We start from the raw sequence: 72,089 nt of genomic DNA on the forward strand, positions 1-72,089 counted from the left end.
CTTAGTTGTGATGTATTATTATACTATGCTGTTGGATTCTCATTGCTGTTTTTGTCAGAGTTCAACCAGAGAGGGATATGTATGTGTGTGTATACATATAAAAATATATATGCCCTGGCTGGTTTGGCTCAGCAGTTGAAGCGTCAGCCCATAGACCAGAGAGTCACAGGTTTGGTTCCCACTAAGGGCATGTACCTCGGTTGCAGTTTGTCCCTGGCTCTGGGTTGGGGTTGTGTGGGTAGCAACAACTCGATGTGTCTCCCTCACATTGATGTTTCTCTCTCTCTCTTCCTCCCTCTCTCCCTCCCACTCTATCTGAAGATAAATGCAAAAATGTCCTCCGGTGAGGATAAAAAAAATGAATATATAAATACACACACACACACACGCACACACACTCATATATGTGTATAGGGTGTCCCAAAAAATGTATACACAACTTTGAATAATTATAAAGCCAGTGTTTATTAAAACACATTTCATTTTCAAAATATAATAAAATCTACAGACACCCTGTATACATTTTTTGGGAGACTATATATATATATATATATACACACACATATATATATACACACACACTCACACATATACACATGAGAGAGAGATGGAATGAATAGATAGACAGATGATAGATAGATAGATAGATAGATAGATAGATAGATAGATAGATAGATTTAATACAAGGAATTGACTTAAGCAATTGTGTGGGTTGGCTAAGCAGGTCTAAAGTATATATAGTAGATAGTCAGGAAGGAAAAATCTTAAGCAGGTTGCTAGTCAGGAACCTCATGGGCATGAGCTGTGTGGAGCCTATGAAATCAGGAAGGCCTAATTCACCCCCTACACATACATACATACTTTTTTTTAATGTCCTCTCCTGATTAGATCAGACCCATCCAGCTGAAAGACTTAAATTCAACTGAGTAGGGACTTAACTCACAAATACAAACTTTCATGTTTATATCTTTTTTTTTATTCTCTTCCTTAGGCTTTTACTATCCTTTGAATTCCAACTGTTCTCCGTAGAGCAATCAGTGAGTGTATTCAACACTTCCCTTTCTCTCCTGTTTCTCCTTTCAGTTTTTTAATTGTTTTCTTTCTGCTTTGTAATAGTCCATAACCTATGTACACTATTTTTGACACATGTCCCTACCTACTTTAAAATCTTAGATCTAACTTCCAGTCAAGATGGCAGTGTAGGTAAACATGGTATTGCATCCTCCCAAAATCACATCAAAGTTACAACTAAACTACAGAACAACCATCATTCAAAACCTCCTGAAATCGAGCCTAATGGAAGTCCTACAACTACGGAATTAAAGAAGCAGCCACATCGAGACTGGTAGGAGGGGTGGAGGCGGACGGGCTGGTCCCACACCCACGTGTGGCGGATAATAATCAGGAGGACACCTCGGCTGGGAAGGTCCTCCCTGAGGATGGAGGGGTCCCAGTCCCACACCAGGCACCCTGCTCAGGGTTCCAGTGCCAGGAAGAGAATCCCCATAACTTCTGGCTGGAAAAACCACCAAGAACTGAGGCTAAGGGGGGCTGAGGCGGCTGGAGTCCCAGGCAGCTCCTTAAAGGGCCCGCGCACGAACTCATCAGACTCACTTCCTCTAAGCTTGGAGGGGAGGCAGTTCGAAGGGCGCCAGAGACATACAGGAAAGAACTGAGCTGTTTCGCATTGGAGTGAGGGCTGGAGAGGGGGCTTTTGCCGGGACAGACTTGCTGTCAGAGGCCTTTGTTCCTTTGGTGAGTCCTTCCCTGGGACAGCAGACAGCCACTATATCTGGGACTCCAGCAAACTGGCTCATATTTGTTGCCCCACACTGGTGATGTCCTGAGGCCCTGCCCCACTCAACTTTCAGGCACACCCAAGCTGTTGCCAGTTGCTTTACCATAGGATTGACCTGTCTTAGATCCTGTTTCAGGTTTTCCTAAATTCTTTCAAACAAGCAGCATCTGATCTCAGCTAGCCCAATACCTCTTATTAAGAAATACATAGAAACAAACACAGAGAGACAGCCAAAATGAGGAGACAAAGAAACAGGTCCCAAAAGAAAGAACAGAAGAAATCTCTAGGAAAAGAACTAAGCAAAATGGAGATATGCAACCTAACAGATGCTGAGTTCAAAATACTGCTTATAAGGACACTCAATGAACTTAGTGAGAACCTCGGCGAACTTAGTGAGGGCCTCGAGAGAATAAAAAAGGAGCAGTCAGAAATGAAGGATGCACAGTCAGAAGTGAAGGATGCACAGTCAGAAATGGAGACACTAACTGAAATACAGAGTAATTTACACAGACTCAATAGTAGAGTAGGTAAAGGCAAGAAGCAAACCATCGACTTGAAATATAAGAAAGCAAAAAACACCCAATGAGAACAGCAAAAAGAAAAAAAGAATCCAAAAATATGAGGGTAATATAAGGAGCCTCTGGGACCACTTCAAGCGTGCCAACATTCACATCTTGGGGATGCCAGAAGGAGAAGACAGATAACAAGAAATCGAACACCTATTTGAAACAACAATGGCAGAAAACTTCCCTAACTTGGTGAAGGAAACAGACATACAAGTCCAAGAAGCACAGAGAGTCCCAAACAAGATGAACCCTAAGAGGCCCACACCAAGACACCTCATCATCAAAATGCAAAAGGTTCAAGACAAAGAGAGAATCTTAAAAGTAGCAAGAGAAAAGCAGTTAGTTACCTACAAGGGAGTTCCCATAAGGCTGTCAGCTGATTTCTCAAAAGAAACTTTGCAGGCCAGAAGGGAGTGGCAAGAAATATTCAGAGTGATGAAAAGCAGGAACCTACAACCAAGATTACTCTATTCTGCAAAGCTAGGATTTAGAATCGATGGCCATATAAAGAGTTTCCCAGACAAGAAAAAGTTAAAGGAGTTCATCACCACCAAACCTTTATTATATGAAATGATGAAGGGTCTTTTTGAAGAAAAAAATAAAATGTATGAACGAACAAAATGGCAATGAATACATATCTATCGACAATGAAATCTACAAACAAAATGAACAGGCAGAACAGAAACACTCTCATAGATACAGAGAACATTTTGTTGGTTGCCAGATGAGAGGGGGATTGGGGGAATGGGTGAAAAAGGTGAAAGGATTAGGAAGTACAATTTGGTTCCTATACTGACAAACCTCAATGAGCAGGGGGTTCGATTCTGGTCAAGGGCACATACCTCAGATGCAGTTCATCCCCGGCCCTTGTTGGGGTCGTGTGGGAGGCAACCAATTGATGTGTCTCTCTTATATTAATGTTTCTCTCCCTCCCACCCTCCCTCCCACTGTATCTGAAGATAAATAAAAAAATATCCTTAGCTGATGATTAAAAAAAAAAAAGAGAGAGCTTAGCCAGATTTAAATTCTTTGGCTCATACTTACTTTCTTTGGATATCTAGAAAATTCCGCTCCATTATTGTCTTACTTTGTATGTTGCTAACAAAAAGTTTAAGCCAACATGATTGTTCTTTCCTCTGGAAGAAATCTGATATTTTTTCTTGGATGCCCAGAGAATATTTTCTTTACGCTTAAAACACAAAAGGTTACTTTCCAGATGACCTTCCCAGTCAGTTTTCACAGGTACACAGTGGTCCTTTATAATATAGAGATTTAGGTCTTATTTTATTTCTAGAAACTGTTCCTGGACTATAAGATTAAACATTACTTTTCTTTGATTCTTGAGGAACTCAAATTTTAGATTATTTTTCTTTCTTTTTTAAAAATCTCTATTGTTGAATGTACCACAGATGTTCCTCATTTTCCCCCTATTGCCCCCCTCCTGCCTTTTCCCACACTGTTGCCTGTGTCTATTGGTTACACATATAAGTTCTTTGGTTTATTTCTTCCCACCTCCAATCCCCTGCTCATTGAGGTTGGTCAGTCTAGCAACCAAATTGTACTTCCTAATCCCTTCACCTTTTTCACCCATTCCCCCAATCCCCCTCTCATCTGGCAACCAACAAAATGTTCTCTGTATCTATGAGAGTGTTTCTGTTCTGCCTGTTCATTTTGTTTGTAGATTTCATTGTCGATAGATATGTATTCATTGCCATTTTGTTGGTTCATACATTTTATTTTTTTCTTCAAAAAGACCCTTCATCATTTCATATAATAACGGTTTGGTGGTGATGAACTCCTTTAACTTTTTCTTGTCTGGGAAACTCTTTATATATCCATCAATTCTAAATGACAGCTTTGCAGAATAGAGTAATCTTGGTTGTAGGTTCCTGCTTTTCATCACTCTGAATATTTCTTGCCACTCCCTTCTGGCCTGCAAAGTTTCTTTTGAGAAATCAACTGACAGCCTTATGGGAACTCCCTTGTAGGTAACTAGCTGCATTTCTCTTGCTGCTTTTAAGATTCTCTCTTTGTCTTGAACCTTTTGCATTTTGATGATGATGTGTCTTGGTGTGGGCCTCTTGGGGTTCATCTTGTTTGGGACTCTCTGTGCTTCTTGGACTTGTATGTCTGTTTCCTTCACCAAGTTAGGGAAGTTTTCTGCCATTGTTGTTTCAAATAGGTGTTCGAATTCTTGTTATCTGTTTTCTCCTTCTGGCATCCCCAAGATGTGAATGTTGGCACGCTTGAAGTGGTCCCAGAGGCTCCTTATACTACCCTCATATTTTTGGATTCTTTTTTCTTTTTGCTGTTCTGGTTGGGTGTTTTTTGCTTTCCTATATTTCAAGTCGATGGTTTGCTTCTTGCCTTTACCTACTCTACTATTGAGTCTGTGCAAAATTATTCTGTATTTCAGTTAGTGTCTCCATTTCTGACTATGCATCCTTCATTTCTGACTTGTTCTTTTTTTTTTTTTTTTTTTTTATCCTCACCCGAGGTCATTTTTCCATTTTTTGTTCAGATAGAGTGGAAGGAAGAGAGAGAGAAACATCAATGTGAAAGGGACACATCGAGTGGCTGCCACCCACACAACCCAACCAGGGCCGGGGACAAACTGCAACCTAGGTACGTGCCTTTAGTGGGAACACAACCCGGGTATCTGGACCGCAGGCCGACACTCCAACCACTGAGCCAAACCAGCCAGGGCCTGACTGGTCCTTTTTTATGCTCTTGAGGCTCTCACTAAGTTCGCTGAAATTCTCCCTAAGTTCATTGAGCGTCCTTATAAGCAGTATTTTGAACTCAGCATTTGTTAGGTTGCTTATCTCCATTTAGCTTAGTTCTTTTCCTGGGGTTTTGTTCTGTTCTTTTATTTGGGACCTTAGTCTCCTCATTTTGGCTGCCTCCCTGTGTTTGTTTCTGTGTATTACTGAACAAGAGGTATGAGGCTAGCTGAGATCAGATGCTGCTTGTTTGAAAGAATTTTGGAAAACCTGAAACAGGATCTAAGACAGGCCAGTCCTATGGAAAAGCAACTGGCAATAGCTTGGGTGGGCCTGAAGGTTGGGTAGGGAAGGGCCTCAGGGAATCACCAGGGCAGGGCAACCAGTGTAAGTCCCAGATATGGTGGCTGTGTACCACCCCAGGGAAGGGCTCAGCAAAGGAACAAAGGTCTCAGACAGCACATCTGTCCAGGAGAAAGCCCCCTCTCCAGCCCTCACTCCAATGCCAAACAGCTTGGTTCTGCCCTGTATGTCTCTGGTGCCCCTCGAGCTGCCTCCAAGCTTAGAGGGAGTGAGTCCAATAAGTCTGTGAGCAGTCCCTTTAAGAGAAGCTGCCTGGGGATCCAATCTCCTCAGCCTCCCTGAGCCTCATTTCCCTGCTGGTTTTTCCAGCCAGAAGTTATGGCGATTCTCTTCCTGGCACTGGAACCTTGAGTGGGGCACCTGGGGACGGGCACCTCACAGTCCTCAGGGAGGACCTTCCCAGCCGAGGTGTCCTCCTGATTTTTATCCACGACACGTGGGTGTGGGATCAGCCCCTCCACCTTTGTGCCTCCTACCAGTCCTGATGTGGCTGCTTCTTTAATTCCGTAGCTGTAGGACTTCCATTCAGTTGGATTTCAGGCAGTTTTGAATGACGGTTGTTCTGTTTAGTTGAAACTTTGATGTGGTTGTGGGAGGATGTGATACCGTGTTTACCTACCTGCCATCTTGACCGGAAGTAGATTTTTTAAATTTTCTTTGATAATCTCCACTTATTTTTTTTTTTTTATCACTAATGACTTTTACCTTTATTTTGTTATTGTTCCTAGCCATTCTCTCTTCATCTGCCCTTACTGTACTTACAGTCAAGTCAATTCCACCTCTGTCACCTTGTACTTTGGTCTTCACTTCTGAAATTATTTTATCTTTTCATTTTTCAGTTGTGCTCACTCTTACATTACACCCTTTTTATTTATATTGTATTTCAGTTGCATGTTTTAAGAATATGTAACTCACGTTGGAATAGTGAATTAACAGTTTCATCTGTATTCTGGTTAGTTTGGTGTGTACTATTTTTATTAGCTAAGAATACTGCTTTCACTGTAAAGCAATTTTAAGTGAATAGATATTCATACTATACTTTGATGATGCCCTAAATTTATATAAAAGATGTTTTATCTCTAACATACTAAGGCTATTCTGGCTGAAAATGAGAACTAATTATAATTTACCCACAAAGGAAGGTAAATGTATTTATTTTTATCCTTAAATATAGTTTAAAGTAAAATACATTATATCATATCTGGGGATTATTTGTAAATGTCACATAAGATAAATTCTGTTTTATTTCTTAGTAAGAAATCTTCCATGCATTTCTCGAGATTCTTATAATTTTATTAATTATGCATATGGTAAAACTAATGGAGAGCTCTAACATATTTTTATTTACATTGTTGTTTGTGGGTTTTCGTTTTTTTCTTTTCTTTTCTCTCTTAATACCAATCTGATGGCTTTGTTTAACTTGATAACAAACTACTCCTTTGGGCCTCTATCCCCTTTAAATAAAATCAAAATGAAAACTGAAAAGCTTTTACCTTTGAATTGAGTTTTTAATCTCATCCTAAAGAATTGCCTGGAAGCCATTATGTTTGAAATATAATTACTCTTAAATGAATGAGATTCCAATAAATCATTATGATTGTGAGGCTGGAAGTAACCATGCTAATGAAATTTGTAGCCTTTATCAAAAACATACAAGGTTATAAGAGTTTAAATTTTTTCCCTTTTAATTCTTCCCATTTATGACTAAAAGACTGACTGAAGGACTGGCAGGATGTAGAAAAAAAAATATTTTAAAAGTAAATTTAAAAAGCACTCTCTTATTGAACTAAGCTTTCAAGCAAAATAAGCTAGTCTTTGGTAAGTATGAAAAGAAGAACAAAAAAATCTTAAAATCAGGAAGATTTTTGCCCTGACTGGTTTGGCACTGAGGTTAGAGCATCAGCCCACAGATCAAAGAGTCTTAGGTTCAGTTCCTGTCAAGGTCATGTACCTCAGTTGCAGTTCGGTCCCCAGCACTGGTCAGGGTCATGAGTGAGGCAACCAGTTGATATGTCTCTCTCACACTGATGTTTCTCTCTCTCTCTCCCACTATATCTGAAGATGAATGGAAAAATATCCTTGGGTGAGGATTTAAAATAAATAAATAATAAAATCAGGAAGGTTTTTGAAGCATTTGATTAATGCATATTTTTTTAAACAGAATAAAAATGCGTGCAGTTTAGATGAACATTGTTTAGATGAACATTGAAATATATATATATATTTGAATTGGGACCAGTGGGGAAAATATCTTACCTTCAGGAACATAGTGCGATAAGCTCAGTAATGTAAATGCTACCCTAATATACTTTTCTTTCCCCAATTTTGAATCCTTATTTTAGAAGGTTTGGTAGATAAGATAAGGATGAATAATTGCTCATTAATTTCACATGACTGTACTGCTATAGACATTGCTCTGCAATGTACATAATTAAAATACCTGAATAATCACCAATCTCATACATTTATCATTGATAACAATTTTAAAATACTATATTTTCTAAGTTATAATATAAAATGTGAATACATGGAAAATATGAAATCAGATAAGAAAAACTTTCCATGGAAAAATATTTTAACTCTAAAGTTAGTTTTAGCATTTTTTTATTTTTTAAGAACAGGTGTCTGTCTATATCTTAAATTTTGTTGGTTTAACTGATATCCACTTAAACAAATGTATTTAAAAAGGGAAGTTTTAAATTACTATAGATGTTTTATATAAAAAATCTGAAGCCCATTACAAAAAAATTACACATATAATTGATTTCAGTACTCTTTACCCAAAGGAATTTATATAATCTAGATACAATAAAATTATTGAAAATCCCATTTATATGATGACAGAAGATGATTTGACTTTGGGTGGTGGGCACAAAATGCAATATACAGATCATGTATCATAGAAATCTACACTTGAAACTTATATAACCTTATTGACCAATGTCACCTCAATAAATTTAATTTTTAAAAAAAGCTTATTGAAAAAATACTATTAATAATAATTGCTTTCACATTGTATATTTTAGTGTTTTTGAGCAATCAAACAGGAAAAATGGTCATTTGGAGAACATCAACTAACCCCAACCCTAACCTCATTGTCTCTCCACCTCCCAAATGAGCATCAGTTAATGATATTGTTTCTATAAGTATCCTTTTTAGTAATAAACCCACCATTTCAATTTTTTATTTTATCATTATTGTCATTATCTATATTTTTACATCAATTATTTTAACGTTTTATATCTTTAAAAGAAGGCAGGGGTGAGCACCAGCCAGTTTGGCTCAGCAGTTAGAGCGTCAGCCCGCGGACCAGAGAGACCCATGTTTGGTTTCCGCTAAGGGCATGTACCTGGGTTGCAGTTTGTCCCTGGCCCTGCTTGGGGTCATGTGGGTGGCAGCCACTAAATGTCTCTCTCTCACATTGATGTTTCTCTTTCTCTTCTTCCCTCTCTCCCTCCCACTCTACCTGAAGATAAATGAAAAAAAAAAAAGAAAAGAAAAAAAATGTCCTGGGGTGAGGATAAAAGAAGGCAGGGGTGGGGGGCAGGAATAGAAAGAGGTGTCAATGGGGGAAAAAGGGTGAGACACCTGTAATACTTTCACCAATAAAAATAAATCCCCCCAAAAAGGATTTTGTTTTAATTGATTTATGGTAGTAGTTACATTATTATTAACTTCGTTTTTTGTTAATTCGAATAGTGTTATTTTTAGGTAACACTCCCAGAGTTAAGCCAAGTCTCTACTATTTAACAGGGAAGAAAGGAAGGAAGGAAGGAAGGAAGGAAGGAAGGGAGGGAGGGAAGGAAGGGAGGGAGGGAGGGAGGGAGGGAGGGAGGGAGGGAGGGAGGGAGGGAGGGAGGGAAGAAGGAAGGAGAAAAGCAGGAGAAAGGAGGAGGAAAGTAAAGCCCTTCTTCTCTGAAGTGTATGTTCTTCAGCCATATGGATAGATATCTTCCCCTCTACATTTATTCAAGTCATCAAGCCATCATTATTAATTACTGTACTTATGCTAATAATCTATCCAATACCTGTCTCTTAGTTTCTGACTTTTTAAAAATCTCTTCCTCCAATTATTTCCTCCATTCCAAAGCAACTACCCTCTCTGTGATTATAGACTATATTATCACCAACAAGTTTATCATCAAAAGCTCAACATCTCTTTGAATATTCTACTCTCAAACCATGTCCTCTTATCTTTTCGTCTCACGACCCTACTCTCCCTCTGCTTTAAATCTTTAATCTCATGAGACTCCTAATACATTAACTCGAACAGTTAATCTCCACCCTCTAATACCCTGCTGTGTCCACCTCCAGACAGCTTAGATTTCTTAGTCCGATATTGTCATTACAAATCCTTGAAAATATCCTCCTCTCTAGAACCTTTTCTTCTAGTGTTTTGTCTCTTGGAAAAATTTCATGTCTGCATGCACTAAATTACCTATTCCTATTAGCACTCAAGAAGATAAACATTAATGGGAAAAATTACACCAACAAACTCATTGACTTAAATCTATGATCACAAATTACAAATGTCACTTATGTTACCCTGTTATCCTGCCTCATTTCTGGCTCATGGTTCGTTTTTATTCTTGCTGTTTTGTCACCTTGTTTTTAGTTCAGGAATATAAGTTTGGTCCAGCCCTCTCACGCCTCCCCAGTTTTGTGTAAATTCCTCCCCTTCTAGGTTTGACTTTAATAAGTGTGTAACCTTTATTCTATTTTTAAACAGTAAAAAATCGCTGCTGCAAATTGATATAGTTAAATAACGCAGCTCACTTTGAGGTCTGGTGTCTAATTAAAGTTGTTTCAGAGACCGTATGTTAGCTTCCCTGAGGTCTGAAACAGACAATGCCTTGAAGGCCATTACTGTATTGATTAAGCAGCTGGATTCTTTCATGATCTGCTCTCCCTTTCTTTTTTTAAATTAGTGCCTAGAGAATCTGACTGGAAGACACAGGCACAGTAAGTAGAAGTTATTGGTCTCATTACTGAGACCCACAGAAGATGTAAAAATTCTAAGCGCCTTTCAGTGCCAAGGTTTGCATTGCACGAGAAAGCCCAACCTAACCAGCCTTAGACATTTTTACTTTATAATTATTGATATAGTTTTACACGGCTTAAAGGATGAAATCCAAACCCATTAAAGCCTCGTACAGAAGGCACTCTATTTTCCAGCCCTAACTTTCACTATTTTCTTAACGACACTTGCTGTTCAATGATGTTCAATGAAAAGTAAAATGTGCTGTTAATGATTTATTGCTCCAGGTCATCCTTTCTATTGTGGCTTCTAGAAACAAATTAGATGTGCTCTCTTCTCTTAGATGATAAACCAAACCTCAGACTAATCATCCACTAATTGGATAATACATAAGAAAACAGGAGCATTGCTTCTTCTTCAATTTCTCATTAGCCACAAACATAGACCATGCTCTCCAGAGTCTATGAATTAATATCTCCCACATATCATTCCAAAAGAGATTTTCATTTTCCTTTCGTAGTGCCAGTACTTCTGTAGGCAAGTATCTCTGCCCCCAGCAAAAGCAAAATGCTTATATGCGTAAGAGTTCCATTAATGTTTTTGGGACAAATAATTGAAGGAATGAAGGTTGGTATTCACTGTCACCAGTAACTAATGGAAAAACTAGGATATACTGGAATGGGACCAGTATACTGTGCAGAGTCTAAGGGAAGGGATGAAGCAAGACCTTAGGACAGAACAGGAACTGGGACTGCTCAGGAAGCCCTTTTTATACTTATTTCTACTTCTTTCTTCCAATACGTTTCACTCCCCCCCCCCCCCGCCCAATTCTTTGTCTCCCTCTCCTGTTTTCTGTCTCTCCCTCTCCCTGTGGTCCAGCTGCTTCTGCTTGTTCCCATCACATAAAATGATCTCACCTACTTGTGGAATATAATTAACATAACAGTCTGAGGAATACGGTAGACCCAGAAACAATGAAGTAGGGTACAGACTGACAACCCTCAGAAGAGGGGGTAGTGGGGGGAGGGAAGAGATAAACCACAGAACTTATATGCATGTACGCATAACCAATGGACATGGACAATAAAGCCAGAGACGGGGTGGGGGGGATGGGGAGGAGGGTGTCAATAAGGTAAAAAAGGAGAAACGTCTGTAACAAAAATAAAATAAATAAATAAAATAAAATAAAATGATCCCACATCTCTCCAACTGCTTTTTGTAATCACTCGCAAATACAGAAACTTATTTACCCCTCTTAGGTCAAGTGTCCATTCCAGAAATAAATGTGGCCAAAGGATCACATATGCAGAATAAAAATATAGTTGCAATCACATGGTTGGAGGAGGCAAAGAGGTAAATTCTAGAAACAGGGGTGGGCACACAATGAGATAGGTATCTAATCAAAGTCTACTATCCAATGAATGATGTAAATCGGCTATTGGATGAAATCATTGAATAATATATATTTAGACCTCATAATATGTATTCCTAGACAATTTCTTATAATGTGGCAAGAAATTAAAGATTTTTCATCCTTCCAGTATGCTTTGACTATTCTAATGATGCCCATCACTGTCCCTGTTCTTTCTTAACCCCCCTAACTCTATCTTTACAATTGCAAGGAACCTCCATGTCCATGATATCATTATTCTCAGTGCTGCATCATTTTCAGGGTCAAACTTGAAGGCTCTTCCTACCCATTTACTCAAATTAAAGTTTGGATTTTGCCCCCTATGGTTTCAGGTTTACAAAGTAATGACTTGACAACACTATCACTATACCAACTCCTCCCTCAGCAGATGCTCCCATTGTTTCCACAATCCCTGATGTTGTAATCTTTTATTCCTCAACCTTGAAAGTAAACCTAATTTTGCCATGGGAAAAAAAAAAAAAAAACAAAAAACAGGTTGATTTGAAGTACCAGCTATTTGTGACTAGCTCTCTGAAATTACCTGTCTTTACTACTCAGGTCATTTTTATTGTTCCAACTCATCAGAACACTTTATATTGAGCATTTCTAGCTGTTTTACGGTAACAGGAAGATTTTCAATACTTTACTAGTGTTTCAGTCTCTTTTCCCCAAAACTGTGTTTCTTCCTTTACCTTCTACATCATACTTATTTTCCCCAGCTTCAACAGCTGCTCATTTCCTTGGGAAATTTTATGAACTAGAGTAGTAGCCTCCTGTTTTCTACATTTTTCTGGACTTTCTCATTTCAAAAATACGGAAACAACCTCAACTAGCTTAGACATAAATGAAATTTTTATTGACTGGATTCATTCAATAAATAAGTATTTGGTGGTTGTTGTTTTTTATTAATTGTATAATATATCAGACTTTGTGCTAAGTGCCAGACATTCAAAGAGAAGCAATAAAGCCCTGGTCTCTCTGCACTCCAAGCTAGTGAGGTACGGAGACACCAGGTAACTAATGTAACCAAAGGAAGAGTTGACTGACCAAGCTGGAGTCAGGCAAGAATGGAGCTGAGCTTTAGAAATCTCTGAGACAAAAAATCTCTCCAAGAAAAGCAATTACTGAGGACCGGTATTGTATTAGACCCCTTTCTACTCATAATTTTACATAATTCTCACAAGTGTATAATTTAAGTAGCATTAGCTCCATTTTGCAGATGAGGAAACCAAGACTCAAAAAGGGGAAAAAAAATCATCTAAAGTAATCTAAGTCGTAAAATCTAGAGCCAAGATTTGAACCCAGATCTAGAGCTAAGATTTGAACCCAAATCTCAAAACCTCAGCGTCCATGCTGTTTTCACTGTACTATTTTGCTTCCATACCAAAATCAAAATGCCATTAATGTCCAGTTTTTTTTAAAGAAATACCAAACATGTGACAACTTTCTTATTTATTTATGCTAATGACAAGTGATTGTATGACTTTCACTTTCCTGTTTGTGACCCTTTCTTGCCATGACTGACCCCATAGCCTTGAATACACCCAGCACCTATGTAATTAATCCAATAGCATGGAAATATGTTCAATCTTAAAAGATATATTAAAACTGAAATAATTAGTGTTGCTTCATCAATGCAAGTTGAGAATCTAGTTGCATATTTAGATCTGAAAACAACAAGAAAATAAAAGAGATGCTAGTACATTTTTTAAAAGGTAAGTTAAAGTTAGAGTATTATATGTAAGCACACTACAATACAATTTAAACTTGCTATAAGTGACGGATATACCAATATGAACCCGACTTGACAGATTTTGTGTTGTTTATGTAGCACCTCACAAAGCCATTTGAGAGGGCTCAGCAGTAAGAAGTATAAACCTCAATGTGTGAATACTTTTATCAAATATGTGCATCAAGTGAAGTATCTCCCAAACTATTACTTTTGAGGAAAACTCATATTAGATACATATGTCAGTAATATAATTTTTTTAAATGTGAAAGGGATCAATATATAAATACAAAAAAAGTTAGTGCCCCTTTTGATCTGTACGTTTCATTTTCTTCTGACATCAATGCCAAGCACAGAAATCCCAGAATCTTTTATGCATAATGCATAGACAACTCATAGGTTCATTTAGGCATGTGAAAAATCTCTGGGTTCAGGTTGCCGTTTCATCTGTAAGGTCCATGAGAGAGCAATCTTCATTTTAGGTGGCAGAGGGAGGAATTTACATTTCCTAGTTCTGTGGGCTCATTGAACCTCCTCCTTGTTCGAGTGTGTGCACCCAAGTGGGTACATTTGCATGTACACCCACGTGCACAAACACGGGAGCAACAAACACAATTATTTCAAGCTATAAAATTCAAATCCTAATTTGTGAGCTCTAGCAATAATGTTTGATATCTCAGTGGATACAAGATAAGATTTATAGAACTTCAAGAAGAACAAAAATCGTTACCTAGTGTAGAAATGTCATTTTGAATATATTGCATTTACTTAAATACATTCTCCTGACACTGATTTGTATTGTTTTCTTAGCTAAGCTGAAGAAATAACTATATCAAAAAGGAGACCTGAGCCCTGGTGTCTGAGAGATTATGTACACAGCGGGCCCTAGGGGGAAAATGTTAGCTGAGAGAGTTCAAGCTCAACCCCCCCCCTTTTTTGGGTTTTTGGTTTGTTTGGTTTTTTTTTTTTTTGAAATAAAGTAGTTTAGTTCCTCTTCACCCCAAGTACTCTAGGAAGTTTCCCATTGTCCAAATAATTTCTGAGGTTCTTGGAAAGAAGAGCTTTTTGGTTCTCTTTACCACCTGTATGCCCAGACTTAAATTCTAGCTATTACTGATGGTTTGACCCCTGCTTGCCACCTCACCTCCTTTTCCTTTCTTCCTGTCCCATCACTCTCTCAGTGAATCTCATCTTTTGTTCCTTCTCTCAAACTTCTATGAGAATCCTTTTGGGGTAACCAACATTGACTCAAGGCTTCAGCAGGATGAGGGGACACTAGTAGAGTACATACAAAGTCTTTCATGTGTTGCTAGATATCAGTGTCATTGATGGCATCAGGCCATCACCACCACAGAGAACGACCTACCAGCTGTCTTTCTAAGCCTCTGGTTGTTTGCTTGTTTTGTTTTGTTTTAATTGTAGTGCTTTTATCTTCCCTGATCAGAACTATATTTTGCCATTACAGCTTCTTAACCTTGTGGCCTGCCTTCTTCCTCTTCGTTTGGTTCAGTAAAAGCTCAAAACTCTAAATTTCTGTTATCGTTCTTTTTAATCCTCACCCAAGGATATTTTCTCCATCAGCTTTTAGATAGAGTGGGAGAGAGGGAGGGAGGAAGGGAGAGAGAGAAACATCCATGTAAGAGAGACACATTGATTGGTTGCCTCCCACACAATCCTGACCGGGCAGGAGATTGAACCTGCAACCCAGGCACTGCCCTTGACTGGAAATCAAACCTGCGACTCTTTGGTCCACGGGCTGACTCTCTAACCACTGAGCCAAGCCAGCCAGGGCTAAATATCTGTTATCTTATTAAGCAGTTAAGCAGAGGAAAGTAGTTCTCTCCACGTCCTCATCTTTCATACCGAAAGAGCCATTCAGATGGTTCCCTAAAGAAAAAATCAGTCACCTGCGATCTCTAACTAGACATACACCAGCAGGGAACTGACGCCGAAGTTTTTGTGTCACACACGATGAAATCCAGACAGCAAACCCTGTCCCATGAACAGTCTATGAAAACACAAAGGAACCTTTGGGAAATGATCTTTCCTCGTGTGCTGAGCAAAAATCTAAATCGTGACTGACTGATTATTTCTTACCACTTTGCACAAAAGTACATTAGAGAGAAGAAGAAGAAGAAGAAGAAGAAGAAGAAGAAGAAGAAGAAGAAGAAGAAGAAGAAGAAGAAGGAGGGGGAGGGGGGAGGGGGAGGGGGAGGGGGAGGGGGAGAGGAAAATCGAGCTCCAGAAGAAGTCCAGTTGCAAAACTCTTTGGGAAGGAGGTTCGCAAGGAAAAAATCGGGTTTGTGTAGAGAACGGCCGCTGCCTTCTTTCCCCGGTTCCCTCAAACACCCACGGTTTCACCTACCTCTTTTCTCAGGCCAGTCTCGTGGACGCCAGGGAGAGGACGCACAGAGCCAGGGAAGGATTTGCTCCTGAAATCAGAAACCAGAAGGGAGTTGTAGTCTGGATCCGCACTCTCGGGCAGCCGCTCTTTCTGAAGGAATCTCCAGTTCACCCAAACATTACATTTAAAAAAATTGTTGTTAAGATACTGCCTTATTTTTTACTAGTAGTAGAAACAACCCAAATTCTTCTTTTCTCATGCCATAAAATATAGAGCAGTGATGGAGACAACAGAGCAAATGAGGACAACAGGCTCTGTCTGTCCTCTCCATCACTTCTTGTTAAGGTGCCGGTGGTCAGGGCGATGCCCATCTGCTGAGAGCAGCAGCCCAGGCCGGGACCAGTGTATTCAAGTCCACATCTCAGCCCTGCTGTGCGATCACACTCTCGGGGAGGAGGCACACGGCTCTGCGGAGCGCCCCGCGGGTTTCCCTTCGTGCGTGTCAGGGCAGAGACGCCAAGTCCACTTCTCCTCACCATGCTCTTAACAAATACCATCTGGCCCTGGCCGGTTTGGCTCAGCGGTTGGAGTGTCCGCCTGCGGTCCGGAGAAACCCGGGTTCGGTTCCCGCTAAGGGCACGTACCTCGGTTGCAGTTTGTCCCCGGCCCTGGTTGGTCGTGCGGGTGGCAGCCACTCGATGTGTTCCTTTCACATCGATGTTTCCCTCTCTCTCTCTTCCTCTCTCTCCCTCCCACTCTGTCTGTACAAAAACTGTCCTCGCGTGAGGATAAAAAAAAAAATACCATCTGGACCTTTGAAATATTTATGATTAATTTGCTCCTTTGCTCTTCTGAGTAGTCTTCTTTGTCTATTTCATTATTACCTCTCTACCAATTCTACGTTTGCTTTTCCTTGTTCCCTCGCAGTTCCTGATAGGGCAAAAAAAAAAAAAAAGATGTATGGGACTTAATTCATGTAACCTTAAAAGTTCCAAGGTTAGCCCAGCGGGTCTGGCTCAGCGGTTAGAGTGACGGCCCGCGGACCAATGAGTTGCAGGTTCAATGCCGGTCAAGGGCAGGACTTCGGTTGTGGTTCGTCCCCAGCCCTGGTCACGGTCCTGCAGGAGGCAACCAGTGAATGTGTCCCTCTCATATCAATGTTTCTCTCTCTTTCTCCCTCCCACTATATCTAAAGATAAATAGAAAAAATATCCTCGGGTGAGGATTAAAAGTAAATAGATAAATAAATAAAATTCTAAGATTATTTTAGTTACTGTTATATTAGAAAAAATACATAGTTTTTATTTTGACTGGGTTCTAGTCAAACCTTTATTTTACAGAATAGGACATTGAAACCTAAAGAGATTAACTAAAACTTGCCTAGATGTTTTTTCAATTTGATTAGAACACGAACCCAGGTCTCATGGCTCCCAGGCTAGGGCTTCTTACAACACACCACGCTGCTCTCTGCGTTGACAGTACATTTAGTTTGTCACACGCAGTAACAATGACTACCCTGTGCCTTATTACTTACTATTGCTTTATGTTTATTATTATTGCCGAGATTGCTGAATTCACATTTCTGGAAGGTAAAGCTTATGTCTGATTCTGTGGTGTCCCTAGAAGCTTGTATTCTATGAGCACATTTTTGGCACTCGGGGAACATTTGCTGGGTATTTTAATACTATATCTACTTTTTTCCAAGTACCTTTCTAAGTCTTCTTCCTTTTTGAATTGAGTGAGTGATATTAAAACTGAGATCAGTGCTCGCTTCGGCAGCAGATATACTAAAATTGGAACGATACAGAGAAGATTAGCATGGCCCCTGCGCAAGGATGACATGCAAATTCGTGAAGCGTTCCATATTTTTTAAACTACAGGACATTGAAAAAAGAAATAGAGGAAGATATAAAACACTGGAAGCACATACCTTGTTGATGGATTGGAAGAATTAAGATCATTAAAATGTCCATATTACCTAAAGCAGTCTATAAATTCAATGCATTCCCCATCAAAATACCAACGACATATTTCACAGAACTAGAACAAATACTTCAAAAGTTCATATGGAACCAAAAAAGACCCCAAATAGCCACAGCAATTTTGAAAAAGAAGGACAAAGTAGGTGGGATCACAATACCAGATATCAGGTTATACTACAAAGCGACTGTAATCAAAACAGCCTGGTACTGGCACAAGAACAGGCATATGGACCAGTGGAACAGATTAGAGAACCCAGAAATGGACCCAAGGCAATATGCTCAATTAATATTTGACAAAGGTGGCAAGAGCATACAATGGAGTGAAGACAGCCTCTTTAATAAATGGTGTTGGGAAAATTGGACAGCTACATGCAAAAAAATGAAACTAGACCATCAACTTACACCGTACACAAAAATAAACTCAAAATGGATAAAAGACTTAAATGTGACTTCATGAATCCATAAAAATTCTAGAAGAAAATGTAGGCAATAAAATTTCGGACATCATATGCAGCAGAATTTTCACTGATACATCACCTAAGGTAACAGAAACAAAGGAAAAAATGAACACATGGGACTACATCAAACTCAAAAGCTTCTGCACAGTGAAAGAAACAACCATCAAAATGGAAAGGCAACCCACTGTATGGGAGAACATCATTGCCAATGATACCTCAGATAAGGGGTTAATTTCCAAAACATATAGAGTACTCATATAACTCAACAAAAGGAAGACAAAGAACCCAATTAAAAAATGGGCAGAGGAGCTGAATAGACACCTCTCCAAACAGGACATACAAATGGCCAAGAGACATATGAAGAAATGCTCAACATTACTAATCATCAGAGAGATGCAAATTAAAACAACAATGAGGTATCACCTCACACCTGTCAGAATGGCCGCCATCAACAAATCATCAAATGTGTTGGCGAGGGTGTGGAGAAAAGGGGACTCTAGTACACTGCTGGTGGGAATGCAGACTGGTGTAGCCGCTATGGAAAACAATATGGTGCTACCTCAAAAAATTAAAAATTGAACTTCCATTTGACCTAGTGATCCCACTTCTAGGAATATACCCTAAGAAGCCTGAAACACCAATCAGGAAGAATATATGTACCCCCATGTTCATAGCAGCACTATTTACAATAGCTAAGATCTGGAAACAGCCCAAGTGTCCATCAGTAGACGAATGGATAAAAAAGTGGTTGTGCATATACACAATGGAGTACTATGCAGCTGTAAGAAAGAACGATCTCTTATCCTTTGAGACGACATGGAGGGACCTGGAAAGTATTATCCTAAGTGAAACAAGCCAAGCAGAAAAAGACAAATACCACATGACCTCACTTATATATGGAATATAATGAACATAACAGTCTGAGGAATAGGGTAGACCCAGAAACACGAAAGTAGGGTACAGACTGACAACCCTCAGAAGAGGGGGTGGTGGTGGGTGGGAAGAGATAAACCACAGAGCTTATATGCATGTATACATAACCAATGGACATGGACAACAAAGCTGGGGATGGGGCAGGGGGGAGGGAGAGGAGGGTGTCAATGGGGTAAAAAAGGAGAAACATCTGTGACAAAAATTAAATTAAAAAAAAAACAAAACTGAGATCAAATTCATTTCAGAAGTAAATAATAAGTCTTTTTCTAGCTCCCCACTAATGGTAATATGAGAAAATTGTTGCTAGATCAAGTGCAGTCTTGCGGGAGGAGCTCTAATTGTCCCTGGACTGATGTTTCCACATGGAGGGAACTGTGTTAGAGGAACATTCTGGCCTCTTCTCCAGGGTACTCTTCACCTCAACACACACTTCCTCAGAGGAAGCTAAGGGACTGAGGCCAGGTCTACGCGCTCGCAATTCCACGGAGATTCCGCTCACGCTGGAGTCCACCTGGTGGCCCTGAATCTGGCCCTTCTCTAAGCTCTCATGGTCTGCAGAGAGTTTATTTTTTCATTTGCTTTCAGCCATGTGGTGAACTCAGCAGGGCACAGAGTCCTTTAATTTGAGGGAATAACTTTAATTGCAGGGAGTGACATTAGCAAAAACACTTGCTTGCAATTTTAAGCTATATTCTCCAGTTTCCTCTGTAATAAAGCTATTTTTTGTGTTATTTTTTTTTTAACTCCTATGTATTTTGTTTCCAAATTCGGGTGCTAGGAAAAGAGACTGTTATTTACCTTATTTTTTAATTACAGTTTACATTCGATACTATTTTGTATGAGTGTCAGGTGTACAGCAATGTGGTTAGACAATCATATACTTTACAAAGTGTTCCCCCAATATTTCCAGTACACAACCGGCACCATACATAGTTATTACAATATTATTGACTCTAGTCCCTACGCTGTATTTTAAATCCCCTTACTATTCTGTGATTACCAATTTGTACTTCTTAATCCCTTCATCTTTGTCACTAGCCTCCCAACCCTCCTCCCCTCTGGCAACCACCAGTCTGCTATAAGACTGTTTCTCTTTTGTTTGTTCATTTATTTTGTTCTTTACATTCCCCATATAAGTGAAATCATGTGATATTGTCTTTTCCTGTCTGACTTATTATATTTAGCATAATACCCTCTAGGTCCATCTATGCTGTTACAAATTGTAAGATTTCATTATTTTTATGGCCAAGTAATATTCCATTATATATATATGTATCGCAGCTTTTTATCCACTCATCTACTAATAGGCATTTGGGTTGCTTCCCTACCTTGGCTATTGTAAATAATGTTGCAATGAATATAGGGGTGCATATATCTTTTCAAATTAGTGTTTTAGGTTTCTTTGGATATATACCCAGAAGTGGAATCACTGGGTCATAAGGCAGTTCCCTTTTTCATTTTTTTGAGAAACCTCCATACTATTTTTGATAGTCGCTACACCAACCTGCATTCTCACCAACAGAGCACAAGAGTTGAAAAGGGACTGTTATTTATCCAGTGAGTCCCCTTAAACGTCAACAGTAGTTCCCTCTCTTGCTCCAGTAGCCCCATGTAAGGACAGTAGATATTTCTTAGTTATAGACTGTCTGAATGTCCCAGAACGTAAATATAAGGGCACACTCACTGGGAGAAGAGAAAGAGTGTTAATTACCTTTCATCTCATTTTCTAGTACAGTAGAAGGCAATATGCTTAACTTTTATATTTTTAATATTTCTGTATTTCTAGCATTACCAAGACCCTTGTACAAAAACAATATAGTAATTCCTGTATCCAAGTTAATGTTCTGCATCAGTGGAAGCTCCAGTTTTTCATATACAGGTTCTTTATACAGAAATTCATTTTAAAATTTTATATACCTAGGATACTGCTGAACTAATGTGATACAGTACCACAAGCTTTACCAAGTTTGTCACTTGCTACTATATAATGTATTGTATCATTGGATTAATTAACTGGTAGACATGATTAGTTAGAAATACTCAATAAAACAATTGAATTACTTTTAGTAAAAACAGAATGGGTACTAGGTCATTTCACAAAAGCACACGGAAAAATGAACTATAACATTAGACAAGTTAGTCAAAATAACATTACCAGTATTTTCAGGAAGCTAACAGTTGCCTTTTCAGCAAGGCCTTTCCTGATCACGCTTTCCAAAATTTTAACTTCAGACCTGACACTTTATATCCCCACTCTCTGCTTTTTATCTCCTTGGTACTTGTTATTGATTAATATACTATGTATCTTGTTTATCTTTTTTTTATTGCCTATCTCCCTCAAATATACACTCAATGAAGACAGGTGTCTTTTGTTCACTGCTGTGTAGTTAGTTCCTGGACCAAGGCCTGACACGTAATAGGGCCTCAATAAGTATTTGTTAAATGAAGGAACAGAGGAAGGACAAACTTCTGAAGAATTTCTTTAATTTTCTCTTCCTTACAGTGAAGAAAATTGCCTTTTCTGCAAGGAGGAAAATTGCTTTTTCCTGCCCTAGCCCTGTCCCTGCAGAGTCCCTTAACTCCTCTCCATCACACTTCTCAATGTCTTTTCCAATAAAAACCACACGGACACTTGGAACAGCATGATATTTAGTACCTAAAAACACAGATTTATTCTACTTCTGTCACTTATGAGCTGTTTACTCTAAGCCTGTTATCTCACTTGTGAAGTGGGAATACAAATACGAATTGCAAAGATATAGAAAAGATTAAAGGAGTGTTGCAAAGAGCTTTGTAAACCTCTGAAACCTATATAAATATTTACAATTGCAGGCCAGCTGTCATCACTACAGGAGCTTTTTCGTCTATTTTCTGCCAAGTAATATTTATCCTCCAGTTCCCTATAATATGTATTTTTAAATTGTAAATAAAACTCTTCCTTCAGCACTTTTTCCTGGAATGAACAGAATGGCAGCCCAGTGGCCTCTGTACTGGTGACCGCGGAAGTAAACAGCACATCGTTTTTCACTTGCATGCCTGCTGCCACTCACAGACCTCCACAAAACCAGGCTGAAGCCAATGAGCCAAAGGGAAAAAATGGACTTAAGCCAATGAGGCAAAAGGGAAAATAATAACTCAATTAAGCGTCCATCAGCCAGAGAGAGAACTATCAGGGAAAGTAAACAAAGTTATGCATGATAAAATGAGATCAGAATTGGACTAGGTCATATAATTCGAAGGGCACTAGAAAGAGCTTTTCTAATTTGCTGTGGACTGTGAAATTATAAAATGAGATCTTTATTTCTTTGTCCTACAACAATTATCTTCAGATATCTACTATTAGAGAGGAAATGCCTCCTGAGAGAAACATGAAAACCGGCATCAGTCTTCAGTATCTTCTCATAAATTGGGTTTTTGATAGCTAGCTCACTCACTGGAAGGCGGAGAATAAAAGCTTAGTGGAATGGGACTCATATTTAACTGAGCTGTAATTTAGGGAAATTAAAGTCCCAGAATAATTCTTGAGAAGAATAATTAACCTAGAGCAAGGTTCAGCAAACTTTTTCTATAAAAGAGCAGATAATAAATACGTTGTTAGGATTTGTCTGCTGTTTGATGCCATTACTCATCTCTAACACTGTAGTGCAAAAGTAGCCACAGACAATACATTCGTGTTCCAATAAAACTTTATTTACAAAATGAGGTCAAGTTGGCCAGTGGCCCGTGGTTTACCAACATAATTTACCAAAATGGGTAGATTTCTGTCATATATGTCCTAGAATAATGAAGGAAGTGGGATCTCGTAAAAATGGGAAAATACAGAATATAAACATTTCCTAAGGCATCTTAATGCTACCAACGGCTAGTTCTGCCATGAAGCTTCACATGGAATATTAAATCTTAGTTCATTCTTATTTCTTCTTTGATCAGAATTCAGTTTAGCAAAGAAGACTATAATCAATTGTTTCTTTTTTTCTTGAGAGAGCACACTATAAGGAGCAGTGGAGAGTAGTTGCTAAGGATTTGGGTAAAGCTCTTAGAATGATGTCTGAAATATATTCATTGCTGTCTAAAGTTTAGATTTCTATTATTTACGCGCCAAGAAAGAAGACCTCTTTCCCCTCTACTTATTCCTAAGTTTCAAATATAATTAGATAGATAGACAGATGATGATAGAACATAGATAGATAGATAGATGATAGATAGATAGATAGATAGATAGATAGATCGATAGATAGGTAGATAATAGACAGACAGATGAAAGATAAAGTGTACAGTTAGCTGATGGCACGTGCTCACTGTACTCCTTCAGACTACAGCTGGCTGACGGTGGGAAAGAATTCTGACAACAGGGATGTGAAGACGGCTCCTTTAACTCAGTCTCAGCTCTAGCCTGCTTGCTTCTACTAGGCTAGTTGCTGGTGATTATGGGTATAAGTACAGGTTTGGATTTTGTGGGAAGGGTGACAGAAACAGTGAGCAGAGCTAGTTCAGCCACGACTTTGGCTACCTTCTCAGACCAGGACCAGAAGCCCCAGAAAGAAGTAGCAAGCAGAAAGTGATGGAGCCTGGGAAAAGTATGACCTCCAGAAATCCATGGATCCCTCAGGGCACAAGTGTGACTAATAGATCAACTAAATAGATCAACTGAATCCTCCCTACCCTAGAGCTATGAAGACAAGCACAGAAACCAGTTCCTTTCATCCTTTTAGGTTGTGGGACAGGGGAAAAGACAGTTTTCCATTGTTTTTGTAACTGCTATCACTTTGGGTCTTCCAACAGCCAGGGTTGACCCCAGGGAGCCAAGAGAAAAATATAATAGCTTGTATAAGGGAGCCCAGAAGCCAGAGAGAGCATCATCAAACAAAAGAAATAAAATACATACCCAGGAAACTAGAGCTTCTAGGAAGATAGATAGCAATTTAAATAAAAATGGTAGAAGCACTTCAAGAGATTCAGCACAAAAGAAACATTTTGGAAATTTGATATAAAGCATAATTTTTCCACTAAACAATTCAGTAGACAATTTGAAGATTACGCTCATTCTTGATATCTGAATAAGTGATTAGAAGATTAAATTCAAGTCTTTCTTCACAGTATTATGCAAAACTATAAACAGATAGACATCGTGATGCAAGAAGCAAGGGATAAATGTGTTAGATCCAGGAAGCATAACTCATGAATTATAAAAGTTCCAGAAAGATAAAAGGAATACATGGAGGAGGGAAAAGATTTTTTTCTTGAGGTCAAGGAAGAAAACAGATTAAAAGTTCTCATCCAATTCCGGTCTGAACTGGTAGGAAAAGACACATACTTCTGCATAGACGGGCAAATGCCTAAACACTAACATTTGGAAAGAATTGCAAATTTCCACACTACAAAAAGAGTTACCTATAAAAAATAGTTAGATTTCCTCATCTCCAACACTAGGCACTAGAAGGTAGCAAAACAGCATCAACCAGTTTCCAAGAGAAGATTAGGATCAAGAGGTATGTATCCACCTGTGATAACTCACCTGCTAGGGCAAAAGAAATATATTTAAGGCCATATAATATTTCAGGTAGTAATATTTATGAAATAAAGTAAAAGCAGAAGCAGATATAGATGTTTTGGGAATGTTAAAATCAGTGCGAACAAGTCCTAAAACAGGAGAGACATTTTCTAAGGTGAATTCTAACAATCTAAAACCATGAAGGGTTAAGAAGGTTGGTTGGGCATCCTTTAGGAGTTTCAACAGCGCATTTTCATGGGTTCAAAAAAAACATTATCTTATTGCCAAATAATAGTATTTAAATATATTTCTGATTACAGTAATAGGAACAGGAATTGCAATCATTTATAGAGTTGAACCATAAAATTAAATTTTCAAATTAACAAAGAAATGAAATGAATAGAAACTTGGTCACATTTGGGGGGAAAGGAGGAAAAAACATAACATAAAATTAAAACTAAGTGAGAGTTAAGTTGGAACCAAAATGAGAAATAGATCATCGTGGTAAACACAATGAAACTGAGCAACAAACTGCTCTTTAAAGGGATCACTAAAAATAGAACCCAGTAAATTGGAAGAAAAACAAGTATATCAATGTTTCGGTAAACACAATGAGCCTGAACAGCAATAGCTGTTTAAAGGGACCACTAAAAATAAAGCCCGGCAACATGCTGTTTTCAAGAAGCCAGAGACAAAGTGTTAGAGAGAGATTGAAAATAGAGTGATGGTGCAAAAGACTCAGGCAACTGAACACACACACAGAAAAGAAACCAGGAGTTGTCAATATTGATATCAGATCAGGCACAATTTAAGCTAAAAAAAATACAAATAAAAATGCTGAAAGAAAAAAAGACGATTTTGTAGTTACAAAAGGCTCGGTGTATGAAATTTCATAGTCATAAACCTTTATACACTAAAACGTGTCTCATAATACCTAACGATTAAAAGTACCAAGAAAGCTTGATGAAAACACAACATAGGGAACCTTGTTCCAACTTAAGATAAACAACTAAGGATAGACAAAGGCAAACAGAATGATTCAATCAGTTGGTTTAACAGACATATAGCTAAGATACAGTTTGTCCATTTGTTTGTTCAATATGACAACAAAGAACCTTTGACAAAATAAAAATGTAGATATATATCAGGACATATTATCAGCTCATGATACAGATAGATTAGAAATATATAATTTTAAAATTACTATTGCAACTACTAGGAACTTAAAAAATAGTGGAGAGAAAAATGAAAAGGAAACCCTAACTGTTCAGAAACAGAAAAAGCTACACCTAGTAAAAACTTGTAGGCTCCAATCTTTGATAATGAGGACAAGAGAAAAAAATTAAGTATTTATTTTATTATCTTATCTAATAAATTAGAAAAAATGAACCAAAATCAAAGTTAAAAATTATAAATGAATTCAATTAAATAGGAAAATAAATAGGTAATTAATAAAATAGTACAAAGGCATTAGTAGTATAAGTTTATCACCAAAAAAATTAGACAGAATAAAATAATACAAATTTAGGAATGCAACTGTATGCCAAAGGTTTTTTTTTTTTTTTTTTAATCTGGAGGAAATGGTGGATCTCCTAATAAAATAAAAATGCAAAGAATGGACCCAATAAAAAAATTGGGAATGAGAATCCATTTAGTATCATAAAAAATTCTGTTGAAATGGTCACAGGAATCAGGTGGGTTAACAGTAAGCTTTATCTAACCTTGGAAGAATTGATGATTTTTTTTCTTTTTAGAGAAAGTGATAGGAAGGGAGGGATGGAGAGAGAGACATGGATGTGAGTGAGATACAGGGATTGGTTGGCTCCCCGGTTGCCACCCCCACACGCCCTGACCAGGACCAGAGATCGAACCTGCAACCGGGATACATGCCCTTGACTGTGAATCGAACCGGAGACCCTTCAGTGTGTAGGCCAATGCTCTAACCACTGTGCACACCGGCCAGGGTAGTAGTTATGATTTTGATATAGCTCTAGGAGGTGATGTCAACATCATAGTGACATGGATATTCCTCCTTTCTTTTCTTTTATTTTTTTTTTTCATTTTTATATTTTATTGCTTCAAATGCTTCAAACTATGGGAAATCTTTGGTAAAAATAAAGACAAATTTTCACAATAACTTTACAGAAAGCATTGCACAACAATGTTCTTCAATACACATGAATATAGGAATGTTCAAAATCCCCAGTGAGGCAATTAACTGTACAATATCCACAGTTCTTCATTTTAAAACAAACTCTTCATAAATATTTATAAGATTTCCTAGGTTCTTATCACATTAACATTTATATCTCGACTGTAAAGTATTTATATTCTCACTAAACGAACCCAGTAGTGAACAGAAGTGGCTCCGTGGCTGCCCGCCACAGCATCCATCGGCTCTGCTTGCTACCACGGAACAGGGAGGCAGCTACAATGACAGGTGCTCTCAGCCCCGCCCTCTGCGGGAGAGGACACTTTCCGTGTCTGTTGCCACAGACGCCCCGCTGGTGACGGATCTGCGCAGACTCAAACCTGGCCGGCTCTCAGCGCATCCATGTGAGCTCGCAGCTCAGGACACAGCTCGACCAGAAGCAGCTCCATCAGCACATAGCAGATGCTTATTGGCTCTTGTTTCCTGCAGCGCATTGAATATTTTTATTATACCGTGACGGGCATTCTGCTGTCCAACAAGGCTCTGACGTACATCTGGAATGTTTTCCAGTAGCTTCTGCTGTGCTTTCTGTTTCGCTTCCTGACTTTGTTCTTCGCTTCTGATTTTGGTCGGTGGTGCCAATTTCCCATTTGGCCAAAAAGCATCCCGGAAAATGTTGATATAGTAAACCAGCATTTGCTCACGGAAAATCCAGTTCACTGTGTCCCAAATTTGTTTGTTGATGGTTCTTCCAAAAGTGACCTGAACGAGAGCAATCAACGTTCTTCTCACCCATTTCAACATTGCTCGAAGTTCAAAAATCTCCCCAATCGACATGAAACATGGTTCAGCCAAGGAGTCTTTCCTCCCATCCACATCAGCACCATAATCTGACAGGTCACCGTCCTCCTCTGGCTCCTCCTCCTGATGGGAGAAGAAGTCACGAGGAAGTCTTTCCAAAAATGAGGATAATGAAAAAGTGGACTTTTCCCCCTGCGCGTCGATAACCTTGAGGTAGTCAGGAGAGGGGCTCAAAAAGGCATAAAGTGCTTCGCTCTGATACAGGCTCTCATCTGAAAGCAGATTCTGTAAAAACTTGTTTAGTTGATTCTTTGACTTTTCCATAAACTTCTGGTCCATAGATTTGAAAGGCAGCTTGCTGAGAGAAGGCAGCTGGACTTTTTTTAAAGAAGGGAAGCACTCACTAAGTTTCCGGTGTAAATTCTGAAGCTCACTGAGTCTTCTCGGGACTGTCCAGTTCTTAGTTTCAACTCCTCCAACGTCTCGCAAGCTTACTGTGGCAAAGTGACAGGGCATTTGCTCACCATTCTCTTCTGTAACCTCTCCACTGGTGATGGAGGCTTTCCACGTTCCAGGTTCTCACCCCACCAGTCTGCCCTGGCCATGTGCAGCTGACGGTCTGTGCGTTCTTTCTCTGATAGAATTATTTCCTCCTTCAACTTGGAAACAATCTTCTTGTCAGGTTTTGGTGCACTTTGAATGGAGTGCAGAGCTTGCTTCTATGTTCAAGTTTACCGTTTAGTCCTCGTAGTTTGTTCACAGTGAAACTGGCTTGTTCATTCATCTGACTGGTGCCTTCGTCCACAGCGTCCCCACCGGCCTCGCCTCCTGGGCTCACGTCATCCTTGTTTAAAATCAACTGTGAGGCGTGTTTTTCTTCCTCTTTTATCATCAATTTCTCATACAGGTCACTGACAATAAATGAAGGGTAATACCTGTCCTTTAGGATCTCATAAACATCTCCCTGGATTTTGCAGAACACTTCAATACCTTTATTTCCTAGAAGACATGGCTGGATCTCTTTGTAAAGGGATTTTTCCACAGATATTTCTTTGCTCTCCACAAAGAAATTCTGGTACATTTCACCAACTGTGGGATTTCATTCTTGTTAGCATTCTTTAAATATTCCGCAGACTCCCAAAAACTAATCAGAGCTCTCTTGTCCATCTTGTCCATGTACATTCGAAAGTGCTCTCGGTAGAAAGTATTGGCCAAGATGTCTTCAAATTGAAGAATCTTCTGGCTTTGAGGCCCTTCCCCCTCCCCCAAGGCCCCATCCTCCTGCTGATCATAGTCTGGGCCTCCCAGGATTCTGACTCTCTTCTCCCACTGCTGCTTTGCCACAGTCAGTTGGTTCATGTACCTTTTCACGTTCCTGACCCTCAGGAGATCCGCTTTCATTGCCGCGGTTTCTTTACCCTTTTGCCTTCAGCTGGGGAAAGCTGCTGATTGTAGTTGCCTGGATTGTTTCCATTTACTACAATCTGATACCAGGATTGAGTCGGTGTCCCTGGTTATGTGGTCCTCCAAGGTGTCTTTCGGTTGCCCCTTCCAGACGATTTGTCTTTATTTTCGTTCTAAATCCAGTTTGGTCCTGGAAGATGGTCTGTGTAGCTTCCATTCACTCCGCAGCCATTTTTTTCTATTCCTCCTTTCTTTCTATTCCTCACCAACAAAAATGCAGCATCTGTGCACAGACAGAAGTGCCTTGGTGGGAGCTGTGGGAAGCAACATCATACACCAAGGGGCCCAGAAGGAGCCTTCCCCGCCCACGGATCAGGTAACAGGCAGACAGATTCCAGTCCCACCCCTGGACCCTGCAGAAGCCTGTGACTGGCTCCAGTCATTGGCTGTGATCCTGGAGCCCTTAGAAAATAGTCTTAGACTGTCACACACAGGCGAGAGATACACTCCTAGAAATAAAAAATCCTACCGAGACTGAACCATGAAGAAAAAGAACATCTGAACAGACCAGTAAGTAAAGATATTGCATCAGTAAACAAAAACCTCCCAACAAAGTCCAGGACCAGATGGTGAATTCTATCAAACACTTAAAGAATTAATATCAATCCTTCTCAAACTTCCTTAATTCTTTCTTAAATTACTTTTTAAATGTAATTAAAGAGTAAAGTAAAAGTAAAGCATACTCTGTCTTTATATTAAGTGTATAAAAATAGGCTTAATTCTAACAACAAAATTTTCCTTTCCCTTTCTGTGTCAGGGACATCCACACACAGACACACACTGCTGTACTCTGAGAAAAATAGTGCAAAATCAGTTGCAAGGAGAAACATACTCAGATACTCTATAGCCAGATACTCTGGGAAATACAGCACCCTTCAAACCTCTATTCTAGTGCAGGAAAATGTTATCCCACGGGAATGTTCTCATATTGTCCTCAAGCCTAGTTTTTCAAGAGAAAGCAGTAATCCAGATTTGTAGGTACAAACTTCCCGTTTAAAATACAGAGCACACTCACTAGCTACCACTGAGGGCTGAATCTTCTTTGCAGCCCACCATTTTCACTTTGATTTAGGCATGAGACTGGCTCATGCAGAATAACTTTGAAACAGGGAGAAATTCTACAAGGTTCACCATAGCTTGTTACCTTTTCAGAATCCCCAAGTGTATTGACATTGCATATACTAACTTTAGATTGCACTTAAGTAATGATATGCTACATAGAGAACATTGTTCTAATTTAGATCATTGGTTTAAATCAAAGGTTTATACTATGTTAACAGAGTCTATCAAAAGTTACATATAGACTAGAACTAGAATCATGGAGGCCGACTTCATAAATAGACACACCTTTATTCTCAATCTCTCCCCCACCCCTCCCACCTCTGTCCCCCTAGATGGTGTCCTTTCTCTGAATCCTGAAACTATTGCTTCAACCACTGTCTGTCCATTTCTTTCTGTACACTGCCCTTCAATGCTTACTCACAGTATGTTCTCCTATATTTGAGCTATACACAGACCAGCTGTTTCAGAAAATATGGTCAGCTTCTGTCGCCAATTCTCATTGATCGACTTTTTTATTTCTTCAGTTCGAATTATCTCAAAACATAATTTGATACATTCAGATTATTTGTCTATGTCTTGTAATACATCATATTGCATAGGCTGATCTATGAGCAAGTTGTTTTGAGTCCTATAAACACTTTGATCTGATCATCTGACAAGTAGGATGACGGCTCATATAAAACATGTGCCTAGCTGGGCTGGTGTGGCTCAGTGGTTGAGCATCGACCTATGCAACAAGAGGTTGCCAGTTTGATTCCCAGTCAGGGCACATGCCCAGGTTGTGGAGCCAATCACCAGTGGGGGGCATGCAGGAGGCAGCCAATTGATGTTCTCTCTCATCAGTATTTCTATCTCTCTCTCCCTTCCTCTGTCTCTAAAATAAATAAATAAAAAATTTTAAATAAATAAAATATGTGCTTAGATAAAATAAATTTTAGGAGGGGACAATTATTTTTTCCAAAAGTGATATTTGGGCACATGTCAATATAAAATAACTATCCAGAATTATAAGAGTCACCATTATTGGGAATTTTAAAATTTTGATAGATTTAAGAAAAGGGAATTAGTATATATTTGAGTATAAATTAATTGAACCCTTTTTTTTAAAGAGTCCATTCTTCCTGCAAGGGATGCAGTATGATTATTCTTTCAAGTGAGAACCAGGGGATTCTGCAACTGCTGTCTCTGAAGGCTGACTACAGTCAAGTCTAGATGACAAGTGTGTTCTGGATAATGAAGAGCTTAGTAATATCCACAGCTGTTTCAAAGCTCTACTTGACAGTATGAGATCTCTAAGTACGTGCTAGTCTTTGAAATGCGTTTTGGAAAAGCACTTTCAAATAACATGCGTAAGTTTCTTAGGGCTGTCATACAAAGTACCACAAACTGCAGTTGATGTTCTCACTGTTGAAGGGTAGAAGTCCAGCCAGAAAGCTGGACTTCCTTCCTTCCTTCCTTCCTTCCTTCCTTCCTTCCTTCCTTCCTTCCTTCCTTCCTTCCTTCCTTCCTTCCTCTCTTTCCCTCTTTTTTAAATCCTCACCCAAGGACACTTTTCCCATTTTTTGTTCAGATGGAGTGGGAGGGAGAGGAAGAGAGTGAGAGAGAAACATCGACATGAAAGGGACACATTGAGTGGTTGCCACCCGTATAACGCAACCAGGGCCGGGGACAAACTACAACCAAGGTACACGCCCTTAGCGGGAGCCGAACCCGGGTCTCTCCAGACCGCAGGCCCACGCTCTAACCACTGAGCCAAACTGGCCAGGGCTTTCTTTCTTTTTGTTACAGATGTTTTTCCTTTTTCCCCCATTGACACCCTCCTTTCAATCCCATCCCCCCACCCCCAGCATTACTGTCTACGACCTTGTTTACGCATACATACATTTAAGTTCTATGGTTTATCTCTTCCTTCCCCCATATCCATCTCTTCTGAGGTTTGTCAGACTGCACCCTACTTGCATGTCTCTGTGTCTATTTTGTTCCTCAGCTTGTTTAGTTCATTATATTCCACAAACAAGTGAGATCATGTGATACTTGTCTTTCTCTGACTGGCTTATTTTGCTTAGCATAATACTCTCCAGGTGTGTCTCTTTTCTTACTAGACACCAGTCATGTTGGATTAGCCACCCTACAGGCATCATCTTAACTTGCCAACAACTGTAACGACTCTAGGGCCAAATAAGGTTACCAGGCATTAGGACTTCATCATATCTTTTTGGGGGACACAATTCAACCTATAACATAAGATAAGCAATAAACTCATATCAATTTCAATGTGTTGAGTTGGGTTTTGAGCTAGTAGTCAACATTCTTTTCCATAAAGCAATGGCATGCAATTTTGGCTAATTATTAGAATCACCTACGAGTTTATAAACATCCCAATTCTCCAGCCTGCATCACAGAACAATTAAATCAGCATCTCCAGAGGTAACCCAGGCATCAGTACATCTGAAAGCTCTTCAATGATTCTAATGTGTTATCTAAGTTTGAAAACTACTCTAATAGATATGGGAGAGCACTAAGCAGGAACAAAATAGCTTTATTATTGAAGACCATAATTTCACCCATGAGGCAAAAATAATTTTTCCTTTCTTTGCACATAAATTGAACTCAACTCCCTAGTCTGTGAGAGAAGAAAGGCTAAGCCCACATAGACAGAGTTTTCACAGTCTCATCCATCTCCCTTGGGGAATAGTAAGACGTGGAAGAAAATGATAGAAAGTGTAAGGAATCGGGGGCGCCGCCGAATAAAACAGAGAAGAGACTGGAGAGCCAATCAGCCGAATAAACAGGGATCAGGCTTTATTGGGTGCACTCCGGCGGGTTCACAGACTCCCGGGGTTGAGTCCTAGAAGACGCGCTCAATGTAGGGGCTTGTGTCTTTTATATCTGCCTGTTGCAGCTGGAATTTGTCCCTTAGGGTTTGGCCCTGCGGGGGCTATGCATGGAGCCTCTGGAATGTGAGTCGATAAGAGCAAGATGGGAGTTAATCTACAAGCTCGAGGCAGGCCGTTCAGGGTGGGAGGCAAGGCTGAGCAAGCGAGACAATGGTCGAGAGCACTTTGCCTGGCGCCAGTCCCCAGGCTATCGGACAGAAAGTTACTGTTACTTCAGGTAGTCATTTGTTTTTCTTCTCTAAGAGAAATAAACATAATTCTCAGTTATGATTGCACAAGTACAATTAATTGATTATTTGCATTCCCCACAAAAATCTTGCTGATCTAAGACTGAATTTTCCCCCAACATACTAATTTAACTTTTAATGGCTTCTACTTTTTCTAGCCGATGGAATGGATAAGGGCAAAGGCACGTGATAGGAATAGGACCACAGATGTTTAATGATTATTTACCTCACTAACTATAGGTAAGAGGTTTTCTTGCAGATCCTGGGAAACTGGAGGATGTGTTGCAAGAAGAGAAAAAAGGCTATAAACAGATAAAATGCCTCAGATCCCAGATGGGTCTATTACTCAGAAAAGAAAATACATTTTGAGAACAGACCAAGGACAGGACACACTTGGACTTGGTTGCTGTGCCTGGACTCTGGCATCCTCCAGGAGTTTGCTCCAGGAAAGGAATGCTGACCATTCTCCAGTCCCAGGAATGGGTGGAGCTGTTTTCAACGTCATAGAAAATTAACAACCTTGTTATCAGACTTCAAGGCCTTGGAAGGAGACACATGGACCACAGAACCTGCAGCCCTTAACCTGTACCCTTTCCCTTTGCGCATAGTGCTTCTTATTTATCCACATATAATCAGCCAGCTCATCGGAAATGTTACAGCAGAATTTTCAGGATGACCTGCTGCTCTCCCCATACTGTCAGCATTATTGGAATAAACGCTCATATATGATTCAACCTCATCTCTGCTTAATTTGGTTCAAGTTGTGAGAGGTGATCATGGACCCATTTTGTGTCTGATTTCAGAATCATCCTCTGGTAATACCTCCTACACAACAAAGGACATGCTATTTATTTTCCTAACATTTCAAATATTACTCTTCATCAAAGGTATATATATAAGAAATCAGTATATATATTTCTTTATTCATTTATGCATTCAGCAAATGTCTCTCAAGTGCTGTACTCTGCGTCAACAGGCACCTTTCTAGTCCCTGGGCTGGACTTCAGATTCTATTAGAAAAGATAGAAAATAACAAGCAAACAAATAAATATTTTAGGTATGGGAAGTGCTTGGAAGAAAAATAGAGCAGAGTCCAGAACAGTGTGACAGGGCCCAGGGGAGCATATGCTAAATACAATCTCCTGGCACTCCACATCCAGCCCTGGCCCTTCTGTGTCCTCCACTCACACCAGCATAAAGAATATGTTTCCCCAAGGCCTTTTCAGCTAGCTCACTAGATATGGTTTAGGTTCTCCCAGGAAGATGCCCTGGCATAGGATGTGGAAGATTCAGGGAGGTAGACGCCGTCTGCCTGCACTGGTCGCAACTGACTGGCAGACTTGAGCACGTGTAAACACACGCACAATTGGGCACTACAGTCCACTGTCTCATACCTGCTTCAGGGGTGTGCGGTGCGTGTGGTAGCAGCCACAGGGGCATCAGGCATTTCCTGAACACAACAGTGGCATGGCCTGAAGCGAGGGATTCAGTGGTGACCCCTCAGTTTTCTTACCTTCTAATGATTTTGTAAGCTCCTAATGTTTTATTAAATTCCTTTCTGCTTGAAATACCCACAGTTGTTTCTGTTTCCTGTGCTGAGTCAGGGGAGCTGCTTTGAAAAGAGTGGCCAGGAATGTCTTTCAAATCAGTTGACCTTTGAGTAAAGAAATACCTGAAAGAATGTACTCATGCAAAGACCAGGGGAAGAGAGCTCGAGGCAAAGAGGATGCAAACCACAAAGGCGTGAGTGGAGTTGAATGTGTTTGCAAGACAGCAAGAGGTCTACCATAGCTGGGGAGAAATAAACAGAATCAGAAGAGGGTTAGCACATGGTAGGGAAAGAAAAACAGAGGCAGGTCACTTCTGGCCTTATAGGACATGACAACGTGGTAGACTTTATGCTCAGACGAGAAATGTTATAGCAAGGGAGTGGTATAAGTTTGCTCTTGAGCGGAGAATAGACCCTAATGGAGCAATTATAAATGCAGGAAGACCACACTGGAGGTTGTTGCCTTGATCCAAGTAAGAGAGAATAATAATGTGAACTATGATGGTGTACCAGAAATGGGGAGAAGTGCATGGATACTGGATATATTTTGAAGGTAATGCCAATAGGATTTTGATCTGTTGTATGAACTATTCCATGGGATTGGAATAGGGTGACCATATAATGTTTTACCCAAGTCAAAATACCTTGAAAATGAATGAAGACTTTCAATATTTATGTTGGTAAAACAAAAATAAACTGGGACTGTCCCAGGGAAACTAGATTTATAAGTCTCCTAGAATTAAAAAATGACACGAAGTTTTTAGCTTAAATGACCGGATGGATCAGGTTGCCATTTTGAGAGGTGAAGGACTAAACAGAAACAGGTGGAGGTGATTTAAATCAAGAATGCTACCAGGCTGGCCTCACAGAAAGAACTTGCACAGATATGTGCTCAGAAGGTTACCTTCAAATGCACCTGGAAGACTAGTAAACGAAGGCTAAGCAATCAGCAATTAACGAAGAGAGCCAAAGGCAGGGGCAACATGGGAACGCTATCACAATGATTTGACAATCATATAATAGAACCAGAGTAATCCGACTGTGATTCTAGGAATGCTGAACAAGAAATTCTCCTGTTGTCTAAGTTCAGAATTGGACTTACATATTGGGAGACGGCTAAGACTCCAAGTACTAGTTAATTGTCATTACTAGTGGGGTGAGGTAACAAGGATAACCTGGGGAATGGGCAGAGCTCAACACAGATACAGAACTGGATATCATTACTGAAGCGTTCTGTGCCATTAGTCACATGAACACACATATACACATATGTACACCACACACATACTGGGCAGGAAAGACAAAGAAGATGGGTTGAACATCAAATATAGACTAGATGCTACAGGTCACTAAAGATTTCCTACTTAATTTCATTTGGGTAAATATAGAAATAAGCTTCAAGACTGTGATTTGAGGAACTGAAGGTAATTTGTTTTAAAAGATCATCTAAATTTATCATAATATAATTTGTATTTTTGTATTTTTTCTTGTTCATTTTTACTGTTTCCTTTCACTTTAATTCTTATTCTTTTCAAATTTTTAAAAAATCTTTATTGTTGAGAGTATTACAAATCTTCCCCCCTTTTCTGCCCATTGATCCCCTCCTTCCTACTCTCACTCCCATCCTGCCTTCCCCGTATTATTGTCTGTGTCCACTGGTAATGCATATATGCAAATAAATCCTTTGGTTTGTCTCTTTCCACCCATACCCCAACCCCCTTCCCTCTGAAGTTTGTCAGTCTGTTCCCTACTTCCATATACCTGGATCTATTTTGATCAACAGCTTATTTTGTTCATTATATTTCATAAATAAGTGAGATCATGTGGTACTTGTCTTTCTCTGGCTTGCATATTTTGCTCAGCATAATACTCTCCCGTTCCCTCCATGTCATCTCAAAGGGTCAGAGATCTTTCTGTCTTATAGCTGCATAGAATTCCATTGTGTAAATATACCACAGCTTTTTTATTCACTCATCTACTGATGGACAGTTGGGTTGTCTCCAGATCCTATGCTGTTATGAACATAGGGGTGCATATTTTCTTTCTAATTGGTGTTTCAGGCTTCTTAGGATATATTCCTAGAAGTGGAATCACTAGGTCAAATGGCAGTTCCATTTTTAATTCTTTGAGGAAACACCATATTATTTTCCATAGTGGCTGTACCAGTCTGCATTCCCACCAGCAGTGTACTAGAGTCCCCTTTTCTCCAGATCCTCACCAGCACTTGTTTGCTAATATATTGATGGCAGCCATTCTGGCAGGTGTAAGGTGATATCTCACAGTCATTTTAATTTGCATTTTTCTGATTATCAGAGATGTTGAGCATTTTTTCATATGTCTCCTGGCCATTTGTATGGCCTGTTTGGAGAAATGTCTATTCAGGCCCTCTGCCCATTTTCCAATTGGATTTTTGGTCTTTGTTTTGCTGAGCTGTATGAGTACATTGTATATTTTGGATATTAATTCCTTATCCAATGCATCTTTGGCAAATATGTTCTCCTTAAGAGAGGGTTCCCTTTACGTTTTTGATGCCAGTTTCTTTTGCTGTGCAGGAGCTTTTCAGTTTGATGTAACCCCATTTGTTAATTTTTTTCCTTTTTTCTCTTACCATAGGCGATGTATCAGTGAAAATTCTGCTCTGTGTGATGTCCGAGATTTTGCTGCTTACCTTTTCTTCTAGGATTTTTATGGTTTCATGACTTACATTTAAGTATTTTATTCATTTTGAATTTATTCTTGTGTATGGTATAAGTTGGTGGTCTGATTTCATTTTTTTGCATATACCTGTCCACTTCTCCCAACACCATTATTGAAGAGACTGTCTTTCTCCATTGTATGCTCTTGCCTCCTTTGTCAAATATTAATTGTGCATAATGTCTTGGGTCATTTTCTGGGTTCTCTGTTCTGTTCCATTGATCTATATGCCTGGTCTTGTGCCAATACCAGGCTGTTTTGATTATGATGACTTTGTTGTATAATTTGATATCTGGTATTTTTATCCCTCCTATTTTGTTCTTCTTTTGCAAGATTGCTGGTTATTCAGCGTCTTTTTTGGTTCCATATAAACTTTAGGAGTGCTGTTCTAGATCTGTGAAGTATGCCATTAGTACTTTAGAGATTACATTGAGTCTGTAGATTGCTTTGGGTAGTATGGACATTTCAATGATGTTGATTCTTCCAATTTATGAACAAGGTATATGCTTCCACTTTTTAAATATCTTTCTCTATTTCTTTTTTCAATATCTTGTAGTTTTCTGAGAACAGGTCTTTTACCTCCTTAGTTAATTTTATTCCCATGTATCTTAATTTTTTTGTTGCAGTGATAAATGGGATTGTTTTTTAGTTTCCCTTTCTGAGTGTTCATTAGGTGTATAAAAATGCCATTGATTTCTGGGCATTAATTTTTTATCCTGCTACTTTGCCAAATTCATGTATTAAGTCTAGTAGTTTTTTGATGGAGTCTTTAGGGTACAATATTATGTCATCTGCAAATAATAACAGTTTCATTTTCTCCTTTCCAATTTGGATTCCTTTTATTTTTTCTTTTGGTCTGATAGCTGTGGTTAAGGTTTCCAGTACTATGTTGGATAAGAGTGGTGAAAGCGGACATCCCTGTCTTGTTCCTGTTCTTAATGGAAATGCTTTTAGTTTTTGCCCATTGAGTGTGATGTTGACTATAGGTTTTTCATACATGGCCTTTATTATGTGGAGATATGATCCCTCAATATCCACTTTTCTGAGTGTTTTTATCAGAAATGGGTACTGGGTTTTTTTCAAGTGCTTTTTCAGCATCTATTGATATGATCATATGATTTTTATCTCTCATTTTGTTTATGTGATGTATCACATTTATTGATTTGTGAATATTGTACCAGCCTTGCATTCCTCAGATGAATTCCATTTGGTCATGGTGAATAATATTTTTTTTCTTTATGATTTTAGAGAGAGAGAAAAGGAGAGGGAGAGAGACATAGAAACATCGATGACAGCCATGGTTGGTTTGGTTCAGTGGTTAGAGCATCGGCCTGCGGTCAGGAGAGACCCCGGTTCAGTTCCCGCTAAGGGCATGTACCTCGGTTGCAGTTTGTCCCCAGCTCTGGTTGGGTCGTGCAGGTGGCAACCACTCGATGTGTCCCTTTCACATCATTGTTTCTCTCTCTCTCCCTCTCTCTCTCTCTCACTCTATCTAAACAAAGAATGGAGAAATGCCCTCCAGTGAGGAATACAAAAAAAAGAAACATAAATAACAGAGAACATCAATCGGCCGCCTCCTGCATGCCCCCCACTGGGGATTTGGCCCACAATCTGGGCATGTACCCTGACCAGGAATCAAACTGGTGACCTCTTGGTGCATGGGTTGATGCTCAACCACTGAGCCACACCGGCTGGACATGGGGAATAATATTTTTCTGGATCCAATTTGCTATTATTTTGTTGAGGATTTTGGCATCTATGTTCATCAGGGATATTGGCCTGTAGTTTTCTTTCTTTGTCGTGTCTTTATCTGGTTTGGAGATTACGATTATGCTGGAAGTCTTAAAAAGACTCATAAAAAGAGCTTGGAAGTCTTCCTTCTTAAATTTTTTGGAATAGTTTGAGGAGAATAGGTGTTAGTTCTTCTTAGAGTGTTTGATAAAATTACCCTGTGAAGCCGTCCAAACCCAGGCTTTTGTTTGCTAGGAGTTTATTGATTACAGCTTGAATTTCCTTAGTTGTTATTGGTTTGTTTAAGTTTTCTGACTCTTCCAGGTTCAGTTTCAGGAGACAGTGTGATGCTAAGAATTTGTCCATTTCACCTACATTGTCCAATTTGTTGCCATATAATTGTTCATAGTATTTTCTTACAATCCTTTGTATTTCTGTAGTGTCAGTTGTTACTTCACCTCTTTTATTTCTGGTTTTATTTATTTGGGTTCTCTCTCTTTACTTCTTGCTGAGTCTGGTTAAAGGTTGATTGATCTTGTATATATTTTCAAAGAACCAGCTTTTAGTTTCATTGATCTGTTGTATTTTTATTTTATTTTTTTTGGTCTCTATGTCATTTATTTCTGCTCTGATCTGTATTATTCCTTTCCTTCTACTTACTCTGTGTTTTGCTTTTTGTTCTCTTTCTAAACCTTTCAGTTGTAGGGTTAGATAATTTATTAGAATTGGTTCTTGTTTCTTGAGGCAGGCCTGTAATGTTATGAACTTCCCTCTCAGGACTGCTTTTGCTGTGTCCCATAAGTTTTGTGTTGTTGTGTGTTCATTTTCATTAGTTTCTAGGAAGTTTTTTTTCTTTCTTTCTTGATCTCATTGGTAACCTGTTTAATAACATGGTTTAATAACCATGCTATTGTTTAATAACATGCTATTCAGCCTCCATGTGTTTGAATGTTTTTGAGTGTTTTTATTGTAATTGATTTCTAGTTTCATGCCATTGTGATCCAAGAAGATACTTGATATGATTTCAGTCTTCTTAAAGTTATAAAGACTTAGTTTATGTCCTAACCTGTAGTCTATCTTTGAGAATGTCCTGTGTGGACTTGAGAAGAATGCATATTCTTCAGCTTTGGGGTGAATTATCCTGTAAATGTCAATTAAATCCATCTTATCTAGAGGGTCATTTAGGGTCTCTGTTCTTGTTAATATTTTGTCTGGAAGATCTATCCCATGATGTCAGTAGGGTGTTGAAGTCCTCTGCTATGATTGCATTGCTGTGTATCTCTCCTTAGAAATCCTCCAGAAGTTTTTTTGATATATTTTGGTGCTCCTATATTGAATGTGTATATATTTTCCAGGGTTATATCCTCTTGTTGAATCTATCCCTTTAATATTATGTAATGGCTTTCTTTGTTTCTTATTATGTCATTTATTTTGAAGTCTATTTTATCAGATATGAGTATTGCTACCCCTGCTTTTTTTGTTTGTTTCCATTTGCATGAAAAATTATTTTCCATTCCTTCACTTTCATCCTGTGTGTGTCTTTTGTTATGAGGTAGGTCTCTTGTAGACAATATTTATATGGGTCAGGTTTTTTTAAATTCATTTTGATTGGAGTATTTAAGCCATTTATACTTAAGGTTATTATTGATAGGTACTAATTTGTTGCCATTTTTATTCTTTATACCTGTGATCCTCTCTCTCTCTCTAGTTCTTCTTCTTATAATAGTCCCTTTAGGATTTCTTGCAGTGCTGATTTGGTGGTAGTAAACTCTTTCCTTTTTCTTTTCTTGGTCTGTGAAGCTTTTCATTTCCCCTTCAATTTTTAATGATAGCCTTGCTGGATGGAGTAGTCTTGGATTCAGTCCCTTGCTTTTCATTACTTTGTACACTTCATGCTACTCCCATCTGGCCTATAGTGTTTCTATTGAGAAATCAGCTGACAGTCTAATGGGAGCTCCCTTGTATGTAACTTTCTGACTGTCTCTTGCTGCCTTTAAGATTCTTTCTTTATCTTTAACGTTTGCCATTTTAATTATGATATGTTTAGGTGTGGGTCATTTTGGGTTCATCTTATTTGGAACTCTATGCGTTTCCTGGACTTGTGTGACTTTTTCCTTCACCAGATTAGGGCAGTTTTCTATCATTATTTCTTCAAACAGGTTCTCTATTTCTTTGTTTTTTCCTCTTCTGGAACCCCTATGATGCAAATATTGTTACATTTCATACTGTCCCAGAGCTCCCTTAAACTATCCTCCTGCTATTTAATATTTTTTAATTTGCTGCTCTAATTGGGTGTGTTTTCCTACCTTGTCTTCTAACTTGCTGATTCAGTCTTCAGCCTCTTCTAATCTACTATTGAATCCTTCCACGGTCTTTTTTATACCAGCCAAGTCATTCTTCATTTCCACTGACTTTTGTTCATAGTTTCTACCTCTTTTTTCATGGCTATGTAGTTTTCACTGAGTTCCTTCTAATTCTTATTGAGTTGCTTGTAACTCTTATTAAGTTGTTTGAGCATCCTTATAGCTATTACTTTGAATTCTTTATCTGATAAATTGCTTGCTTCCATTTCATTAATTCCTTTTCTGGCAATTCCTCCTTTTCTTTCATTTGGGAGTTGTTTTGTTGTCTCACCATTTTACTGGTCTGGTGTTCTGGGGCCAGGTGGGACAGGCTGGGTCATGGGAGCAGGCCATGTGTCCAGGAACATGAGGTCCAGTCTGGGCATGTCATGTACCCCAGATCTGGGATCCAGTTCAGTGGTCTGGGGGCACTAGTGGCTCTCACTCCTGCAGTGGGGCCAGTGGTTCTTTGCTGTGGTGGAGCCAGTGAGTCAGTGGCTCTCTGCTCCTGGCAGGTCTCACAGGTAGTGTGAAACCCTCTACCGCTGGTGGCACCTGTGGTGGAGGCAGGATCCTCTGCTGCTGGTGGGACTGCAGGGTGGTGGGGACATTCTGCATCCAGGGAGAGGCAGTGGGGCTGGTAGTGTCTATCTGTGGCCTAGGGCACTGGGTCTCTGCAGTTCCCTGCAGGCTCCTCCCTAAGAGGACCCCATGGATCTTCCAAAATGGCTCATTCTCTGATCTCAAGCAGGAAGAAGCACTGGGCTCAGGGAATGTGCTTCTGTTTCTGGCAGTTCCCTCTGCCCAGAGCACCCTAATGGCCCACCCTGGGTTCACCCACTGACCAGCAGCTGCCTCCCCACACTCACACCCACGCACACTGTCACTATCGCTCCACTCCTGCCTGCCACCATGTTGGAATCCTCTTTTCAAATTTGATGTTTTTTCTCTTTGCAAACAAACATGTGACACTGAGTTATTTAAAAATAAATCGCATCATTAATATTAATAAATTATGAACATCATCATTTCTATGTAATGCTTTTATTAGTCGTTTTATAGACAGCCTATTTTTTGAATAAAAGTAGATGCTTCCCTAGCACCCCTGCACCCTTGAGCACAGGGGTGTGTGTGTGTGGGGGGGGTACTGCAAACTCCATGGTTGCAGAACTCAGACCCTGACAGTTGTGCTACCACAGGTTCCTATCCTGCTACATAGCTCATAAAGATGCCACTTTGCTTTGATATACAAGTCAGTTTGAATAATATTGGAACTCTTTGTAAAATACTACTCATATCCAAATTTTCAGGTTTTGAAAGATGATTTTTTTCTAAGCAACTAAAAACAGTAAATAAAATCGATAAACAGCTGAATTTAAAATAAATGCAGCACCTGGCCAGTGTGGCTCAGTGGTAGAGCAATGACCCATGCACCAAGAGGTCAATGGTTTGATTCCTGGTCAAGGCACATGACCAAGTTGTGGGCCAGATCCCCAGTGGGGAGCATGAGGGAGGTGGCCAATTGATGTTCTCTCTCATCAATGTTTCTCTCTCTCTCTCCCCCTTCCTCTCCCTCTAAAATCAAGAAAGAAAATAATAAATAAAACAAATGCAGCAAAGTAGAATGTAATAAAAAAATTCAGCGGGTCCTTTAGGCTGGTGATGGGTTTTCTAAGGTCTGACTCACTCAGCACACCAAGTCTACAAATAATGTGACTGCATCTCCTGAGAAGAAGATTGCACTTGTCTCCTTGTGCTGCATCACTGTCTGAACCTTAGGAATGTCCCATTACCACTCTTCAAATTATGCACCTTTCAGCCTCCTGGCTATTCATAAAGCTAAGATTAAGAAGAAAACAAGGGAAGAATAACTGAATAAAATGACTCCTCCGGTAATATGATTGTAGAACCTATATATCAACCAAACATGGGAAGCTATTCACACCTTTAGTGAGTATTGACCTTTACAGTATGAAGACATCACATTCAAAATGACTTATAGGTAATTAATAGCTCTTATTTCTATTGGAGATTATTAAAGGGTTAAATTGCATACCTTCTAAGTTCCAATCAACTCTGAAAATTCAATAATCTATAAGAGCTGTCTTCTGAATATTGGAATGTGCTGAAAGAGCCTCTGTAGTTTTAATGCCATTAAAAAAAAGTCATAAAATGCCATAAAATGGAAAAAGGGAGGTAGGAACAATATTTAGAAATATCTCTTCTTTTAAGCATAATTCTCTGTTTATAACTGTGACACCTAATTGCTTCAATGTGATGCTTTGTGCCTCTAAGAATGAAAATGTGTCATGTCCTTTAAGTCATCAGCAAGTTTTCTTCAGCCTTCCTAACTTCACCTAACAGTGGGCAGATTTGAGAGATATAAGAAGAGGTGAATAGTGAGCTGAATTCTTTTTATGATTTGCTAGAATATAAACTCAACTGAGGAGTCTTTATCTGCCTTCCTCACTGTCATATCTATAACCTACCACATGCTAGCAAATACTGTACACTATAAATATTTGTTGAGTAAGCAAACTAATTGATTAACTGAAAAGGAAGAGGGAGAATTATGGATATGTGAATTTCAACACCTCTCATCTAACTAATTTTCCCAGTAGTGTTGTAGGACAATGAAAAGCTAGAAAAATTCTGGGACAAGAGGAATAGGGAAACTGAGGCAGGAAAGTTAAACACAGCCAAAAAGCTATGCGGGCCACTTGTTGCAGTGCCTTATCTTGAAAGCAAGGTTAAAACCTCCCCTTCTCACAGAAGAATGCAGGAGAGTGTTGGGGAAGTGAAGGAACAGGAGGAGGAATCAGAGACCACTTAGCGCAAATCATACTGAAGTTGTTAGGACAGGAGAGAGGAGGAGAAAAGAAGAGTATAAACAAGAAAAAGCCAGGTGCTTCTCGTAGACTGTGGGAAAGCCATAATAAAGAAAAGGGGAGACTTTGACAGTTAATCTGTACCAGGATATCTAGCAAAGGAACTGTTAAAAAACTTATAGACAGAAGGGAATATAAGGCAAAAACCTCCCACCCTACTTGCTCTTCAGATTAGCTGAGAGCCCGTCTGTGCTTCATACGCCACGTGTACAGGTTTGCTTGCTTTGTTTCATTAATAAATTGTGCATGCTTTAATGCTTTGATAAATTCACTTGCATTGATGTTTTAATAAATTCACTGAACACAGCACAAACATTATCTAGAGTCTCTTATGTAAGTTCTTTTATATGAGAAGACAAGGGTCGAGCTTGGGGACGGCCTGCTCCCTCTGATTCAGAGGGCTGTCCAGTAACACCTCTGGTGTCTGTGAAAGGGGCATGTCACATTTTTGTCACAGCAGTTTGTCTGAATCTTGCTGCAGGCTAAGCAGAGATCCTCCCTTCCAAACACTACTGCCAATTTCAAAGTTTAGCCTCATTTTATTTATTTATTTTTTAATCCTCACCCAAGGACATTTTTCCATTTTTTGTTCAGATAGAGTGGGAGGGGGAGAGAGAGAGAGAGAGAGAGAGAGAGAGAGAGAGAACATCGACGTGAAAGGGATACATCGAGTGGCCGCCACACTCACGACCCAACCAGGGCCAGAGACAAACTGCAACCGAGGTATGTGCTCTTAGCGGGAACCAAACCCAGGTCTCTCTGGACCCGCAGGCCAACGCTCTAACCGCTGAGACAAACTGGCCAGGGATAGCCTCATTTTAGAGACAGCTTTGCTTGTAGCTTAAAAAAACAGCTCTCTCTAATGGCTACTAAAGCCTACAGGATAGCCTTCTTGCAGAATCAAGCTGAAGTCTGTCTCTCTAAATTAGCCCTAGACACAGCCATTATATGTGTCTTAGACGTGGACATTTTATAGCTGTCATGTTTTCACTGGTGGTATTTAAAGCCGATCTCTTTAATTAATAGATATTTATTATATCATTAGAGTGGATAAAACAAAATTGCATTCTGAGTCTTGTAATGTCCAGCTATAACTTGAACTCAAGGAATAAATGTGGCAACAACTCAACCCATTTTTTCTGTGATTTTTTTTTCCCTTGTCTTCCCTTCAGTTTAGGAAAACAAAACCTAGTAGGAAGGCATTAGTTTCCCTTGGCTTCCCTTCCTCGGCTGTGCACAGCTCTGTCATCCGCCACCCTCCTCTGTGGGAGAGGTATGCTTTATAAAGTACCCCTGCTTCCTACAGTCAGCACAGTCCTGGGCTGTTCTCCTGGGAAGGTCTGAATAGTATTTCTTTGAAGCAACATAAAATTTAAACTAACAAAACATACATTCAGAACTGTCTATTCTTTTACATGTATGCACTCGGTGAAGCTCTATGACCAGAAATTCTATTGGGAGCTCCCTCCTCCCCAGAGAGGTTTCTCCAGCCCCCTACCCCGCACCCCCCGCCCCGCCCCGCACCCCTCTCCCCATCCTAGCAGGGTTTGATTGCATGCGGTTGTGGGTGTCTCATCTTTCCTTTCTAATTCTAAATAGTTTTAAGTATGACTGGGTGAGAGTCAGCACACCCTGCCTCAATTAAAGAATTTAGATCAGTGGTTTAGTGTCCTAAGGCTGACATAACAAAGTAACAAAAGCTGGTAGTTTGAAACAGCAGGAATGTATTGTCTCACATTTCGGGAAGCTGGAAGTCTGAGATCAAGATGATGGCTGTGCAGTGTTCTCTGAATGCCCAAGGGGAGAAGCCTTACTTGCCTATTAAGCTTTTTTAGTGTTAAGGAGTCCCTCCCTGCCCTCGCTGATAATCCTCCAGTCACAAAGCCGGCAGTGGGAAGGAAGTTGCTTTCCTGCTCATGCATCTTTACAATGAATCATTTGGGGGGGGCCCCACTACCCCCTGTTTTCTGGTTGCAGTCATTCTCTCCATGTCTGCTGTTACCCCATGGGTCAGGACCTCCACTCCTCACCTCGGCCATCTCGAAGGTTTCCAACCTCATCCCCTCACCTCAGTTTCACTCAGCCTGTGTCTAGGTCCACCAGTACTCCTACAGCTGACCAGTTCTTTCAAAACACAATTCTAATTACAAACTTCCTGGCGGAAACCTTGGTACCCAAAATCTAAAATCCTCGGCAGAACTAGAAGTTTCTTTTCCTTTGTTTATCTGTTAGATCCTAACAAAACATTAAGAATCTCCTCTGCAGCCAAAGGGAAATGTGAGCCCTCATGTAAATAAAGGCAACTGTTTGACATTTTATTTATGGACACAAATCGAAGGTGGTGTGCTCCTATCAGAGGAACATAGTTAGAACACTGGCCAGGGCACAAAGGGTCTTGGGTTTGATTCCCCGTCAAGGGCAGTACCTGCTTTGCAGGTTTGATCACCAGTTCCTCTGTTGTAACCCAGGAGATCGACCAAACTCAGATGCCGAGATGGGGTTTAACAAAAGGAGTTTATTGAGCTAAATCCGCAGGCACCTGCAGTATGTCCCACACAGGAGTAACTGCGGCCCCGGAGAGCTAAAATGGCTCCTTTTTATAGGATTTTGTAAGGGGGGTGCTACGTGTAAGCAAGCATGTCACAGAAGCGGAATTTAGCAGTTAGTTAATTACCTGTTACTCAGTTTCCCAGACATCTCAAAGGTCAAGACGTTTTCAATAGATTATCCCTGGCGCCGACCCCAGGATTACTCAAGGGTTAGTTATTACCCCGGGGTTAGCGATTACTTAGGGATTAGTTAGTGAAGAATGTTCTTCAGTAAATGAGTAAACTGACAACCCCTTTGGTTGTCGTGAAGGCTTCTGGGAGTTTGGGTCAATGGCACTGAGTTATAACACCTCCTCAGAGCACGTTCAGGAGGCAACCAATGTCTCTCTCACATCGATGTTTCTCTCTCCCCCCTCCTCCCTCCCTTCCACTCTCTCTAAAAAAAAAAAATCAATGAAAAAAAATATCTTCGGTTGAGGATTAACCAACTACTAAACAAAAGAAGCTTCAGTTCTGAGCTGACCCTGAGGAGGGCAGTGTCCTATGAGCAGTGCTTTGGAGACCTGCACCCAGGACAGCTGCCCTCCCCAGACCTCTCCCGCCTTGCCCTCCAGCGCCCTCGCCAATCACGCCTCTCGGATCTGTTATGGTGAGCTGCGGGCAGAGCAGCCCGGGGAGGTGACTACAGCGGAGGAGTCACATTTGATCAAGATGACAGACAGGTACTCACAACTGGCTCTTGGAAACTGCTGCACCAGCTGGATGCCCTGTTGGAACAAGAGCCGAAGTGTCAGCCAAAGGTCCGTGGCTTGAGACTCTCTGAATCTGTGCACGATCAAAGCCTCAGTTTGACTGTGACACTAAGGGACTTGAAGTAAAAGACATTCTTAGTCTATCAGTTCTTTGGTTTTGACACGGAGACATGTTCTCTAGCTGTGAATTTACTGGACAGGTTCCTGTCCAAAATGAAGGTGCAGCCCAAGCACCTTAAGTGTGCTGGACTGAGCTGCTTCTACCTGGGTCTAAAATCAATCGGAGAGGAAAGGAATGTCCTGTGGGCAAGTGACTTGATCTCCAAAAGCCAATATAAGTTCATAGTTTCAGGCCTGTTGAAAATGAAAAAGATTGTGCTGGAGAAAGTGAGTTAGAAAATCAAAGCTACTACTGCCTTTCAATTTCCGCAACTCTGTTATTCACTCATTGAAGAGACCTTATAAAGGAGGTATAGCCTTAATTTTTAAAGATTAGATGCTCAATTTAAGGCATGCACCAGGAGGGTTGTATTTCCTTGTGAAGGACAGACAATAGGGCAATAAAACATAAAGAACATACAGCTAAAGTACTGTAAAAACTTGTAGTTAGAAATTTCCCACTTGGTAGACCTTGCCCTGGACCCTAAGAGGATCACAGGAACTAAGTAGCAGGGAAGGAGACAGGCATCAGCCGGAGCTGACCACTACCCTGTGCAATAGAACTGCTTACCCCTCAGACATATGGCTAACCGCAGATATCCACTTCTGTACATGCTTGCTCGCTCGCAGACCCTTAGCCCAATTTCTTAACAGGGGCTAAGAGAACTATATAAGCAATGCACCCTGAGCTGGGGGCTGCTCTCTCCTCTGTAGGATGGGGCAGTCATCATGTGGCTAATAAAGCTCTCTTAATTTGAACCCAGTTCGGAGTCTGAGTCTGGTCTGTCTCGTTGGTCTACAACATCCTGAGGCACAGCCTTCTGCGCTGGCATTGCCGATCCCTGAGCTGGAGACTCAGGCACAGAAGAACATCGAGTTAACTGAAGGGTAGCTGTCTTCAGAAACATCCCAAGGTGAGTGGCAAAGATCTGACCTTCTGGCAAGAGCTCACACCCAAGTGTTTAACTGAATAATCATCAAACAAGTACTCCAAACCAACTGTTCAGAAGTTGAAATGGATTGTTTCTGGGCAAACTGCAGGGCATTGAAAGCATAGTTACTGCCCTGGCCGGTTTGGCTCAGCGGTTGGAGCGTTGGCTGGCAGAACAGAGAGTCCTGGGTTCGGTTCCCGCTAGGGGCACATACAAAAAAAATCATAGTTACTACAGAATAACACATCTTCCAGCAAACCCTGAGATGGTTCCTTAACTGGATTATTACAGCAGCAAAAATTCTCCTCTGGAGCCTTTCTCCACAATCCTGAAGGCTGGATTTCATAATGTCATAGTGGATTCAAGCTGTGAATCCCAACTGGATTAGCATTGATGTTCTAAGATTTGAGAAAACTGCCTCATAAACATTACGCTGTAGTGGAATTATGCTTACATTTGAATTCACCTGAGGCATACAAACAAAGCCAAGACCACAATGTGAAATGTTAATGACAAGTCTGGAAAGGTAAACTGTGAATCTTCTTTTCTAACACTGATCCAACTTTCTATATTGGGACAGTATATTTAGGTGGTATAAAAAATGACAACCTACTTAATTTAAATTTAAATTTTAAATGTTGAGGTTTACATCAAAACCAGTATTTTACAATTGTACTTGTAAGACATTATAAGGGGCACTATTTTAGGCAGTGAAGATGGTTTCTTAGCACCCATAATGCAAGTAATAGCTTACCCAGAGATGTGAACTTTATTGCTTCATGGGAATTAGATTTGAATTTGAAGGCATTTTATATAAAGCAAAACTACATACCTAGTAATTCTGGCATATTAATTTGTCTTAAATATATATTTTTTTAGAAAACAGGTGAAAAAGGGTTTTATACAAAATCTGCTTCAATATAGTCCCATCCAAAAATTAGTTTTATTGTACTAGTGACTCAAAATATATTAACATCTCTCTGAAAACTTGCCAATTTAACACTGCAGAAGTTTTTGCTAAGGACTGTGTTTATAAAACTGCCATTGCTTCTAATTTAGAATATTGTTTAAAATGAAGGGGAAATACTTTCACTCATTTACCCTACTGCACCAACAAGAGGTCTTAAGTAAATACTCATCTTCATTATTGTGAGGTTGCTGAGGTAGTTAGTGTTCAGGACTTTCTATTAAGTTGGTGCATATAAGGAGATCTACAGTGTTAAACATGTTATAAATGACTCGATGCAATGTGTAGCCTGAGTCCAGCCAAGATGACTGTACCTAATTGTGACATTATGTTGTGGATAAATATGCACTGGAAAATAAACCAAAGAATTACAGGACATGTTATACTTTTGTAAACAGTGTTTTGTAGATAACTTTTCAGTTTTCCTAAAGGCTGATACATTTCATTATTTCTATTACATCCGTGTTAACTTTGAGTTGGCAGAGATAACCTAACCACCATTATGTTTTGGTACTAAAGGGTATACATTTCAATAAAGTAATTGAAACTCAAGAAGAAGGAGAAGGAGAAGGAGAAGGAGAAGGAGAAGGAGAAGGAGAAGGAGAAGGAGAAGGAGAGGAGGAGGAGAAGAAGGAGGAGGAGGAGGAGGAGGAAGAAGAAGAAGAAGAAGAAGAAGAAGAAGAAGAAGAAGAAGAAGAAGAAGAAGAAGAAGAGAAGGAGGAGGAGGAGAAGGAGAAGAAGAAGAAGAAGGAGAAGAAGAGGAGGAGGAGGAAGAAGAGGAAGGAGAAAAAGAGGAAGAGGAAGAGGAGGAGGAGGAGGAGAAAGAAGAAGAAGAAGATGAGGAGGAGGAGGAGGAGGAGGAGAAGGAGAAGAAGAGGAGGAGGAGGAAGAGGAAGAGGAAGAAGTAGAAGGAGAAAAAGAGGAAGAGGAAGAGGAGGAGGAAGAAGAAAAGAAGAGGAGGAGGAGGAGGAAGAAGAAGAAAAGAAGAAGAGAAGAAGAAGAGGAAGAAGAAGAAGAATATAGAAGATACTATCTAAAAGAAGCAAATGCTTTACTGAGAAACGGTGCACAGCTCTTTTTTTTTAACCAATGACACGAGTAGCAATTACAGAACCATGAACTTCTCCTGAATAACGTTGTGTGTTTTTGTCCAGTTTTATTTTGGTGTAACTGACAAATAAAATTGTAAGATATTTAAAGTGGAAAATATGATGAGTTAATACATGTAAACCTTGTGAAAGGATCCCTCCTGAACTGATTTCACATCTATTACCTTATACATTTACCTTTTTTCTTTTTCCCAGTGAGAATACAAATTTTACTCTCTTAGCAAGTTTCAATTATACAATACAATATTATCAACTAGATTATACATTAGATACTCAGACCTCATTCATCTTTGACTGAAAGTTGTTCTTTCACCAACCTCTCCCTATTTCCTCCACCCACCGCACCCCCAGCCCATGGCAAACATTTTTCTACTCTCTGCTTCTAGGATTTGACTATATATTTTTTTAGAATTCACATATAAGTGATACCATGCAGTATTTGTTTATCTCTATCTGGCTTACTTCACTTAGTATAATACCCTCCAAATTCATCTATGTTATCACAAATGGCAGGATTTCCTTCTTTTTTAAAGGTGCATAACATCATTGTATATAATACCACATTTTCTTTATCCATATTAATGTTTTTTATAAGAGATTCTTTACTCAAGTTAAAAATTCTCTTACTCTAGCTAAGATAAATATTATTAATTTTCTTTTTATAGTACTACACAAATTTCCCTGTGTTTGAAATTCTACCACGCAGAACTATTTGGCATGTAAATTACACATTATATAGTAATGTGTGATGTAAGAGATTGGACTACTGCAAGTAAACAAGGTACGTTTTATAATACCAGTGTCTGCTACAAAGCAGGCACCTAAGTATTTTAATATTAAAAAACACTTCTAATTGTAATATTGATTAAAATACCTAAATTTATTGTATTTAGTTATAGCTGAGGCCAGTTATAATCATCATCTTGTTTAAGTCTCAAAGCTATCATGTAAGGTAGGCTGTGTATTTCCCCCATTATACAAGTATGGAAAATGATACACAGGCAGGCTAAACATAAACACACTCCACTCCCACACACACTTTTTTAAGATCTCAGCTTTTCTGATCTAAGAAAGGACTGTAGAAGAGATCTTTGAAGAGCTACAGAGTAAGGACTTATACCAAAGGACTGTCCAGCCTGAGAGGATGGCTACAAAATGAGACGACATTTCATTAAATGACATTAGACTACTATTACACTAATCACACCAGTGCTCAGTGAAGAATTTACTGGAAGAATTCTAGTAGAACAAATAGCATTAAACATCAAATTAGATAATTTACAATTAAATCATTACTTAGCCTCCAGGTAGAAAAATAAAATTAGTCTATAGCTCTTATTTTTTACTTTCAGTTTGAAATGGTACAAATAAGCTAGGCTTCTAGAAACAATCAAAACCTTCCTAATGCTTTCCTCTGCACTTTTCCTAAAAGTAGATTTTTTTTTTAATCCTCACCCGAGGACCTTTTTACATTAATCTTCAGATAGAGCTGGAGGGAGAAGGAGAGAGAGAGAAACATCAATGTGAGACCTGCACAATCCCAACTGGGGCCGGGGATGAATCACAACCAAGGCATGTGCCCTTGGCCGGAATCGAACCTGGGACTCTTTGGTCCACGGGTGACACTCTTACTGATAGAGGAATTAAGCCGCTATTTTAGAAAAAGCAAGCACCCAGGAGATAACCAGACCCTTTTGCTCTCTTGGAGATAACCACACCCTTTTGCCTCCTAGAGATAACCAGACCTTTTCGCTCCCTGCTTCTGTAAGCTGCTTACCGCTCTAAAGAATGTCGACCGGCAGAGCTAGGCACACCCTCCCTACAACTGGGGGCCCAGAATTTGGAGACTGCCTCCTCTGGGTTCGCATGCGTGAATAAAGGAACCTCTTCACTTCCTCCGGTGTTCAGTCTGAGTCTTTTCCATAACATTACCACCATACCAGCCAGGCCTATTGCACATTTTGCACATATTTCTGAGGCTTGTAACACACAGACTTAAAAGCATTTTATTTTTTACCTCTCCCATTTTTTCTAAGTCCCCTTTTCCCAGAAATAATTATTTATTTCTGAAGCGCTAAGACTTTGGTTTTATCCTAATTGCTTTGATCATTTGCTACTATTTATTTAATGAGAAGATAAAACACATATTAGAAATGTATGTGTGGGTGTGTATGTATGGGTATGAATTAAGTATGAATTAGTGTTCTAGATTTACTAGGGAAGAGACAATATCCTGAGGCTGTCAACTCATCTTTTAACAGGCTTAACATTAATTTGACATGTCAAAAATACTGCAGGATTCTAGTCAGACTACCTGAAATATTCCACTATTATCCTTAAGTTTCTCTCAACTTAAATAACTAGGTAAATAGCATGACTTCTGGTGGTCCACCCTAACCTATTGGTAGGGGAACATATACTTGTATTTATTCAGATACTTGTATCTGAATAAAAGCAGCTGGGATTAGATTTAAGAAAGAAAAATTTGTGATCCTTCTTCACCAACTTGGGAAAACAATTTTCGTGAAGTCTTTTCTGGGCTTACCAGAAACCACCTAGGGCAGAATCCCTGCAGCTTATAAAAAAGTGATCCTAATGGATGATGATACCCTTTGAATGAAAACATCAGGGATTCAATCAGAGAGTAAATAACTGTCAACACCACTGAACCTCACAAGGAAGGATGGACATTTAAAGCAGACAACATAGTTTGAGGAAAGTGGCTGAAGAAAAAAAATCCTCTTCTCTTTTTCCTTCAAAACTCAGCTTCTATTTCATTTTAGGCAAAGAACTCCATATCCATCACTCCTCCCTCCTAGATGACTCCTTTTGCTCTCCTCTCTTTCTCTCTTTTGTAGACAGGGGGGTTCATGTTAGCATTTTTGCTTCTCGGGAAAGAAAAAGAGTTTTTGTATTGGTTTTAAAAATATAAATTACTAAACTTTAGAAGACTGCCTAACGAGAAACATATACTAAGAACATTAAGTCCTCTAGGTACCCTCTGGGGAGCCAGGATTAATTCAGGAAACTCTTCATGTCTGACGGGAAACTTGGCTGCTGGTTTCCCAGAGTTTGATTACTAACAATGGTTGGGGAAGACGGATAGCACCCTGCCACAGTCTGCTGGGAAGGTGCGTCTGTGAACCTCTCGCAGGGCTATTTCTAACAGGTGGGGTCCCGACAGCAGCAATATTTTCTGAGTTAGAAATAGGAAATGACACAAAATATGAATTGTTTATGCCTTAAGTTAAACAATGTTATTTTGTGGGAACTGTGAACAGTATCTCTTTTGTTAAAAAGTTGATTAACAATTGTATATGTTGAAGTGGGATTAATACTGATGGAAAATAGCCCCACATCTGATTTATGAAGTCCTGGTTTCCAACAAGGTCTAACTTTGTACCTATGCCATGGGACAGTCTCACCCCAAGGGTAGCTTAAATGTAGAGATAAACAAGGAAACACATCAGAGGCAAGAATGGTGAGGACAAGTTAAATTTTTAAAGTTAGAAGAAACCTCAGAGAGGAAATTGACTTAGACATTCTTTCCTACACACCATCAGCCAAGTTCTCAAGCATGAGATTCTCACACTGTCCCCCAAGGAGTTTGGTTCTTGCAATGTCGTTCTATTAAAGAAAGGGGGGAAATGTAATGCCTTTTTGTTATTTTAAAATATCCCTAAAAGTGAACCAAAGATTTATTTATCTTAGGTGTTTTCTTTGAAGAGATAGGGAAATTAATAATGAATATTGGTCCTATCTACACCAGACAGATATTTTTTATATAACTGTAATGCATGAGGTTTATGTATCTAGTCACTGACAATAGAGGGTGACATTTTTTCTTATTCAAATTTTTTAAATCATATTTTTCTTCATAAAAATAACTTGGCAGACATTCTATCCTAGAAGACATATTTATATCAACTTACAGCTGGTAAAACTAAGCTAAAGAGAGGTTAAATGCCTTGTCCCAAAAGAATGCAAAATTAGTTACAGTGTCGGAAGTAGAAAGTGAGTCTCCTGATTCTCTCTCCAGCTGAATTATTTTTTATTTATTTATTTATTTTATCTTCACCCGAGGATATTTTGCATTTATCTTCAGACAGAGCGGGAGGAAGAGAGAGAGAGAAACATCGACTGGTTGCCACCCACACGACCCCAACCGAGGCTGGGGACAAACTGCAACTGAGGTACGTGCCCTTAGCGGGAAGCGAACCCGGGTCTCTGGTCCACAGGCCGACGCTCTAACCGCTGAGCCAAACTGGCCAGGGCTCCCGTTGAATTATTATGGGGACTCTACAGTTGAAACAGGACAAGTGCCCCAGGGTTAAACTACATCTGAACAAGAACTTGTTCTCATTTAAGTTTAGCTATAATTAAAAAATAGAGACAATGTTGACTTGAGGGAAGATGGCAGTGGGCAGGACCGGAGGGAGGGTGAGTGTGTGAGAGAGTGAGCGAGTGTGTAGAGAGTGTGAGTGGACGTGAAGGTGGACGACCAAACCCGAGCAGGGCAGAGCCGCGGAGCAGAAGGTCCCTATGCTGTGGACAGAGCAGCCGGCTACCGCGGTGAGCGGTCCTTCAGGGGCTTCTCCCTGCACCTTGGGGAGGTCCCACCTTTTTGGAAGATCCCGGGTCATCTCTGGGAGGAGGCAGTGGGAGCAGCCAGGGCCCAGTCACCTGAGCCACCAGTGTACCTGGCACCATCAGACCAGTGGACACTCTGTGTCAACACACACCGGTGCACAGTAGTGGAGCTGCCAAGGTGCTGGTTGTGGAAACTGCAGATGGCTGAGAGCCCAGCACCATCCCCCACAGTAGCAGCCCGATCAGTTGAGATATACCCCCAGCAACAGGCTGGGGAGCAGACATCCATCCCCAAGCAACAGAAGCACAGACCAGCAGATGAGACCCATCCCCAAAAACTACAGCAAAGGCTGAGCAGGAGCTGAGCCCCACTGGGCAGCAGCACTTCCCAGCCACCAGCGGCGAGACCTGGGGCTCCATAGGGGACTATGTGACTCAGCGGCCCACAAGAGCAATGGGAAGCCGGGGATCCAAAGGGACCTGTGTGACACAGTGCCCCACAAGAGCGGTACAGAGCTGGGGCTCCAGACGGACCTTTGTGATCCAGTGGCCCACAAGAATGGTACGGAGTCAGGGCTCAAGAGAGGCCTGGGCAACCCAGCTGCCACAAGATAGACTTGGAATCAGGCCTCCAGAGGGGACTGTGTGATCCAACTCTCCACAGGATCAGTGGGAAGCGGGGGCTCCAACAGGGCCTATACCACCTAGATGCCCACAAGATCAGCGAGGAACCAGGGCTCCAGTAGGGCCTGTACAACCCAGCTGCCCACAGGTCCAGCTGGGAGCTGGGGCTCAAGAGGGGCCTGTGTGACCCAGCCACCCAAGGTGCGGGCAGGGAGTGTGGCTCTAGCAGGGCCTGAGCTATACAGCTACAGGTGGCACCAGTGACCAGCAGGGAACACAGCTTCAGAGGGCCCACACAATCCAGCAGCAGCACCTACCAGGACACACCAATACCAGCCCCAGCAGTCAATCTTCCAGGATCCACAGCAAGCAAGAGATGACACACAACAGAACAGTCTGGGAGGCACAGTAGCCTTATTTGATACGCAGTGAGCTGCCTACACATCCAAGCATCCCTCATCAGGTCTAGAGTTACCAGATGGCTGAAATGGGGAGACAAAGAAACAACATCCAAAAGAAAGAAAAAGAGGAATCGCTACAAAAGGAACTACAGGAAATAGAAGACAGCAACTTGTCAGTTAAAGATTTCAAAGCAATGGTTTTAAGGGTGCTCAAACAATTTGGTGAGAACTACAAGCAACTTAATAAGAATTATGAAGAACTCACCGGGAACTACTTCAGTTTATAAAAAAATGGTAGAAGCTATGCATAAAGAGGTAGAAGCTATGCATAAAAATCAAGAGGAAATAAAGAATTATATAGCTGTTATGAAAAATACCTTAGAAGGGTTCAATAGTAGATTAGAAGATGCTGAAGACCGAATCAGCAACTTAGAAGACAAGGTAGAGAAAAACACCCAAATAGAGCAGCAAATGGAAAAAAAGATAAAAAGCAGGAGAGTTTAAGGGAGCTGTGGGACGATACAAAATGTAACAACATTCGCATTGTAGGGGTACTGGAAGGAGAAGAATCAGAGAAAGAAATAGAGAAACTGTTTGAAGAAATAATGACAGAAAACTTCCCTAAACTGGTGAAAGAAAAAGTCACACAAGTCCAGGAAACACAGAGAGTCCCAAGCAAGATGAACCCCAGAAGACCCACAGCTAGACAAATCATAATAAAAATGGCAAACATTAAAGACAAAGAAAGAATCTTAAAGGAAGCAAAAGAGAGAGAGAAAGTTACCTACAAGGGAGCTCCCATTAGACTGTCAGCTGATATCTCAATAGAAACACTGCAGGCTAGAAGGTAGTGGTATAAAATGTACAAAGTGATGAAAGGCAAGGGTCTGAATCTAAGACTACTCTACTCTATCCAGCAAGGCTATCATTCAAAATTAAAGGAGAAATAAAGAGCTTCACGGATAAAAAAAAAAAAAAAAAGCTAAAGGAATTTACCACCACCAAACCAGCACTGCAAGAAATGCTGAAAGGGCTGTTGTAAGAAGAAGAAGAAACAGAGAGAGAAAGAGAGAGAGAGAGAGAGAGAGAGAAAGAGAGGAACACAGGCATAAAATTAAAATGGCAATTAATAACTATCTATCAATAATTACCTTAAATGTAAATGGCTTAAATGCTCCAATCAAAAGACATAGGGTAGCTGATTGAATAAGAAAACATGACCCATATATATATATATATATATATACTGTCTACAAAAGACCCATCTCATAACAAAAATCTCATACAGAATGAAAGTGAAAGGATGGAAAAAAATTTTCCAAGCAAATAGAAATTTTAAAAAAGCTGGTGTAGCAATACTTATATCTGACAAAATAGACTTCAAAACAAGGGCCATAAGAGACAGAGAAGGTCACTACATAATATTACAAAGGTCAATCAAACAAGAGGATATAACCCTGGTAAACATATACGCACCAAATATGGGAGCACCAAAATATATTAAAAAAATTCTAGAGGACATCAAGGGAGAGATCACTAGCAACATGATCATAGTGGGTGACTTTAACACGCCACTGACTCCACTGGATAAACCTTCCAGACAAAAAATTAACAAGGACATAGAATACTTACAAGACGAACTAGATCAGTTAGATTTCATTAATATTTATAAAACATTTCACTCCAAAGATGCAAAATATACATTCTTTTCAAGTGCACATGGGACATTCTCAAAGATAGACCACATGTTAGGACACAAAGCAAGTCTCTACAAATTCAAGAAGATTGAAATCATTCAAACATCTTCTCAGATCACAGTGGCATGACACTAAAACTCAATTACAATAAAAACACACAAAAACCTTCAAACGGGTGGAGGCTAACTAGCACGTATTAAACAACTAATGGGCTACTAACGAGATCAAGGAAGAAATTAAAAACTTCCTGGAAACCAATTAAAATAAATACACAACAACACAAAATCTATGGGAAACAGCAAAAGCAGTTCTGAGAGGGAAGCTCATAGCACTACAGGCCTACCTCAAGAAACAAGAAAAATTCCTAATTGACTCTCTAACACTACAACTTAAAGCACTAGGTAAACAAAAAGAAAAATCCAGAGCTAGTAGGAGGAAGAAAATAGTAAAGGTCAGAGCAGAAATAAACAATATAGAGACCAAAAAAAAAAAAAAATTCAAAAGATCAAGGAAACAAAAAGCTGTTTCCTTGAAAAGATAAACAAGATCGATGGACATTTAGCCAGACTCACTAATAAACAAAAAGATAAAAATCAAATAAACAAAATCAGAAATGAAAGAGAAGTAACAACTGACACCATAGAAATACAAAGGATCATCAAAATGTACTAAGAACAATTATACGCCAACAAATTGGACAATCTAGGAGAAATGGACAAATTTCTAGAAACACACAGCCTCCCAAAACTGAACCAGAAAGAGATAGAAAACTTGAACAGACCAATAACAACAAAGGAAATTGAAGATGTAATTAAGAAACTCCCAGCAAACAAAAGCCCAGACCCGCATGGCTTAATGGGGGAGTTTTACTGAACATTCAAAGAAGATCTAATACCCATTCTCTTCAAACTATTCCAAAAAATATAAGAAGATAGAACACTTCCAAACTCATTTTATGAGGCCAGCATAATCCTAATTCCTAAACTGGATAGAGACACTACAAAGAAAGAAAACTATAGGCCAATATCCCTGATGAACATAGATACCAAAATCCTTAATAAAATATTAGCAAATCGGATCCAGCAATTCATCAAAGAAAATTATTCATCATAACCACGTGGGATTCATCCTAGGGATGCAAGGATGGTACAATATTCACAAGACAATAAATGTGGTACACCATATAAACAAAATGAAAGATAAAAACCATATGATTATATAAACTGATACTGAAAAAGCATTCAACAAAATCCAGCAGCCATTTTTGATAAAAATACTCAGCAATGTGGGAATAGAGGAATCATATCTCAACATAATAAAGGCCATATATGAAAGACCTACAGCCAACATCATACTCAATGGGCAAAAACTAAAAACATTCCCTTTAAGAATGGGAACAAGACAGGGATGTCCACTTTTGACACTCTTATTCAACATTGTACCGAAAGTCATAGCCACAGCAATTAGACATGAAGAAAAAATAAAAGGGATCTAAATTGAAAAGGAGGAAGTGAAACTGTCATTATTTACAGATGACATGATAGTGTACATAGAAAAGCCTAAAGATTCCATCAAAAATCTACTACAGTTAATAAGTGAATTTGGCAAAGTAGCAGGATACAAAATTAACATCAAGATATTGACAGCATTCTTTTACACCAATGATAAAACCACAGAAAGAGAAACTAAAAAAAAAAAAAAAAAATTCCATTTACCATCACAGCAAAAAAATTAAGATACCTAGAAATAAACTTAACCAAAGAAGTAAAGGATCTCTTCACAGAAAACTACAGGTCATTGAAAAAAGAAATAGAGGAAGATATAAAGATGTGGAAGCACATACCTTGTTCATGGATTGGAAGAATTAACATCATTAAAATGTCCATACTACTCAAAGCTATGTATAGATTCAATTTCATTGCCATCAAAATACCAATGACATATTTCACACAGCTAGAACAAACACTCCAAAAGTTTATATGGAACCAAAAAGACCTCGAATAGCCACAGTGATGTTGAAAAAAAAACAAAAGAATAAAGTAGGAGGGTCACATTACCAGATTTCAGGTTATACTACAAAGCCACTGTAATCAAAACAGCCTAGTATTGGCACAAGAACAAACAGATAGATCAATGGAACAGAACAGAGAACCCAGAAATTGACCCAAGACAATATGCTCAATTAATATTTGACAAAGGTGGCAAGAGCATACAGTGAAGTTCAGTCTCTTAAATAAATGGTGTTGGGAAAATTGGACAGCTGCTTGCCAAAATGAAGCTGGACCACCAACTTACACCATACACAAGAATAAACTCAAAATAGATAAAAGACCTAAATGTAACTCGTGAATCCATAAAAATTCTAGAAGAAAACGTAGGCAACAAAATTTCAGACATCTTACACAGCAGAATTTTCACTGATACATCACCTAAGGCAAGAGAAACAGGAAAAAGTGAACACATGGGACTACATCAAACTAAAAAGCTTCTGCACAGCAAAAGATACAATCATCAAAATGGAATGAGAACCCACTATATGGGAGGCCATAATTGCAAATAATGCATCAGATAAGGAATTAATTTCCAAAATATATAGAGTACTCATATAACTCAACAAAAGGAAGACAAAAAACCCAATTAAAAATGGGCAGAGGATCTAAATAGACACCTCTCCAAACAGGACATACAAATGGCCAAGAGACATATAAAGAAATGCTCAACAACACTAATCATTAGAAAAACTGCAAATTAAAACAACTATGAAGTATCACTTTACACCTGTCAGAATGACCGCCATCAACAAATCATCAAACAACAAGTATTGGAGAGGGTGTGGAGAAAAGGGGACTCTAGTACACTGCTGGTGGGAATGCAGACTGATGCAGTCATTATGGAAAACACCACGGTGTTACCTCAAAAAGTTAAAAATTGAACTGCCATTTGATCCCAGTGATCCTACTTTTAGGAATATACCCTAAGAAGCCCAAAACACCAATCAGGAAGAATATATGTACCCCCATGTTCATAGCAACACTATTTACAATAGCTAAGATCTGGAAACAACCAAGTGTCTATCAGTAGATGAGTGGATAAAAAAGCTGTGGTGGGTGTACACAATGGAGTACTATGCAGCTGTAAGAAAGAAAGATCTCTTATCTTTTGAGATGACATGGAGGGACTTGGAGAGTATTATGCTAAACAAAACAAGCCAAGCAGAGAAAGACAAATATCACATGATCTCACTTATTTGTGGAATATAATGAACTAAACAAACTGATGAACAAAACTGACCCAGAGACCTAGAGGTAGGGTACAGACTGACAAACCTCAGAAGACGGGGTGTTGGCGGGGAGAGATAAACTACAGAACTTATATGCATGTACGCATAACCAATGGACATAGACAACAAAGCTGGGGATGGGGCGGGGAGGGGTGGGGAGTAGGGTGTCAATGGGGGAAAAAGGAGAAACATCTGTAACAAAAACAAATTAATAAAAATTATTTAAAAATAAATAAATAAAGAATAGATACATTTTCTCTATGGAAGGGTATTATAAACTTGTGTAGATATTAGCTTCAAGAGAATACAGTTTTAAAAAATTACAATAGCAAACCTAGTCAAAGCACCAATGTGTCACTGCAGTGATTGTCACGCTAGTGTGTTAAAACATACAAAAGGCTTTACCTATGAGTTCACTGACATTTTATAGATGAGAAAAAATGAAGCTCAAGAAAAACAACAATTAAATGAATTTCCAAAAGTCAAGCTGCTGAAGAATGACATACTTATGACTTGAACCTATTCTCCTGACTTTGTCTAGTGCTCTACTGAGTAAAACAGTCATTTACTTGTGTTATAATTATGACCATCTGATCAATAATAAGACTTACTTATAAATAAGATAAATCCTTAAGGCAATTTATATGTAGAAATAATGCTTAAAATTTGACAATGTTTGTTCAATCTATAATAACAGAAAAATATTTTTAAAAAAACACTCATGCACATGATAATGTAAGTCTGGAAAGGTTATTAAAGCAACTATATTTCCAAGGGAAAGTGAATTATGAGTGGAGTTACTGTTTATTGAGCACTGCTCACTATACGTCAGGTCATGGCCTCCCATGTTTCTCCAGCCCCATCTGCTTTGTCTTAGGAGACACAACTCTCACCAGGATGTGGGGCTGTTTTATCTTCTCAGACATGGTGTACACCTAGGCATAGTAACATTGGCAGAAGTTATCAGTGGGGAAGCTGACCCAAACGAGGCATCAAGTCTCAAATGGACAAATGGTTACTAGGAATCTAAGGTAAGAGCCTTGGCAGGCTAGCAAGGCTTCAGCAGATTTGAACAACATCTTAAATCTTCTTACTCAGATAGAAGCATGAAGTGCATTGGTTACTTGAGAGTTACTTTGAACAGATATTATTAAAAGAGAAATATATATATATAGATCCTTTTTTTTTTTTAACTTAATACCTAAATATTTATATCCATTTGCAATCTTTAAATTGTCAGGCCAAAGATGTTGGGGGACTAAGCAAACTCTCAAGCTACCTTTTTGGCATCAACCATAATTATAATGTATTACATAAGATTTCTATCTTGCAGTTTCTAAAAGTAAAGTAAGAACATACAAACTAAATGCAGAATCCCTCTAGATTTTGGATTTTTTTTTTAGCATTTCCCTTCCATTGTTATAGAGTTGTCTAGCATACACACCTAATTTGAAAGCACTTAATGTTTTTCCAAGGTATTAAACTTAATTTTTGTGCTTCCCACAACTCTTTTTTCAATTCATATTTTGTCATACTGTGTAATATCTAAATTATATCATTACAAGAGCAATTCAACTGGCATAAGCAGATTTAATTGCTAACAGAGTGACTGTTTATAAGGCTGGTAGGAACTGAAGTCCACAGGTATGCTCAGAAATTACATACTAGTGGCCAGCATTCACTATCCGTGGGCAGAAAACATCGGTTAGTCTGAATGATGGACCCAATGCATGACGACCAAGGAGAGATACCACAAAGCAGTTATTTCAGTAAGGAAATTCAGTAGTCTATAGTCTTCTATCAAGGTCAGTTCAGAACTGTTCGAGCTTTCCTGGGTTGAATAGATTTAGCTGAGGGAGCTGTGACTTCTCTGAAGGGAAAATCATTCTCATTCTTAAAGGCTGAAAACTTATTTTGGTAGGCTTGCCAAAATAATCACCTGTGCGCCTCAGAAATGTGCTTGGGGAGCTTTCACAATTTATCTCTTATGCCTCCTTTGACAAGTATGTTAGTTTATAACATCAACTACCACATTTATACTGAGTCCATAACAAGCAATATCATGTTTGAACCTATATTTAAAGATATTTGGTTATCTTTGCAAATGCCAGAATAGCAATATAATGTAAAGTACTTGCAGAGGTATTGGTCACAAAATCTTTGCGGAACATAAACCTATTCTTGTGTTTACCAGTTCAGTAAATTAAATATTAATCCCACCACGTATCTTGAAAGCTTTTCTGCATCTCAGAAGCCCACGTGGCAGAAGCTTTTAGGTAACAAGTTCTTAAACAAAATGTTCCACCTATTATCATCTCAAACATTCTGTAAGGACACTAGCAGTCATCCTAAAAGTTTTCTAATAAAAATACTTTTCTTTTATGATATGATTCATGAAGTATTGTAGTTGCCATGCCAAACAGTGTGTAGAATAGATGAGTTAAAAAGGAGAGTGGTCATTTCTAAATTACCCTAAAGCAGTAATGAAGGACTGTGAAGAGAAACTTCTGCTTGAATGAAGCTGTAGAGTGATTAGTATTCAGTGAGTGAACCACTGTGGGCTACGGCAGCAGCACAGCACAGTGGGGATCAGCATGTTATTTTCACAGAACTGGAAGTAATGCACTGTGACTGAAGAACAGGCTGTCTTCACACGAAGGACCTTGAATACCCCACTAAGAAGTTTAATCTTTATTGGCAGTCATTGTACTGTTATGAAGAGGTTTTAAGCTGAAGAATAATATGATCAAATTTATGCTTTAGAAACATTATCTTGACCACAGTGGCCATTCCTGCTGGCAGAGAGATCGACTACAAGATTGTAGCAGAGACTGGTTAGCTGTTCACCAAACCCATTTTCTTTTCGTGCTGCGCACACTATAAGATTGTATATTCCAGTCTATTGAAGGTGGGTAAGGCACATGACAAGTTCTGGCCAAAGGAGAGTGGATAGAAATGGTGTGTGTCACTTCTAGGCCAAGCATTCAAGACACACCAACATGCAGTCCTTCCTATTCTTGAACATAGGAAGGGATGTCTGAAGATGGTAGAGCCACTCGGTAGAAGTTGTCTCGGTCTTTGGGTCACTGTTTGGTGGAGTACCACCTAGGATACCTATTTTGGATATTTTGTGAGTGAAAAATTAATTTCTGTTGTGTTGAACTCCTTAAGTTTTGAAGTTAATCTTTTACAGCAGATTCTTTCAAGTGTAACAGAGATAATGACTGTAGTTTGGTGAGCGAAGATAAGAACCTAAAAGAGTACAGGGGTTAGGAGGATAGCAAGAGTGGACTTTCACAATGATGCTTAGGAGATACAAGTAGCAATCGGTTTTGAATGATTTACTGTGAAGTGAGTGGAGGAACAGAGAGTTGCTTTTAGCTTTCCAGCTTGGACAACGGGGAATACAGTAACAGTGAAAAGGGTAATGGTAAAATAGGATTCACAGGATGATAATAAGGTCTTTTAAAAAGGTAATTATTATTCATTTGAATCTACTACTTTCAAGTGTAATTGTTTGGAACACTAGTTTGTTTACATTTTTAAATTCTTTTTTGTTCTTTGCCATGCCTTAATACTTCCTGGCCCCATTGATTTTGGCCTTGACCCTATGATTTTCTTGGATTAATGAATGAGAGGTAGTTGTAGTCTGCCAGTTCTAAGCAGAGGCCTTAAGAGACATATTTTTACTTCCCATGATGGCTCCTGCTCTCCTGTTCTCTATCATGTGGACATCAGAACTTGGGATTTATTTCTTTAGCCATCCCATAATGGTTCACATCTCAACATAATCAAGAGCAGAGCCATAAACAAGAAATAAATATTCATACTTATAACCCATATGTATTATGCAGTGTAATTACAGGGGGAAAAAAAGACCTACTTGAATGAGATAGTTGAATTATGTAGTAGGAAGTTGAGAATAATATTCTGGAGAAGAAGCCGGAGATATCAACTTTGAAGTTGTGGTGACTGAAGTCATTAAGATGCATAAGGTCATCCAGGTAAATCATAGAAGACAAAAAGTTCAAGGATGGAAGAAACTCTAAGAGCAGCAGCAGTTAGAGGTGTAGGCTGGGAAGAGAATCTGCAGTGGGGAATGAGAATGAATAATCAGAAGCATAAGCAAATAACCAAGAGAAGGTCATGAAATTCAAAGGGATGGCAGTACTTCGAGGAGGGTTTTATGAGCAACACCAAACATCATAAAAAGTTCACTTTGAATATAGCAGTTAGAAGACATTGCTAAAAGTTACTCTTTATCATCAGATATCCAGTAGAATTAATACAGTTTGTACACTTAATAATGTTTGTTCACTTAATGCTTGTGAAACAAATGACTTTGTTTAAATGTTTTTTTTTAAAAAAGATATCAAACAAAAAACAACCCTGGAATTTATTTAACATTTTGTACAGTTAAGCTTCTATGTTATATAAATCCAAAATATTATTGTGCCCCTTAAAATTGGTTTCACTTTTAATTGTACAAAACAGAACATTATTGAAATGATATGGTAGAAATTGAACACAATTATTTTTCAAGGAGAATTTAATACTTAAAGGAAAATACATATTTTGGCTTTTACTTCAATTAAATTGGTAGATTTCACTCACTTAGACAAATCTTTAAGAGGTCATTTAAAGATGCCAATAAAATCTGGTTGACAGATTTAAAAATTAAATGTACAATCTTTTAATTTATTAAAATTTTAAAATAATTAAACATAAGATCATTCAGAGCATTAAAGAAGAACTGAAATACTATATATGCAATGTGCTTAATTGATTGCCCTTTTGAAAATAGGTATCCTAGGTGGTGTTCTTCCAAATAATGACCATAGACTGAGACAACTTCTACCGAGTGGCTCTACCACCTTCAGACATCACTTTCTATGCTAAAGAATATGCAGGACTGCATGTTGATGTGTCTTGAATGCTAGACACACACCTAGAAGTGACACACATCATTTCTATCCACTCTCCTTTGGCCAGAACTTGTCATGTGCCTTACCCACCTTCAACAGACCGCAATATACAATCTTATAGTGTGCGCAGCACGAAAAGAAAATGGGTTTGGTGAACAGCTAACCAGTCTCTGCTACAATCTTGTAGTCGATCTCTCTGCCAGCAGGAATGGCCACTGCGGTCAGAATAATGTTTCTAAAGCATAAATTTGATATTATTCTTCATCGTGAAACCTCTTCATAACTGTACAATGACTGCCAATAAAGATTAAACTTCTTAGTGGGGTATTCAAGGTCCTTCGTGTGAAGACAGCCTGTTCTTCAGTCACAGTGCATTACTTCCAGTTCTGTGAAAATAACATGCTGATCCCTCACTCTGCTGTGCTGCTGCCGTAGCCCACAGTGGTTCACTCACTGAATGCTTATCACTCTACAGCATAAGTCAGGCAGGAGCTTCTCTATGAAGTCAATTACTGCTTTAGGGTCATTTAGAAATGACCACTCTCCTTTTTAACCCATCTAACCACACAGTGTTTGCCGTGTCAGCTACAACTCTTTAGACACTTACTAGCTCTCCTTTGCTGCCACTGTACTATCTTTAGTGGGGAGAAAACACTAGGTGCAAATATCCCTTGGTATCAATACTTAAGATTATTATTTATCATTTATCAGCCTATTCCCCCAGTTTTGCTCTGAAAATAACAGAGGAAGGACTGTCAGTGTAGTGATGCACATTCTTACAATGATTAGCTTTGAGAGCCTTGCCAGAGTTGCAAAAGAATTAAGAACCTAATATGCACAGAGCAGCCCCCCCCCCCCCCCCCCCGTATCAAACGTTGCCAAGATCAGAAGTGCAGTGGGTCAGAAATCTGGGGCTTGGGCTAAACACTAAATGCTGGTGAACTGGGTCTATTTAAAGGAAAGGTGGCAAACTATGTGTATATCTCTTTCTCTTCTGTTCGTGTCTGTGTCCTACGGTTGATAGAGTGTCATTAGATGAACTCACACTGAGACATTAAGGACTCATAATCAGTTAATGTATTAAGTCTCTGAGGTGCATTTGCCTTTAATGGGAGACAATATTACATACTAGAAAAGTAAGCTCTAATTGTAAGATTGAAGATACTACTGCAGGACCAAAATGGAAATGGCTTTGAATGTGACAGGAGGGGAGAGGGAATTCTTTGGAATGCCTCTGAAATCCCATTGTATAGGCTCTTACAGAGGCTGAAAAGGAATAAAGTTTGAAAAACACAGATGGGGTGGTTTTCAAATTACTGTAAGAAAGAGCTCTCTAACAACAGCAACATAAAAAGTAATAGGGCCTATTACTTACTGTATGCTTCTGCATGACAGTTACATTCTGTATATTATCTCATTAAATCTTCGAAACAGCCTTTTGTGTTTGGCTCTGGAATGACCCACTAGAGAGGGAAGGAAAGGGGCACAGGAACGGTAGATACATTGTTCACATTACACCTGAAATCCACACCTATCGGGTCAGATACTGGAACCATCGTGTTAGTAACAATGTCATACAGCCAGTACCTCAAATAATTAGGTATAATCAACAATGGAATTAGAAACTTCATGAAGCCATGTTATTAAATTTCATTCACATTAATAAATCACTTCTCTGTACTCACCAGGTACAAAGGACATAAGTGTCTATTGATAGATGAATGGATTTTAAAAAGTGACACACACATGCATATACATACAATGGAATTCTATTCAGCCTTTAAAACGAAGGAAATTCTGTCATTTGCAATAACGTGGATAAACCTGGAGGGCATTATGCTAAGTGAAATAAGCCAGACACAGAAAGATAAATACTTTATAATCTCACTTATATGTGGAATCTAAAGAGTAGAACTCAGAAGCAGAAAGTAGAATGCTGGTTACTAGGGCTGGGGGATGGGAATAATAGAGAAATGTCGGTCAAAGAGTACAAAGTTTATTTATGTAGCATAGTGACTATAGTTAATGATACTGTGTTGTATATTTGAAATTTGCTAAGAAAGTAGAATTTGATTGTTCTCACCAAAAAACAAACAAAAAATGTTACTATGTAAAGTGATGAATATATTAATCAGCTTAACTGTAGTAATCTTTCACCATGTATACATATATCAATACAACACATTGTATACCTTAAATGCATACAATTTTTATTTGTTAATTATAACTCAATAAGCCTGAAGAAACAAAAGGCAAACTTAACCTATTCCCTCCCATAAAAGGTTAACTTAGGGAAAAAATGAGTATAATTCAATATTTTTTGTATATTCATAAGGCTGAGCGACCATCACCAATATCTGATTACAGATTATTTATATATTTTTAAAATATCTATACAATAAACACGTGTGAAATTAAAAAAAAAAAAAATAGTGCCAAGCCAGGAATACCCACTCAACAATGACTTTTTATCTATTCCCAGGATAATTACAGATGCCAAAGGCAGTGCATAGAAAACCTCTTCTGGGGTCTTTTTTTGGAATTTGTCTAGATTTGCCTTCCTTCTATGTATTTTTGCTAGCATTGTCTCCCTTAGTGCCAACCTCTGCGGCTTCATATTTATGAATATTTCCTCGTTTAGATCAGGAATAATTTTTGGAATGTCGGTGTTGGTTCTGACCAAGCTATCAATAAGATGTTACAAATAATTGTCCCCAAGCTCCACATACTGCAAAAGGTCACCCAAAAGCTGACTTCTCTTCCCCACTCTCTCTTCAATCCAGAGAAGGAGATCAGACAAGACACTCCTCTCTAAATCATCTAAAAATAACATGTAGCTAGAAGGTGGGGGAGGGGTTCTAATTAATTTATGCTTTGAATATTCTGACACACAAAATTCAAGCGTGACTAAATGCCTCCTAGGCAATAACCCAGTTTCTTTACCATTCCGTCTCTAAGTTAAATTCTCATCGAGTTCCTTTTATTTTGGTGAATAAGAAATTGAGGTCTTCCGGAGCACAAAGAAGATTGAGATAATACACTTTTATCAACAATGTCACACACGTTTATTTTCCTTAATAATTTACTTACTAAGTTATTTATTCATAAATATTTCTCTGATAATTAGTAAGTGCTGAGCATAAAGAACAAACATGAAGCAGAGGAAGAAAGGCAGATACAGAATAATTATGCAACATGCCAAGAACTGTATTAGAGAAATCGGCAAACAGATCCGAGGTGCTGTTTCCCTTAAGCGGCTGATGTGTCCCTGAGCTAACATTAGGATACGGAAGGGATGGCGGAGATTAGTCATATTGCCACGCTGAGCCCTATTGATGTGACTGTGCCCATTTCTAAAGACGCTCCTTTCACTTCTAGATCGCTATGTCAATACAACGAATGGAAGCTTAGTGAAAATATCTGTAGAAGTGCAAAATCAAGGCAAAATAATAGTATTATGAATGCGGATCTTTGACTCCGCAGAATTGCAACATAGCACTGAAAGCTCTTTTTCAATCAAACCAAACATTACAGAGCATTTAGGCCAGCTCAGAGGATAATGTCTTAAAATGGATACCTAAAAATTATGTAATATAAACTTGGGAACTAAATCCAGTTCTCTCTTCTTACCAATGATTTTTCACATGATCCACATCGGGGTAAATGGACAGATTGCAGAATGAGTTATATATTAGTTATATACTTGAGATATTTTCTTTAGCTAGTAATGATAATGTAAACCAAAAGATGATTTTATTTAGCTTAACAACACTTATCCAAAAACAATTACTAAAGCTATTTACTGTAATGAAAAAGCATTTTCTAAATATTTTTCTGCTAGTTGTTGGCTGGTTAAATTCTCTCAAAGTATTAGGGAATTCTAATTTAAATTTTTTCAGACACCTTACAATGCAAATAATTGAATTTCCATGAATATAATATTTTAAAATATAAGAGTTAAAGATTTAAGAATATTTCCCAATGTCACTACTAAGAAAATGTTATATATATTATAGTGAGACATTTGCTACCTATAAAATTACTCTTTGCCAATATTGTAAAAGTTACTAAAATTTAATTCATAGAAGGTAATATGGTCAAATAAGTTTATTTAATTGGAATAGGGGTGGGAAATAATGTCAAGAAATGCAGACAGTTGTTTTTAAGCATATCAGTAAGATATTATTATGTATAAAATATAAAGAATTTTAAGAACAGAAATTGGTTTGATATCCATGTTTATTCAAATAGAATATTTGAAGATCTGTAAGGATATAATAACTACCTAGAGAATACTTTTAAAAAGTGGTTATAAAACTTGTGAAACAGAGACATAAACTTGTGCAGTTATCTCAGCTTTTATTTCATCTTTCAGCTCCAATTCACCCATTTCTATAACGTTGCCAGGTTTCCAAAAACTTTCACTTTACTACATAACTCTTCTGCTTGAAAACTTTTAATTCCCTGTTCCCCACTGAGTAAAATGCGTATTTTTATCCTAACACATAAAATCCCACATAATCTTTGCAAACCCTTCAGAGTCCCAGGAATGGATAGAATTGCTGTTCACATGAAACCAGCCTTTCTGGGGTTTTGGTTATATAATTGACCTGTGCGCCTTCCAGGAGCTTCTAATTTGCATTTCTATAAATGGGGCTGAGTTTCTGGCCCGGGAGGCACAATCTCCCATGTTAATTTTAGCTTTATTTTGAGATCTATAGAGTCTGAATAAATATCCAGATATACTGTGTACTGGGGTCACCTGCCTGTGTGCGGAGGTGCCAAGTCATCTCCAACTTCCCGGTGTCTCTGCCTCTCTTCCGATGGTCTCGTTCCTCACTGCCCCACCTGCCCCCACCTCCTCACCACCTTGTTTGTACCTCCCACCAAATCTCCTCCATGGTTTCGGTCCTGCAGGAACTCCTCACACCGAGTCCTGTCTCCATGACGCTGCTCTGGCTTTGCTGCTCACGTCATCAGGAGCATCCCCATCCTCTTCGACCATGTCCACATGGTGTTTTTCTGTGAGTGCTCCGCTTCCTGGAAGCCCCTCTGACCACATTACAGAATCATGTTAATTATATTGTCAATAATGTTGTTATTTTAGCCATGATATATCTCTATCCTGGTGGATATCTCACCTATTGGGGGAAGAACTACTTTTTTGTTGTTAATTCTCACCCTAATATATTTTTCCATTGATTTTTTGATAGCGTGGAATGGGGGGGGGGGTATTGATGTGAGAGAGACACATCAATTGGTTGCCTCCTACATGACCCTGACCAGGGCCACGGATAGAACCTGCAACCCAGGTATGCGATCTTGACTGGACTTGAACCCTAGACTCTTTGGTCCTAGGGCTGACCTCATATGACCCTGTTGTAAGAAAGAGCCCAACATGATGATCCGGGTCTCCAGGCATTAGTGGCAATTCAGACCCTCAGGTCAATAACAGTAAAAATACATGGCATTCTCTTTTTTCCAGTCTATGACATCAAGAGTAAATGGATGTCATCACTTC

At 39.1% G+C, this 72,089-nt stretch overlaps 1 non-coding gene and 2 pseudogenes across 1 annotated transcript; 2 read left to right on the top strand and 1 right to left on the bottom strand.

Annotated features, from left to right (window-relative positions):
- Positions 1-17,675: 17,675 nt before the first annotated feature.
- LOC118616748 lies at positions 17,676-17,782 on the top strand. The gene has a single exon (XR_004956708.1). It is a non-coding gene; the product is annotated as a U6 spliceosomal RNA (small nuclear RNA).
- Positions 17,783-27,302: 9,520 nt separating this feature from the next.
- On the bottom strand, positions 27,303-29,203 carry LOC118616234 (annotated as a pseudogene).
- A 204-nt stretch (positions 29,204-29,407) lies between these two features.
- LOC118643968 lies at positions 29,408-49,092 on the top strand (annotated as a pseudogene).
- The last annotated feature ends 22,997 nt before the right edge of the window (positions 49,093-72,089 follow it).

This window comes from Molossus molossus, unplaced genomic scaffold (assembly GCF_014108415.1).
Source record: "Molossus molossus isolate mMolMol1 unplaced genomic scaffold, mMolMol1.p scaffold_m16_p_4, whole genome shotgun sequence".
Classification (NCBI taxonomy): domain Eukaryota; kingdom Metazoa; phylum Chordata; class Mammalia; order Chiroptera; family Molossidae; genus Molossus; species Molossus molossus.